At 39.5% G+C, this 72,089-nt stretch overlaps 3 protein-coding genes and 2 long non-coding RNA genes across 6 annotated transcripts; 2 read left to right on the plus strand and 3 right to left on the minus strand.

Annotated features, from left to right (window-relative positions):
• Positions 1–4,426: 4,426 nt before the first annotated feature.
• LOC122652582 (protein PTST, chloroplastic) lies at positions 4,427–46,262 on the minus strand. 2 transcript variants are annotated; one of them, XM_043846372.1, is made up of 9 exons: positions 46,184–46,262; positions 44,671–44,714; positions 43,860–44,169; positions 33,239–33,328; positions 32,337–32,405; positions 21,062–21,167; positions 5,638–5,726; positions 4,762–4,874; positions 4,427–4,684 (listed from the first exon to the last, which is right to left on the minus strand). In XM_043846372.1, exons 2-9 carry the CDS (start codon positions 44,697–44,699, stop codon positions 4,582–4,584), a joined length of 909 nt encoding a protein of 302 aa, XP_043702307.1. In that variant the 5' UTR covers positions 44,700–44,714; positions 46,184–46,262; the 3' UTR covers positions 4,427–4,581. The 2 variants fall into 2 exon arrangements, with proteins under 2 accessions (XP_043702307.1, XP_043702306.1); XM_043846371.1 differs by having other exon boundaries at positions 46,180–46,254.
• LOC122652583 lies at positions 23,664–24,279 on the minus strand. The gene is made up of 2 exons (XR_006331616.1): positions 24,087–24,279; positions 23,664–24,051 (listed from the first exon to the last, which is right to left on the minus strand). It is a non-coding gene; the product is annotated as an uncharacterized LOC122652583 (long non-coding RNA).
• A 3,031-nt stretch (positions 46,263–49,293) lies between the features above and the next one.
• Positions 49,294–51,195, plus strand: LOC122652305 (protein C2-DOMAIN ABA-RELATED 4-like). The gene is made up of 3 exons (XM_043846012.1): positions 49,294–49,424; positions 49,767–49,862; positions 50,902–51,195. Exons 1-3 carry the CDS (start codon positions 49,314–49,316, stop codon positions 51,193–51,195), a joined length of 501 nt encoding a protein of 166 aa, XP_043701947.1. The 5' UTR covers positions 49,294–49,313.
• Positions 51,196–62,536: 11,341 nt separating this feature from the next.
• Positions 62,537–65,820, plus strand: LOC122652189 (probable auxin efflux carrier component 1c). The gene is made up of 7 exons (XM_043845869.1): positions 62,537–62,592; positions 62,636–64,154; positions 64,246–64,492; positions 64,635–64,720; positions 65,116–65,273; positions 65,559–65,635; positions 65,733–65,820. The coding sequence occupies exons 2-7, from the start codon at positions 62,984–62,986 to the stop codon at positions 65,797–65,799; spliced, it is 1,806 nt and encodes a 601-aa protein (XP_043701804.1). The 5' UTR covers positions 62,537–62,592; positions 62,636–62,983; the 3' UTR covers positions 65,800–65,820.
• Positions 64,532–65,251, minus strand: LOC122652190. Its single transcript, XR_006331564.1, has 2 exons — positions 65,107–65,251; positions 64,532–64,716 (listed from the first exon to the last, which is right to left on the minus strand). It is a non-coding gene; the product is annotated as an uncharacterized LOC122652190 (long non-coding RNA).
• Positions 65,821–72,089: the final 6,269 nt, after the last annotated feature.

Below are 72,089 nucleotides of genomic sequence, written 5' to 3' on the forward strand. Positions count from 1 at the left end.
TCCCCTTTATTTTCTTGGCATCCAAACACAGCCTTAAGGCATATAGAGCTCTATATGCCTTGAAACTTGAAAATGTGTTTTGGAGGCTGGGACCTAATAGTGAGCAAAATTTGGATCCCACATGACTTGCTAAGTTTCATTTATGGAGGCTTAGCTTGAAGCAGGGTGATAGACGATCTGAATATGAACTAGAATTCGATTCACAGCAAAATGATTTGAAAAGTGATGAATCAAACAAAATTTGCATGTTTGTGTATTGTTAACAGTATGATGAATTAAGGTAAAGTGGAAAATTTCCCCACCAGGACGCCAGGTACAAATTTAAACCTGGGTGGGATGTGAGAAAGTGTGTGTAAGAATCTATTTATCAGCGTCTTGTACTTCTAATTAAGTTCATATTTTCAAACCTCTTCTTGCTTGCTCATGAAGGGCAAACATAATTTTAGTAATCAAAATCAGATCAGTGCATTGCCTGATTCAAATAGGAATCGCCCGATTCACCTGATTCCTGCAGCTTCGGCTTGGTGATAGATGACTTCAAAATGAGCTTCGATCAGGTTATTTGGGCAGTGTTATATTTCTTCATCATTTGTCTTCCAATCCTTGAGAGGGAGAGGGGGAAGGGGGGGGGGTACAACGCAATGTCAACTTGTCTGTTGCTCGATAGTGTTTCTGATTTATTAGCATTTTTTGTGTGTATCAAATTAGTTCCAAGGATTCCAATGGAGGTTTGGAATGCAAACTCTCTTGATGTGCCATGATTGAGTGACTACATGTTGAATCTAATGCTAGTTAACCCTAGTTCATTAACGGATGTCATTTTTTTGTCCCCTTAAAAGGGCATCCGCAGGCTGAAGTGAAGAGATAAGGATCCTCTCCCGCGTGGGAGGGGCACATGAGCGTATCCAACGGCTGGGCTGCCATGATGCGTACGGTAGCACATATTCCGATGTGCATCATGGCAGCCCAACTGTTGGATGTGCACTGGTGTCTCTCCCGTGCGGGAGAGGATCTGAATCCTAAGTGAAGTACAACGAGGGCAGTTGCATCAGGGATTGAAAAATCGAAATTGGATTGATCGATACTATTCTGATTTTAGTGGATGCGACATGGCATATTCATGCATGGATTCTAGGGTTAGGGCAAAAATATGGCCGATTCTAACCAATTTCTAACCGATTCAGCCTGATTCCAATTTGAATCCTGATTGCAAGTTTTTAAACCTTGGGTTGTGCCGTGAAGGGACTATTGGAGTTAAAGCCTAAGGGTGTCAATTTAGGATCAAAACCGACCTCTTGAAATCAAACCAAATCTAATAGAAAAAATTCAGTTCAGTTTTAGTTATGGGAATTAAAATTTGATTTGTTTCCGTTTGGTTGCAGTTTTAGGTTAAAAATAATTAGTTTGAATGAACCGAATGAAGTGTAACCCTTATAAACCCAATCCAAACTGAACCTAAACTATACTAAATCCTAAATGGCTAAAACACGAAATCTGATATTTCAGTTTTCACTCTCGTTTCTTCTGCCTCCATTTTCAAATATCGATTTTCCTCACTTCTACTCTGCAGTTCTGCATTTCTGACTTGTTTCCTCTTTTGTACCTAATTTCTTCAAGATCAAGATATTACAAAGTCTCACACGAACCAAATAAAACCAAATAACTTAAATGAATTATCAATTCCAAATACAAACCGATTCAAACCGAATACAGAATATTGAATAGGAACCAAATAAAACATGAACTAATTCGATTCAGTTTTTGACTATATGATAATTGAGATTTCGATTTACTCATATTGTATCTTGAACCAAACCAAACCAAACCAAAACAAAACCAAACTGAAAACCGAACAACTTATTCATTTTGAGGCAATCATGTTCTCCCACGAATAGAGAGGGGGTGGATGATTGTCTTAAGGACGATTGTACTTGGGATACGGAATACGGATGGGTTGGTGGGCAGTCTCCATCTCTGTCTCAGTCTAATAAGATTTATAAGAATTCATAAATCCTGGTTGGTGGGTCGTTGCACATTGTCATCCACTAGAACTGAGTTGGCCGGCAGCCAATGATTTGACCCGCCAGCAAATGGAAAATGGACTTTTGCTTTGCAAATCAGCCTCATCCAGATTTTCTCTTTCCCATCTTTTTCAGATGTCAGTACCTGCTTGTTCACTAGTGTCTATTCTAAATTTCTAATCCTTATCCTCACCTGGTTTCGTGGTATTTGATGTGTTTTAACCTTTTAACCAGAGGATAGCAATGGACAGGACATGGGCTGCCCAAGGGTCAGCACCACCAAGGATGCAAAACTTGGAACTCGGATCTGGATTGGGTCCAGCCGATTCCGATCTGGATCAGCCGGAATCGATCGAGAATCGGATGGAGTCTTCCAGATTCTGCCCTAACTCTAGAAATGATTTATGGATCCGATCCCAATTCTTGAAACCATGGTCAGCACAGGCTGGGGCCGCTGGGCATATATGGCATGATATATGCCTTACAATATCATCCTTTGGCTCTTATGGATTTATGATAGAACCACACATCCAAGTAGGCCTATCAAGCCGGATTTTCATCCTCTCAAGTGCGGCCCAGTGCATCACACTTGAGAATCCAACCGTAAAAACATGAACAGTGGCATCTTACGGTTGAATTCTCAAGTGTGGTGTACTGGGCAATGCACTGCACTTCAGAGGCATGTAACAATTTTCCTTATATAGGATGGAAGGAATGTAGTGCGTTTCATTCCTGGAGTGTCCAGGAGAATGCAGCACCATAACACTGAGGTTGTGTATTAAGATTGCTGGTAAGCCTCCCCTCAACCTCAAATTAGCAGTTGAAGCATGCAGCAATATGATGCTCAATGGTAACCTGACCTGCAGCTTCAAGTTCATGGGTGATTTACTTTGAAGAAAGATGGAAGAAAAAATTGGACAAAGGTGTATTTCCCTGCATGAGTGCATGTGACCAGCTTTTATTTTTTGGGTAATAAGACTATCTATTAAAAAGAAGATCGTGTTGCAGCCGAGGCATCCGAAAGACAAAAATCATGGAGCCAAGAAGTGGAGGTTGACCAAATTGTCTCAAACATTAAAGACAAGGCCTTCCTTGTTAGGAGATCAACGATGCTGTTTAATTTCGTAAGAACATAAGTAAAAATACATCTTCCAAGTGCAACTTCAAGGACTTAATATCGTCGATGATAGGAAAGGCATAGCTGGAGGGAGAGGCTGACTGATCAGTAAGGAAGTTTATGAGTTCCTGACTGTCCGATTCAATATGCAATTTATCAATGCATTCTGAAGTGCAGTGAAGGATGGCCGATCGGACAGTGAGCACTTCTCCAATCGGAGAGGATTGAAAATAACAGTGAGACTGCTAGTTTACAACTGCCCCTCATATCACGAACAACGAAACCAATAGTGAGAAATGATGAGGACAATTGCTAGCACAGCTGGTTGTTGGATAGGGCAATAGAGCCTTGACCCCAGGTGGTCTTGGTTATGGGACCCCTGCTCCTTACACCTGCCCCCCCCCCCCCCACCCCCCTCAAAAAAAAAAATAAAATCCCTGGTAACATCAAAAAAGAAAAGAAGGGAGCAATGATCGGCTCCTGTGGCAGATTATGATGTTAGGGAATAAGCTTCAGGATTGAATAATTCACTATTTGAAACCTTTCCAAATAGCAACAATGGAGATCTTATGTGTACTTCGTCACCATTTTCTTTTGTTTTATTTCTCTTTTTTATTATTAATACTTTTCTTTTCTTGCCTTCCAACATATTCTAAAGGTTTACTCTTCTACGACAGCATTTTGGGTCCTCCTGTCGTCGCTGGACCCCATTCTTCTGTTTATCAACATCAATAATGCATTTTGTCATATTCCCAGTCCTTCTAGCTACACAAGTTTTGATTCCTTTAGATGCTCTCTGGAGGAGAGGGAATGTGCTGTCCAACATCTTTATTTATTTACTACCTTTTCTTTAAATATATCTATAAAGTCGGTTAAAATTCCTCACCAAGGTTCTGATTGAATTTTCTATGGTTGGTATGAAATGTGTCCAATGACTGATAATTGGAAGTACAAGGATATCAATCATTTCAGATAGTAAGACCAAAGCCAAAAATTATTTAGCCAAAGTTTACATTTGGAAGGACTGATGCTTCATCTTCAAATTAAGAGTAGAAAGAAATGAATGGAAATGGATAAAGGCCAATAGATGGTTGATATCACCTGAACAAATATGATTAGGTTTAACATCTACATGGTGGTAAACTGAATGGTTTGAATTAAGTGTCCTATGGCTCCTATCCAGGTAGATAACATCAACCACAACCTATTAAGATGAGCTTTCGAAATCAAAAACTGGAAACACACACACACCCTCTCTAAATTGATCACTGTTTCAACATTCACTGAATACAGTAACTAGGCAACTGAAATTTTATACCAATACTAAATAATTAGATACATAAATAGATGATTAACGTCGCTAAAATATCCTGGCAATAGTAGTTCTTACTGACTGAAGATCATAACATTATCAGATGCATGATTTGCTCAGTGAAGTTGGATTTATTCAACGACCAACAAGTTATTGTTCAACACTCCCTCACCTATGGTAGGGAATTCTGGTGATAAGTGCCATTGTCCATCCACCAAGAACTTGATCTCATATCTTGAACACAAAAAGATAAAAGGTGAGTAAAGAGAGAGAATCCCATAAAGAAGATGACTAACTGATGAGAGTCATACCTTCCAGGTCTCAGCTTCAATGTCGTAGAGAATTTAGTAAAAGAACCAGTATATTCCGGTGATAACTGCTCTCCTTGACTCCATCCATCAAAGCTTCCCATTACTTGCACACTCTGACACCCAAGTGAATAAAAATTTCAGACCATACAACTGTTTTGATCATCCCTTGAATCTAAATGTGATGCCTCCCTCAAACAGCACAAACTTTGTTGGAAAAGCCAATCAAACATTCCCAAACTAAACAGACACGAGTCAGTGATTGCCTTTCTGAAAAATATTAGTATGGTTTGATAATATATATATGCATGTATCAGGGTTGGAGAAGGTTGCTCAGTGGGTCATTGGCTGTCGGGTGTTTACTTATTCAGCCTAGTTGTGTTGATGATGCTTTAAGTGGGCAAGGACCTTAGATCATTCTGGATTTCAATCATTCTAAATTTAGCCATACAGCATCTAATTTTATTGGTCTCCCCATATTAAGCACAAGACACATGAACAAAAGATGCAAACGCAATTAAACTACCCATGAACAAATTCAAACATGTCAACGCTCATAGTTTTCTACTTTGCTTTTACCAACTAATATGATGTTGTAACAGAAGTCTAAACTAAAGTGGTACAACTAGTCCTGACCCACGTTGCCAGGCAACATAGGTAGATTCTTGTATTCAATCATGTAATGGGTTAGACCATTAAGTTCTTAGGGTGGGACTGGGGTTGAAAGTGACATGAGCAAACCCAACACAGTAGCGCCCTTGGGCTTTAAGTCAACCATAAATCTATTAGTAACTTAGCAGAAGAGGATAAACCTTGCCAACAGTAGCTGATCCATAAAAATGAAGCATAGTTCATGGTACTGAAGATAGTGCATCTTACCTCTGCCATTCCATACCAGGACAATTGTACCTCCTTTGATTGTGCAGCATCCACATCCTTTATCTGTTCTTTCAGCTTTCTACGAACAGCTTCAGTAGAGAAAAAAGAAAATATTGTCATAAGATGTGGTTCAAATATATAAAAAATTAGTTTTTTGTTTCAAACAACTTAACTACATGGAGGAGTGATTTATAATCAAAAGGTTTTAAGATAAGTTGGACTGAAGCAGAATAACAGGGTGTACTTTGTTTTTTAGAAGCAGAAATGAAAAGGTCGGTGAAGATTGATGATTATGATATACCTTACAGAGACTATCTATGTCTTGGTTCAGGCATAAAAAAGGAGGAATTGAAGAGGATGTTGCTCTTAGAATGGCAAGGAGGCAGGGAGTTTCTGGGGTGACTAATTTCAGGATTAGGTAAACATGGAGCTGAAAATTGCGAGCCTTGGTGCAATGGTTAAGTTGCGCTATTGCAACCTGTTGGTTGCGGGTTCAAAACTTGGAAACAGCCTCTCTTGCAAAGCAGGGGGTAAGGCTGCGTACATTTGCCCCTCCCAGACCCTGCAGTAGCTGAAGCCTCGTGCACTGGGACACTTTTTTTTTTTAAAAGAAATAACAAATACATGAGTATATCATTGGTTGCAGACAAAGTTTAAAGTATTGGTATCGCGTATTGTATTAGTGGGGTGATTTTAAGAGACGTATTGTATCGTATCGGAGATACGTAATGCACACTACAGATACTCATGGAAATGGTCAAGATACACATAGAAATACACTTTTGGAGCAAAAACAATATAAATAAGCAATATTGCAGTTTGTTTCCTTGATTCAACCAAAGTGCAGTTTGTTTCATTGATTTGATTCATTTTTCAACAACGAATCAAAGCCCCAAACATGAAATTTGAAAGATGTCACAAAATTGAAGTTTTGGGTGAAAACTTGTCCATCCAGATGCTGTTGGTGCTTTCTGGTTTCTGAAATCACGATTCTGAAGTCACATGTGCCTTTTAATGTGTGTATCACAATGTATTGCATCATGTTGGACGATACAATGTAATACATACCAATAATTTTTTTTTTCAATCTCTAAATCAATCATATCGAGAGTATTGGTATGTATCAATCGTATCGGTACTGATCGATACCATTTTTTTCAAAAAAAAAGAAGAAAGATACGTATCTCATCGTATCATATCGATATCCTGCGATACCGATATGTATCAGCCGAGACGAAACGATACGGTGCAATACTTTAAACCATGGTTGCAGAAAGGTATTCCTAATAAGCTAGTCTACCCTTGGCTGTGAAAGTAATTGATCCTCAGTAGGGGGAAAGTTATCTCCAACTTATTGATGATTATATTCCTCCTTAAGTTAAGCAGACCATTCTGAAGAGTCCACTTAACTCTATGTCCTACCATGACAGGTTGGGGGTTAAAGCCTAGTCCTTCTGGGTCATTTTCTGTGAAGTCTGTTAAGTATTCGATAAAGCCTCTCAGTTGAAAACTTCGCATCAGAATCCATTGTCACCCTTGGAATTCTTTTTGTGGCATATGAATATCTCTCCTAAAGCTAAAATTTCAACAGGCGAGCCACCCACAATACTTTTCTTCTGCTACCTATTCTTAATTATGGAACAGTTCTCCAGGAAATATATGCCACTTCTGCAACAGGATCCCTGAAACCACCTCCCACTTTATTCTTTACTCTGAGCATGTTCAGAGGATTGATATAGTTTGCTGTTTGGTGTTCACATGAGAATCCTAGTATCAGGAGCTTTATAAAATGGGTCTGAGCATGTGTTCTGCAATCCCCCTTCCCAATCCCCCTTCCCAGACTCTGATAATAAAGATATTGTTTTCACTTTAGAGAGGGCGGGCCTTGGGGCAACGGTAAGGTTGCTCCATTGTGACCAAGAGGTCACGGGTTTGAGTCTGGAAACAGCCTTTCTGCGAAAGCAGGGGTAAGGCTGTGTACATTATGACCTTCCCCAGACCCCGCATGCCGGGAGCCTCGTGCACTGGGTACACCCTTTTCTTTTTTTTCTTTTTTTTTTTTCACTTTAGCTATCACTGCTTGGGCTATATCTGGAAGTCCGAAATGCTGTTGTCTTCAACAGATTCTTTCTCAACCTGGATGCCACTTTGAATTGTTGCAGGTTAGCTCTGAAGATATACAGCAGCAGAGACAAAGTTCAGCCAGCTAGGCTTCTAGAAGGTGACCATCAAACCTGATTCCCACAATTATCTAGATCTTTGAAAAGTGAACTATTATGCTGCTCCTGTTGCATGACGGAGCTGCTGTTAGTGGAATGTTATTCAGTGATCATAAAGGCCTCTTCAAAGGAGTGGCAGCAGCTGCTGGTGTTTCTCTGCTATATGGAATTGAAACCTGTTGAAGTTGGTCTTCATTCTCCCAAAGATCTGGAGCTAGATAACCGTACTATTGAAAGTAACTCTTTAGAGGTGTTTCTGTTTTGAGGAGTTCCAGTCATTACCCAGGAAACTTTAGCTTATTGTTAAACAAATAATTTCCCAGTGTGGCGCCTGGCTTTCAGAATGTCAAGTTTTCTTTTGTTAGTTGAGCATGTAATTCTGTAGCTTATTACTTTGTTGACTCTTGGATTATTGACTGAGGACCATTCTAAGGTCTTTGCTTTTTGTATCTTATGTTATTCTTTACTGGATTTCAATTTTACTTGCCAAAAATTAATAAGTTGAATGTTGCCAGAATGAGAACAGTGAAAATCCAGCCTTATCCCAACTCAATGGGGTCGGCTATATGGATCCAAACAAAACAAAGTAGGGAAAACTGAAGCCTAAACAAAAAAGAGGAATGAAGAGATGGGAAAAGAGGGATGGGAAATGAGATGAGAAATGAAAAATGGAAAATAAAAAGAAAAATGAAAGATGAAAGTAAAAGGAAAGAGGCACAGCCTAGCAAGTTAGGAGAATCTCAGCGCAATGGGGTCTGCTACATGGATCCGTACCCTCCAATAGGCTCTAACCGAGGTCATACTTGGTACAAGACCTAGACTATGCATATCCTTCCTTACAACTTCTCCTATGGTCATTTTAGGCATGCCCCTAGCTCTTTTAGCTCCTTCAATCGGGATCATATCACTCCTGCTTATTAGGGCGTCCCTAGGCCTCCGTTAGACATAACCATACCACCTCAAACGACTCTCTTGAAGCTTTTCATTAATCAGGGCAACTCCCAAGTCAGCTCTAATACGACCATTCCTTACTTTATCCTTCCTAGTTTTTCCGAACATCCATCTTAACATCCTCATCCCTGCTTCACATAACTTCTCAATATGATACTTCTTAACTACCCAACATTCTGCCCCATACATCATAGCCGGTTGTACAACAGTCCTGTAGAACGTTCCTTTAATCTTTAAAGGAATACATCGGTTACATAGCACTCTGGACACACCTCTCCACTTCATCCATCCCACTTTCATCCTCTGTGAAACATCATCTTCTATGTTACATTCTTTATTTATGATTGACCCCAGATATCTAAAATAGTCACTTTGCGGTATCTCTCTTTCTTCAATTCGCACAATGTCAGTATCCATCATAGTATGACTAAAATTACACATCATATACTCCGTCTTTGTTCTACGAATCTTACACCCTCTTGTTTCCAAGGTTGATCTCCAAAGCTCTAGTTTAGTGTTAATCCCTGCTTTCTGCCTCATCCACCAAAATGATATCATCGGTGAAGAGCATACACCACAGGACCTCATCTTGAATGCTCTTGGTTAGGTCGTCCATGATAAGCGCAAATAGATAAGGGCTTAAGGCTGATCCCTGATGTAACCCAATCATAATTTGGGAATTCCTTGCTCTGACCTCCCACATATCTCACACTAGTCACCTCGCCCTCATACATGTTAGCATTATTAGGAGTTCTTTTTTCTTTAGTTCAAGCTGGATTTTCCTTCTTCTCTTATTTGTATAATCCAGCTTGAGGGGGAGTGTTGGAATATGTAATCCAGAATACCATGGGGGTATTCTGTTCTTTTTGGGGTAATTTTATTCTTCTTATATTATTAAGTTTATGTCGGCTATGTGGGTTTTAGTCCCACATCGCCTAGTTTAGTCACTTTGTAATTTCCCCTCTATTATAAATAGAGGGGCTTACCTATCAATTAAATAATTCAAGTATTACAACTTCCATCTTTTGTTCTCTCTTTTCTCCTCTCTAAAGTTACTGGTTACAGGTCCTAGATTTTCTACATGGTATCAGAGCTGTTGTAACCAATGATTGATTCTCTCCAAGATTGCCGGTTTGAGAGTCGTTTCAAAGTTCTCCAATTTTTGGAGAAACCCTAGTTCATAAAAGAAAGAGAACTAGGGTTTAGTTTCGGTTTCGTTTCAGTTTCGTATTGGTTTCTTCTTCTAATTGTGTCAACACCGCAGGCTATCATTCTTGGTCTGCATCTACTGCTACTGCTGCTCTGTGCTACCTGCGATAGCCTTATTGATTTGCTGCTATGTTTTTCAACCATTGTCTTCGGCTGGTTCAAAAACCCTGCCTCAACGGCTTTGAAACTTGGAGTTGCTGATGCTTTTGTTTTTTGGAATTTTTCATGGAATCGTTTTGCTCGATTTCGGCTGCTGCCCTAAGCGATGACTTCATCAATGGCTTCTATTAGGCAACGATTTGTTCTTGAAGTTCAGTGAGGGTTGAAGAAGATTTCCGCGAGCTAACGTTTCCTATTGGATGCGTGATTTCCGTGAGATAAAGTTTCCAGAAATTCTTCTTCCTGTGTTCTTGGTTGCGAGATTGATACTTGCTTGGTTCTGCTCCTGCAGCTTGGTGCTAGAGATGGCTTGATCTGGAGGTGTTTACAAATAGAATTTCTGCCTCTGGTATGTCGTTTTTTTTAATTCTTGAATACCAGCATACCTTTGTTTTTCTATTGTTGAAAGCAACATCGCCAAGAAGGCTTGGCTATCCCCTTGGTTTCGCCTCTGGTTCACGCTGGAGTTGGAAATCAGATTTGGTTCTGAGCCCTACGGCCAGATTGGAGTTGCAGGATTTTTGTTTCTTCTGCAAATATTGCTGGTTTGGTCGAGTATTAGTTGGTTTTGGAGGGCTGTGAGTTACAAACTTAAATCTGAGACTTTGCGAAGTTTGAATGTGAATCATGGGTGCTGACTCGATCTGAAGAGGCACAACTCCACCGCCTTGGTTCTGGTTTCGTGGAAGGAAGAAGTGGAACTCCTCTTTTCTTTACTTCACCTTTTCTTTCTTATTCCCGACATTACCCCTTTAATTTAAGTATTATTTCATTCATTACCTACCTCCTCTTTACGTACCAATTTTAACCTTTTACCCACTGCTTCTTCAAATTGCCTATATCCCCATTGAAAATTCTGGTTATTTACCAAATTGCCACTCTCCATAGCCATTATTTTACTTATTGCATCCCATTGCTTTTTGTTTACCAAAAATCCCTTGCAAAATTCTGATTATTTATGGAACTGCCATTACTTTTTCATACATTCCCCTATTTGACTACCCAATTGACCATTGAAAATTCTGGTTTATTACTAGTTTGCCCTTTGGCTTGGATTGTATTTAAAAGTGGATTTCCACCAAATTACAGCCATGCCATCCTTTTTTTTCCAACACCGTTCCCTTTTAATAATTCTAATTCCCTTCATATCCCATACCTTTGGTATTTACCCATAACACCTTTGGAAACTTCTGGTAAATTACAATTTTGCCATTCCTTCCTTTTTAATTACACATAACACTTTTAGAAAATTCTAGAATATTATGTTTTTGCCCTATCTCTTACATTATCTCTGTTATGTCCACGTGTACTACACGTGAGGGGGGGGGGATTATGTACAGTACACCTGCAGACATTGTAGAAGCAGAACTTGCAGGAACACTTGGTGCAAAACATAGAAGATCAGATTTTCTCCATTGCCAATGGGTATCTACTTTGTTATTGGGTTGAGTTTTCTGTAAGGGGGAGATTGAAGTATTGAAGTATTGAAGTATTGAAGATATTTGGTTGTTGCCTATTTGAGGACTTTCAGTTGGGTTGATACAGTTTTTTTCCGTTGCCTGATTCAGTTTGTTTTTCGCTGCTTGCTGCTCTAGTTATTTCACTTCAAGATTCTATGTTACTATGACAATCTGAGATTCATCACTGGATAGCTATTGAAGATTGTTGAAAACTGCCTTTTTTGGAAGACATTCCAGTCCATGTTTGCTGATCATGTCTGTCCAAGTTTTGAAGATCTATTTTTTCAAGTTCTTGAAGGTTTATTTAGGAGCTGCATTCATATGTTAAGCTGGATTCTGCTGCAACTTAGTTTTTCCCATTTTGTTCAAGTTGGGCATTAGTACCTTGTATGCGTCAACTTGAGGGGGAGTGTTAGCATTATTAGGAGTTCTTTTTTCTTTAGTTCAAGCTGGATTTTCCTTCTTCTCTTATTTGTATAATCCAACTTGAGGGGGAGTGTTAGAATAAGTAATCCAGAATACCATGGGGGTATTCTGGTCTTTTTGGGGTAATTTTATTCTTCTTATATTATTAAGTTTATGTTGGCTATGTGGGTTTTAGTCCCACATCGCCTAGTTTAGTCACTTTGTAATTTCCCTATAATAGAGGGGCTTGCCTATCAATTAAATAATTCAAGTATTACAATTTCCATCTTCTGTTCTCTCTTTTCTCCTCTCTAAAGTTACTGGTTACAGGTCCTAGGTTTTCTACAATACATATATTCAATTACATCCACATATTTACTCGACAACCCTCTCTTCAGTAGGACATGATGGATTAAATCTATAGGGACTCGGTTATAGGCTTTATCCAGGTCAATAAAGACCATATGTAGATCCTTCTTGCTATCTCTATATCTTTCCATGAACCTCCTCAATAAGTAGATAGCGTCTGTCGTGGATCTACCTGACATAAATAAAGCCAAATTGGTTCCCCGAGATATGAGTCTCTCTTCTCAAATGGGCTTCAATAACCTTCTCCCAAAGTTTCATAGTGACTCATTAGCTTTATGCTTCTATAGTTGTTGCAGCTTTGGATATCATCTTTATTTTTGTAAATCGGGACTATGATGCTTCTCCTCCATTCATTTGGCATCTTCCTTGTGTTCATAATCCTGTTAAACAGATTGGATGAAATGGATGAAAATCTTCAGTTAATAATAGGGAAATTTTCAAGTACCACCCCTGAGGTATCACGTAAGTATAAACACAACCCCTAGTTTTGGAAAATTCTGCGTACCCCCCCTGAGGTTCACAAAAGTTAACACATGCCCCCATTCCGTTAGTTTATGACTAACAGTGTTAAAAGCAAGGCGTAAATTGACAAAAAAAACCTGCAACTTATCTTCCCTAAATCGATTGGGGAAGATGAGTTGCAGATATCCTTGTAGGGAACACCATGGAAGCCGAGATCAAAACAAAAGAAGCATCCTGCCATCACACTGTAAATGACGCCAAAATTGGGTTCTTGAGGTTGTGCCTGGATTCCAACAATTTTGCAAGGAAAAAAAATCTGCAGCCTTAGATTGGATTCCCCCCCCTCTTGATTCCCTTTCAAATCTTGTGTTTTTACCCCATACGAACATGTCAAGGCGGTTTGCGAGATTCACCGAGCACACCCTTCTTCTCCTGCTATGGCTGCTTGTCTTGATTTTGCATTTTAATCTTTTTAATCCAACAACCGAAGTGCGAATTCGAGTTGCGGGGTTGTCCCTTTGCATAAAGGGTTTCACACATCAATCCAGATGTGAACGCGAACAAATTGTTGCTCGTCGCAGACAAAGCACTCAATCGGTTTACCAGCTCTAGCCGCAAGCATGGATCTGATCCTCTGTCTGTTCGGTAAGACGACAGTAATCCATGAATCTGGATCCAGGTTTTCATAAGGAAGAAAATATCCAAACGACCATCAATGTTAGGTGACCAAGGTTTCAGGGACAACCAGCGACCTTGGATAGTCTAAGGCCCATCATTTGGGGCATGGTGGAAGTCAAATCTGTGTGTGAGCTTGATAAAGAAGGCTACCATGGAAGAAGGGAGTGCTTACCGTTACTATTCCTTAGGAAGAAGTGAAGAAACCAGATGTCAAAACCATTGAAATCTCTAGCAAAAAAAGTCCTCTTTGTGATTCATGGGGAATTGTTGTGCAACACCGCAATGAATTCTTCAAAGGCTTAAGAGATCTCAGCTTTCATGGTGTTCCCTACAAGGATACCTGCAACTCCTCTTCCCTAATCGATTTGGGGAAGATGAGTTGCTGGTTTTTTTTCTTCTAGCAAGGGTATTTTTGTTAGTTCATCCCTTGTTTTTAACGTTGTTAGTCCTACACTAACAGAATTGTTAACAGATTAGAATTAGGCTGAATGCTTGGATGATTAATTCATCCCAAGCACATTTTTATTTATAATCTTAATGAAACAATAAAAATAATTACACGAGCAATGTGGGACTAAACCACATACAAGAAACAAATAATAACAAAGGGAAAAAGGTCCAGAATACCCCCACGGTATTCTGGCCCATATATCTAACACTCCCCCTCAAGTTGGAGCATATATATCATGCATGCCCAACTTGACTAAGATAGGATGAAACAGCTTGCTACTTAGTCCCTTAGTGAACACATCAGCCAGTTGATCAGTAGACTTCACAAAGGGAACACAAATGAGGCCGGCTTCAAGCTTCTCCTTGATGAAATGTCGGTCAACCCCCACGTGTTTAGTACGATCATGCTAGACAGGGTTATGAGCAATGCTAATGCAGCATCATGGGAAGATGGACAGCAACACCGATATCCTGCAATAATCCTCTAAGCCACAGAAGTTCACAAATGCCTTGTGGCATCGCACGAAACTCGGCTTCAACACTGGACCTTGCCACAACATTCTACTTTTTACTACGCCATGTAACAAGGTTCCCACCCACAAAGGAACAATAGCCAGAAATAGATTTCCTGTCAGTAGAACCAGCCCAATCGGCATCAGTATAAGCTTCAATCTTAAGGTGACCATTGGGAGATAGAAGGATTCCCTTTTCCGGAGCAGACTTCAAATACCTCAAAATACGACGGACTGCATCCATATGAGAGGAATAGGGATCATGCATGAACTGGCTCACCAAACTTACAGCAACTGCTATGTCGGGTCGTGTGTGAGAAAGGTAGATTAGATTGCCCACTAACCGCTGATAACCACCCTTGTCAACAGGCTCACCCGCTTTCTCCTTAAGTTTTGTAGTAGCTTCCATAGGAGTATCTGAAGGATGACAACCTCAGTTAAGAGATCAAGGGCATATTTTCTTTGAGAAAGAAAGATGCCCTTTGAAGATCAAACAACTTCTATCCCTCGAAAATATTTTAGAGGGTCAAGATCTTTGACCTCAAACTCACGGCCAAGGAGAAGCTTCAAATCCCTGATAGCAGCACCATCATTACCAGTGACCACAATATCATCCACATAGACTATGAGAAGAGTAACCTTGTCACCAACTCGTCTGATAAACAAAGTGTGATCAGTATTGCACTGCTTATAACCTACTGAAATCATGTCCTTCTGAAATCTGCCAAACCAGGCCCTAGGTGACTGCTTCAACCCATAAAGAGCATGCTTCAATTTACAGACCCTGCCCCTAGTCCTGTCATTAGAGAAGCCTGGTGGAATGTCCATATATACCTCCTCTTCAAGCTCCCCATGGAGGAAGGCATTCTTTACATCTAACTGCTGAAGATCCCACCCAAGATTTGTAGCACAAGATAATAACACCCTGATAGTGTTGAGCTTTGCCACTGGTGTAAAGGTCTCCTGATAGTCAACTCCATAAGTCTGAGTGAAACCCTTTGCAACTAGACGTGCCTTATACTGATCCACCGAACCATCAGCCTTCTGTTTGACTGCGAAGACCCATTTACATCCCATTGGTTTTTTCCCTGGAGGAAGAGCCACAAGATCCCACGTATTATTTTTGTGTAGTGCTTTCATTTCTTCCAACATTGCTGCCTTCCACTTTCCATCTGTAGATGCTTCCTACCAATTTTTGGGAATCGAAATAAAGGAAAGAGAAGGCACAAAAGCACGAAAAGGAGAAAGAGAGCTATAAGAAACAAAACGAGATATGAGATGTAAAGTGCTAGTCCTAGTACCTTTGAGATGAGCAATAGGTAGGTCGGAAGAAGAGGGATTACTAGGAGATGAAGGATCCGGGTCTGGAGCCGGCAATTGGATGGGTACTGGTGCTACAGTGGGTTGCAGCTGCCCTCTGTTGGATTTGCCCCTTGTATAGGTGAGTATGTTGGAGTTGTCAATTCTCTTCTGAAATTCACCAATAGTTCTCTAGATTGGACTCAACTCCCTCTGGATAGGAACATTAACAACACTATTTTCTATGGTCTCCCCCTGTAAAGGACTCCTATAAGGTGAGGGAGGAACAGCTAGAGGATGTTGGGCATTAACCAAAGTAGGATGGGCAGCAGCCGTGGGTGGTAAAGAAGGCTGGACAGCAGCCATGGGTGGTAAAGAAGGCTGGGCAGTAGCTAGAGGAACCTCAAATAGAGGAATCTCAAAAGACACATCTTCACTATAACTCTCCCCCTGAAGAGGTGGCGAAGAATAATAAGAAAGGGACTCATGGAAAATAACATCCATACTCACCATGGTACGGCGGGCAGGGGCATCGTAACACTCATAACCTTTCTGGGTTGGAGAATAACCCAAGAAAATACAACGGAGGCCCCAAAGTTCAAGTTTGCTTGGAGATTTGGTATCTCTAGCATAACACACACAACCAAACACCTTGGGAGGCACAATAAATGAGGAATTTCCCATTAAAATATCAGAGGGGCTACGGGAGTTAAGAACCCGAGAGGGTAGCCTATTGATGAGATAGGCAGCAGTGAGAACCGCATCCCCCCAATATTGAGATAGGACATTCCTCGCAAACATCAAAGCCCGGGTCATCTCTAACAAGTGGCGATTTTTCCTTTCTGCCACACCATTCTGGGCAAGGGTATCAACACAACTAGTTTGATGAATGATGCCATGATCAGCCAAATAATTTTGAAATTGTGATTCTGTATACTCTGTTCCATTATCACTTCTCAATACTTTGAGAGTAGCCTGGAACTGAGTTTGGACCATTTTATGAAAGTGCTGAAAACATGAAAAAGCCCGATTTTTTGTGTGCAAAAGATATACCCAGGTGTTCCTAGAATGATAATCAATAAAAGAGACAAACCAACGATGACCAGAAATAGATGTTTACGACTAGGGCCTCAAATATCAGAATGCACCAATTGAAAACAAGAACTCCTTTTATTTGAAATTGGATAAGTTGAACGTGTCTGTTTGGCCAGAACACAAGTCTCACAAAAAAAGTCATCCTTAGTATGAAGGGTAACCAAACTAGAAAATAAATGAGCTAAAATTCCTAAAGGGGGGGTGACCTAACCTAGAGTGCCACTGGTAGAGTTCAGAAGAGACCATGGAGTTCTGGTGTAGCGGAGAAGGCAATGGTGGTAGAGAGAAGCGACCGTCATCAAGCAGGTACAGCCCACAGTGCACTTTACCCAATCCAATCGTCTTCCCAGATTCCAAATCCTGAAACACACAATGAGAAGGAAAGAAAGTTACACTGCAGTAAAGATCACGGGTAATACTACTAATGGAAAGAAGGTTAGTAGTAAAGTTAGGAATGTGTAAAACAGAAGACAAGGGAAGAGAGGAAGTGTAGTTGATGATTCCTTTTCCATATATGGAAGAAAGGGAACCATCAGCCACTTTGACCTTGTCTTTCCCAGAAGTGGGAGAATATCTGTGAAACAAACCAGAGAAACCGGTCATATGATCTGTAGCTCCATAATCTATGATCACGGGTAATACTACTAATGAAAGAAGGTTAGTAGTAAAGTTAGGAATGTGCAAAACAGAAGACAAGGGAAGAGAGGAAGTGTAGTTGATGATTCCTTTTCCAGATATGGAAGAAAGGGAACCATTAGCCACTTTGACCTTGTCTTTCCCAGAAGTGGGAGAATATCTGTGAAACAAACAAGAGGAATCGGTCATATAATCTGTAGCTCTAGAATCAATGATCCAAGGATGGGAAGCTACAGAAGCACAATGACCTCCAAATGGAATACCTGACCGGGCAAAGTGTGAACCTGAAGGAGCAGAAGAACTGGCAGGAGCTGATGTAGTAAAGGCAGCAGCAGCGGAAGACCTTAGCATACGTAGGAGTGCCTGTAGATCATCTTGGGATAGACCAGTGTCAGTAGCAGGGGTTGCAGTAACAGTCTCAGTCTAACGGGCCTTGGTCTTTGTCTTTGTCTTTGTCTTGGTAGCCCTTTTAGCTTCAAAGTCAGCCGGTTTCCCATGAAGTTTCCAACACTTCTCCCTGGTGTGATAGGGTTTTTGACAGTGCTCACAAACAATAGTCCCTGTAGGCTGTAGTCGAATCACCAAGAGAAGCAATGCCACTAGGTACAGGAGTGGCAGGGGCAGTAGCCTTGAGAGCTGATCTGTCAGTAATAGGAGGGTGCAACATGGCAGCCCTACGGTTCTCCTCAGAGGACACCAAGGCATAAGATTTTTCAAATGTGGGAAAAGGCTTATGGCCCAACACTTGAACACGAATCTGATCATACTCCACATTTAAGCCAGCCAAAAAATCATAGACCCTGATCTTGTCCACATGCTTCTTATAGGAAGCAATATCAGCAGCTGTACTTGGGTGAAAGTTAGAAAAGTGATCCAGTTGCTGCCAAAGGCTGCGCAAAGTAGCATAATATTTGGAGACTGTCAATTCTCCCTGAGTAGTGTGAAGGACCTTCTTCCTGAGTTCATAGACCTGGGCATCGTTGCCAAGCTGCCCATAGGTCTCCTTGCAAGCAGCCCAAATCTCTGAGGCTGTGTCAAGGAGAAGAAAATTATGGTGCAGATCGGTAGTTATAGAGCCAATGAGGTAGGACATGAGAACTCCATTGTTGGCCAGCCACCTGTCTTGAGCAGCTCCAATCTCAGTTGGCATAATACTGGTGCCAGTAATATGACTAGTAAGGCCACGGCCAATAATGGCAAAGGAAGCAGACCTAAACCAAAGCAAATAATTAGTGCCATCCAACTTGATTTGATTAGGAGTAAAGGTATGATAATCTGATTTGCTGTGTCCATCACCAACAGAAGTAGTAGTCGAATCCACTGAGTCACCCATTAGAACAGTAGAGAAGCCCAAATCACAGAGAGGGGCTGTTGTGAAGAGAACCCCAAGAAATCCTGCAAGTTAAGGGCTGAAAATTGGATGAGAGCCCTTTGGTAATGATAAAATAATGGTCTCTAAAAATCAGCAACAGCAGCAAAGGGAATCCCTTGGATCGATTTGTACAGGGTTTTTTCCAAAACCCTGAAATTGCTAAAATCGATGTAGGGAAAAGAAGGATGCCAAAAAACTGAAGTGTTGCAGCTCCAACCAAGGTCGAGTGTGCCTTTATAAGTAGAGAACCAGTCTTCAAAAAAACAAAAGCAATAGAAGTCACCAGCCCCTAGATCGATAGTTGTCAGGGTTTTGAAAAAAACCCTGTTTTTGGTGAAAAATCGATCTTAGGGGGTCTTGAACAGATCTGAAGATAGGAACAGATGTAAAGGAGATGGCCTGCTGCAGTTCTTGGTCTTCAAATAGGAGGAGAGGTCCCTTGTGGCAGAGATGGAAGCAGTCCCCAAAAAACTGAAGATTCCAAATATCGCAGACAGGTGGTGGTGTCCCTATTGAGCAGAAAATTGCACCATGTAAAGAGGTAATTGAGGGCAGCAGCTAGATCTGTAGATTGGGGGTGTAAATGAATAGCCGAAATCCGTTTCCGTATCCGTTTAGCACTATCCGAATCCGTCCGAAAGCTAAACGGATGCGGATACGGATAGGCTATAGCTATCCGAAAAGCTATATTTACATGTAAACGGATAAAATATCTGATCCATATCCGTGTCCGTATCCGTTTAGCACTATCCGAATCCGTCCGATAGCTAATCGGATGCGGATGTGGATATAGTACTATCCGAGCCGAATCCGATCCGTTTACAGCCCTATTTGTAGATCACCTCATTAGTGCTGCCCTATTGGGAGAATGAAGAACAAGAGAAGAGGAGAGGGAAAACTCGAGAATGAAAGAGAGAAAGAAGGAACTGAAATCGAGAATGGAAGAGAAGGGGTGTCCCTAATTCAAAATCTGCTCTGATACCATGTTAACAGATTAGAAGTAGGCTGAATGCTTGGATGATTAATTCATCCCAAGCGCATCTTTATTTATAATCTTAATGAAACAATAAAAATAATTACACGAGCAATGTGGGACTAAACTACATACAAGAAACAAATAATAACAAAGGGAAAAAGGTCCAGAATACCCCCACGATATTCTGGCCCATATATCTAACAGGGGGCATGTGTTAACTTTTGTGAACCTCGGGGGGGTACATAGAATTTTCCAAAACTGGGGGGTATGTTTATACTTACGTGATACCCCAGGGGTGGTACATGAAAATTTTCAAAAAAAAAAAAAAAAACACGAAAAAGTAAGCTTAGGAAGTATAGAATCAGAAATGAATGTATTCACAGAAACTCAATAATACCACCAATGGATGACAATATGAGAGAGTTGTTTGGAACTTGTACAACTATGAGCATTGGATGCACCAGTAAGGAGTGATTGAGGGAGGCTGAAGATTTTCTGGGTTGAAGTGGTGAGTAGAGAGACAAGTACTCATAAGTTGATAGCAACAGATAGGGTCATCCTCAATGGACCGACCTTACAAAGACTCGGAGAAAATAAGAATAGTTTTTTTTTTTTGGGGGGGGGGGGGTGGGGGAGAGGAAAAGAAAAGAGAACTGACTACAACAATGGATAGATCGTCCACCAACTAATCGATTCAGATGTATTAAGCAATGCAACACCTCAAGGTGGCCATAGTTCAAAAAACAATTGATATCTCCAAATTTCATATATATGAACTCCTTTTGCACTGTTTTCTACCTTACGTCAAACTAGCATCCTTAGCATGAACTTTCACAATAGGGGTCAAATGCATAGTGCTAGATTGCTAGTATTGTTCAAACTATAAAGGATCAGGTTCAGATGTTGTATGGGTCTGGCACAATCCAGATCCAAACCATTATGAATACACAGAATTGATTGGATGATTCATGGTTGGTCAACCTCATCATGCCAGTACTTTGGAGGGTCCAGAGTGCAATATATTTAGGAGAGTCACAGCCGACACCTAAAATCATGGCATTTGAGGTAGAGACAAAGTCGATACACCTATGATCCATCAAATAGCAGCTCCCAAACACATGATTATATAGAATAAAGTAATTTAGTCCAATGTGTTCTTGGACAAACAATACCTTCTAATCTTGAAAGAAGGTGGGACTGGATGTATTTCCCACTAATCTTCCTTGAGCCTTCCATATTTCCAGTCTTGGCTACTTCTTCTGCCAATTTGACCAAAGCCTGGCATTGAAAAGTTATTAATTAGAAATTAAAAGTTGAAGATGCTCATTTTCTTAGAATATACATAAAATATTAACAGATTACTAAAAACATATTAAACCATGCTATTCCTTAGGGTTATCTGGATTCCATAGGTTATTTGAGGGAGTTGAACTAGTTTCACTGGACTTGTATAAAAAGAATTTTCTATCAGGACTAGTATCTCAAATAGAGCTCCTAAACAGAATTTCCTTTTATCAACCACTGATGCAGTAACACTCAACTGGTTGGACCAGCACTTGGGTTTGGAAACCCAAACCCAGATGGAACCAGCCCAACCCGGGTTTTTGGTCTAATAAGGACAGGTAGTAGTTTAGTTGTTTATTTGAGTTTAACTTGTAATATTTTTTAATTTCTTTTACTTTATCATGTTGAGTAGGTTACGTAGGAATGTAGAGAATGGAGTTTCTTTCAAACCCTACCATAGGTGCAAGTTTGTCTCAATTTTAAAGTCCAATTAGGAGTCTTTGTTTTTTCTCTTTATATACTTGCATGTACCCAAACGAAAAAGATAGATTTGAAATATAAAGTTGATGGGGTTTCTCAGCATGAGTGTGGTTACGTGATTCTCTTCACCCCTGCAACTCTGAGATTCCATCTCAGATATCTCCCTGTTCTCTCACTGGCCCTCCAGCAACTACTTTCGGGGCTTGCTTGACCAACATACCCCCAATCAACTCATTAATTAATGGAATGGAGTTGACTTTCTGGTCAAGCATAAATGTGCATCAACAGGATCCCAAAATAAAGGCCAAGCACTGGGATATAGGACTAGAAAGAATTCAGACCCTTTATTTTCTTGGGAGATTTATGTTTACTCGAGGCTCTAACTATAAAGGCATAACTTTACTTCTAATGTAGCTAATTACCATTTGATCATGTGACTTGTGAAGGTGGTGCAATTAAAAAGAAAGAAATTCTGAACTAGGATATTAAGATATCACAGTAAAAGGACTGCTCTATGTAGGCTGGAGTTTGAGTACCAACACAAAAGCCAGGGAAATCTGTCTCAGAAAATGACAAGGAACTTTCAGAAAACCATAAACCTTATACTCTAGTATCTGATTGAGAAGCCACTAGATGCCAAATCATGATGACATTACTATATCAACCTTTCCCAAATTCTGGTATGTTTCTGCAGCTTTGGAGCCTGCAGAACTAGATCTTTTCAGCTAAATGGAGGGACAACATGGCAAATTGGTACTGATCATCTTATACATGACCCCTTCAAATTGGACACATGTATGGAGCCATCATATCCCTGCCAATTATTGCTTCTTCCTACTTTAAATTGCAGGCTTTGAATTCTCTTTGATTTTTAAACCTCTTTTCAAGTAAACAAAAGATTGCAATCTAGCTGTCACATGCCAGACTGTTACTAGGGTAAACATGCTACATGATAAGAGGGTCATGTGAAAAACAAATAGAAACAGATATGAAATTAGTAACTGAAACCAGAATAGAAAGTAACCACTGATTAGATCCAGAAACTGAAGTTAGAACCTCCAGCAGCAACATGTAAATCAAAACAAGGTATGGGGCTGCTGTAGAACTCTAGAGAAGGCATTGTACTGCCAACAAGTTGTGAACGATGGAAGGATGGCAACATCAATGTGAGAATGTGATTTGAAAACTTAAAAAAAAAACTCAACAGAAATTTGTGGACAGAAATAGCATGTAGAAGATCAAACAGAATAGTAACTAACTAATATGTGCATGAATGCTTGTTTTTGGTGCCACCATCTCCCACCTCTAGATGGAGCGGAATCTTCGAAGATGGACCTCCAATTCTCGTTCTTTAGACATGATTTGGAAAGCCATCTACTTTGATGTCAGTTCCAAGATTCATTAATTATCTCATCGTTCAGTTCACGACACCCCAAGGAACAGGCATATTGTTGTCTCCTGGGTTTACCTGATTCCCTGATTCAGTCTTCTGACCCTTCCTCTTAGGGTTTGTGCTGTATTTTGCTCCCCCTTCCCCCTTCTCTCTTGTATATCCTCCCCCCCTTCTCGGGGTTTTGGTAATGAATTCTTTATTCACCCAAAAACAGAAAAATATGTGCATGAATGCGAGAGCAGAAACTGATCTTCTGAAGAACAAGATAGAAGAGAGAAGAAGGATATGAACTAGGCTTCCCACCTAGAACTTGACTTGCATCTCAGCAGTCCAACTTGGCATCCCACCAAGGGCTTCACTGCATCTCACAGCAATCAGCAAGCATAGGCTTACAAAATTGTTCAAATCGTTGTTGGTGGGTAAGATCCCCTACTCTTTATTTATAACTTCATGGAAATAAGAAAAATGGGAAACTCCTATGTATGGTAGGGAGAACTTCTTACAACTCTTCTTGAAAATAGGAACTATTAGAACTTTAACAAATAGAAACTAGGGCTGAATTGTGTAGCATGTCTATCCAACCCTTCTAGAAAGATTACTAAATTAAAGAATACATCTTACTAAAATAGAAACTAACACTAATCCCGTATAGGACTCAAATCCCTCATATTTGGGCTTATAGAATTGGCCCATGACAACAACAAACCCAAAAATACTAAGCTTAAGGCCCAAACAATCCATGGGACACTCAAAATTAAACATATCGGTCCATTTTTGGCCCAGTTTGATGGCTTGCTTTTCTGCAGGCCTTCTTGTTCTTTTGAACTGCATCAAAACAGGTGATCCATTTCTGATTGCTACTACCTCCACAGCTGCCACATATTGAAAATATTCTCTTGCAGGGTGCAAAATCCCACAGAGGTATAGAAGCCATCTGGCCTGTGTATATACAATCATACACAGAACAGTCATCTAGTACCCTCAATTTTTAGTAGGGAGGTGTCCCTGATTGAAGATATATTTTTTTTTTTTGGGTAAACCTGATTGAAGATAATAGTACCCATTATGTATTGTCTAGAAAAATAGTTTAATAGAATCGGCTGGGTTATTGGCCTAAAAATAAAGAGGCACCTACTCACAAAAGTAACGTATCTGGAATGTGAATTAGTGCATTAATTTGCTGCTTATATTGGAAGGAGTGAAGAGGAACATTACAGGAAATTTGGAAAAAGGTCTATTATAATGCAGCCTCTTGGAAGCTACAGATCAGGAGAGTCGAGAACACACTCTTACTAGATGTGCAACTGAGTAACACGAACACAAAAGAGAAAGAAAACGCAAAGGGGGGAAAGCTAAAGTTCTTCTAGACTGTAGTGAAACTCTTTGTGGCTTCAAGAGATAAGCTGCGACTCTTCAAGGATGCAATGAAACTCTTATAGGTTTCAAGGTTTATACACTCAGGGTGTATTCTCAAAGCAAATTCAACTCTTCTATTCACTCCACTTTCAATGAGCAAAGCTCTTACAATTTATAAGAAACCAAAGCTCAAATTGAAACCGTAATCTAAGATATTCTACGGCTAAGATTAAACAATAAAAACCTAAATCCTACAATTAAAAATTCGTAGAGAAAATAAACCTAAATAAGGTAACCTTTACTAGGGTAGGTTCCTTGTCACAATGTATATATATATATATATATATATAGATAGATAGATAGATAGATTGGCTGAGTTTGTTGTTGCATCATATATATCTACTTTATTTGCTGAAAATAAATCTCCTAAAAACTAAATTGGTAGGAGGCAAGATCTCCTTCCTAATCTATTATTGGGAAGATTCAAGACATCTTCTAAAATTGTAACTGGCCAAATCGTCCAACTCTTCTCTGCTTGCTACTCAAGACTTGCTGAAATTAGCTGAAATCACCCATTAGGAAATAAAATAAAGAATTACCAATCTTTCAAAACCCAAATATGGGAAGTGAATTAAGCTCATTATTGACCAAATTTCCAAATCAGCTAAGGGGGAATAATCTGGATTTTTTTTTGCTTTGCTGCTGGAACGAGCATGTGAGGCTTGTGTTCTAGCCAAACAGACTCGTTCAACATATTCTATTTCTAATAAAAGAAGTCTTTCTCTTTTTAATCTGATTCATACTGATGTGTGAGGTCCTAGTCGGAAACCTTCTATTTCTGGCCATCGTTGGTTTGTTTTCTTTATTGATTGCCACTCTAGGATTATCTGGGTGTATTTGATGCATAATAAAAGTGATGTTTTCTCATGTTTTCAGTATTTTCATAAATTGGTTCAGAACCAATACAATGCCACTCTCAAAATTTTGAGGAGTGACAATGGCAAAGAGTATATGGGAGGTCAGTTCCAAAATTAGCTTGCTGCCCATGGGATTCTCCACCAGACCAGTTGTATGGATGCCCCTGCCCAGAATGGAGTGGCTGAAAGAAAAAATCACCACCTCTTAGAGGTGGCTCGGACACTTATGTTTGCCCGTAATGTTCCTCCCCAATATTAGGGGGATGCTGTTCTTACTGCAGCACACCTTATTAATAGGCTGCCCACCAGAGTCCTCGACTCCCATACCTTTGCTGCCCTTTTAAATGGCTCCTCAACCTTTATAGTTCCACCTAAAGATTTTGGCTGTGTTTGAGTTGAACCGCTTCCTTTAAAAGGCCGACCTTGTAGGAAAGGGAGGAAACAATATGTATATCATACAGGAGCTCTAACACGGCGGACTATTCAAAGGGGGACACAGGTGGATAAATAATTTCAACACCTGCATGCTCCTAGGGGGACTCGATACCGTGAACCCTGCCTACTCTGATACTATGTTGATCCGCTTCCTCTAAAAGGCCGACTTTGTAGGAAAGGGAAGAAACAATATGTATATCATACAGGAGCTCTAACACGGCAGACTATCCAAAGGGGGACACGGGTGGATAAATAATTTCAATAATTTGTTATGCTACAGATACTCGGTCCCTTAGTAAACTTGAACCCCGTGGCCTTCGGTGCATTTTCTTGGGCTATTCTTCCTCCTAGAAGGGTTATAAATGTTACAATCCACCCACCAGTCGTACCATGGTGAGTTTGGATGTCATTTTCCATGAAACCCTTTCCTATTATCCCACTACACCTCTTCAGGGGGAGAATTCCAGTGAAGAGGTGTTGACTCTTGGGGTCCCTCTCCCTCTTGAGGCTCCCATGTATAACCAACCTGAACTCACTCCTGTCCCTCACATACCATCCAATTAAGAAGATTCCACACAGGGGGAGACCTTGGATACTGTTACTGACACAGTTCCTGCTCAGGGGGAGCTTACTCTAGTCCAGAAAACCATTAGAGAATTTTAGAAGAGAATTAGGGCTTGCATGATTAAACTTCTGTTTCTGGGACATGATTCTATTCCAGAAATGACTTTTTGTATTTTTGTTACTGGGCCATATTTCTGGGCAAAAAAACACGTTTGGTAACACATAATAATTTCTATTTCTTTGCTAGAAAAGAAACATAAACGCGTTCATTATGCACAATCATTTCTGCTTCTTGAACTTCTATAAATTTTCAAAAATGCCATTAAATACCAAAAAAATTAGTGGAGCTGGACATGATGGCGGTGGAGGTGGCGGAGGTGGAGGTAGAGGTAGTGGTGAAGGTGGTAGCGGTAGCGGTGGCGGTGGCGGAGGTGGCGGTGGTGGTCGTGGTGGTAGAGGTGGTGGTGGCAGTGGTGGTAGAGGCAGCGGTGGTAGTGGTAGCGGTAGCAGAGGTGGCGGTAACTGTGGAGGTGGTGGTGGTGGTGGTGGTAGTAGTGGCGGTGGTGGTAGAGGTGGCAGTAGGCCAGTGGTGGTGGAGGTGGTGGTAAAGGCGGTGGTGGTAGTGGTGGCAGTAGCAGAGGTGACGGTAAAAGTGACGGTGACGGTGGTGGAGGCGGTGGCGGAGGTGGAGGTGGTGGAGGCGGTGGCAGAGGTGGAGGTGGTAGCTTTGGTGGTGGAGATGGAGGTGGAGGTGGAGGTGGAGGTGGTGGCGGCATCGATGGTGGTGGTGGTTGAAGCTGCATTGGAGGTGGTGTTTTATTTTGAAAATGAAATTACTACTTTGCCCATCAAATTAGGCATGTGCTCATTAAAGAGCAACTCCCCTCTTATTTCTTCCTTTTATTTCTGGGACAGAGAAGCTTCAAATTGGAGCTTCTTTTTTTCTATTTCTCAGCAACTTTTTTGTCCCGGTTCATTCCCAGGAATAAAAAAATGAACCGGTGTTAACAAACGGATTTCTCTTATATTTTTGTTCCCAGGAACAAAAAAAAACAGAGAGATAGAGAAACAGAAATAGGCTCTTAATGACTGAAATCTCAAAACATATCAAAGAGGATGTTCCAAATACAAGCAGCTTCCATCCACTGTAGCACCAATACCCATTCAGTTGCCGACTCAGGATCCGGATCATCCTCCCACTCCAGGTAAAACCCCTTCTCCTGAGTTACCTATTGCTTGTCGTAAAGGTACTAGGACTTGTACTCAACATCCTATATCTCATGTTGTCTCCTATAATTCCCTTTCTCCATCCTTTTGTGCTTTTGTTTCTTCCGTTTCTTCTGTTTGTATTCCCTAGAATTGTCAGAAAGCTCTTGAAGATGGAAAGTGGAAGGCAACAATGATGGAAGAATGAGAGCCTTACAAAATAATGACACATGGGATCTTGTGGTTCTTCCTCCAGATAAAAAGACTAGTTGGATGTAAATGGGTGTTTGTGGGGTGAAACAGAAGATTGATGGCATTGTGGATCGATATAAGGCACGGTTGGTGGCAAAAGGGTTCACTCAGACATTTGGGATTACTACCAGGAGACCTTTGCACCTGTTGCTAAACTAAACACTGTCGGAGTGTTACTATCTTGTGAAGTAAATCTGGGATGAGAAGAATTACATCAGTTGGATGTGAAGAATGCCTTCCTCCATGGAGACCTTGAAGAGGAGGTATATGCACATTCCACCTGGGTTCTCATGTGACAAAACCAGCGGCAAGGTATGTAAGTTGAAGCGTGCTTTATATGGGCTAGCAATCATCTCATGCCAGGTTTGGAAGATATCATAAGGCTATGGTTTCTGTGGGATATAAGCAGAGTAATGCTAACCATACTCTGTTTATCAAAAGGAATGGTGATAAAGTAACCATTCTCATAATCTATGTGGATGATATTGTGGTGATAGGTTATGATGATGATGATATCAACAAGTTGAAGACTTTCCTTGGCCGTAAATTTGAAATAAAGGATCTGGGAAAGCTGAAGTACTTTCTAGGGATAGAGGTTGCACGTCTCAAAGGAAGTATATCATAGATGTATTATCTGAGACCGGGATGTTAGGGTGTTACCCTGCTGATACACCTATGGAGGCTACTACAAGACTTAAGAAAAAAGAGGGTGAACCAGTTGACAAAGGTCGTTACCAGCACCTGGCAGGGAAACTTATTCATCTCTCTCACACACGGCCAAACATAGTCATTGCCATGAGTTTGGTAAGTCAGTTCATGCATGATACTTATTCCTCTCATATGGAAGTTGTTCTTCGTATTCTTCGTTATTTAAAGTCAGCCCCGGGAAAAAGAATTCTCTTATCTCCTCATGACCATCTACGAGTTGAAGAGTATACTGATGCTGATTGGGCTAGATCTTCTGATAGAAAGTCCATATCTGGTTCTTGTTCCTTTGTAAGTGGAAATTTTGTCACTTGACGTAGCAAGAAACATAATATGGAAGTAAGGTCCAGTGCTGAACCAGATTTCATGCTATGGCACAAAGCATTTGGGAGCTGTTATGACTTAGAGGTTTATTACAAGATCTTGGTGTTCCTGTCCGTCTCCCTATGATGTTGTATTGTGACAACAAGGCTGCCATTAGCATTGCACATAATCTGGTTCAACATGATCTTACCAAGCATGTGGAGGTTGATAGGCATTTCATTAAAGAGAAGCCAGAAGAAGGACTGATCTGTGGTCCTTTTGTGAAGTCTGGTGATCAACTAGCTGATGTGTTCACTAAAGGGTTGAGTGGGAATGTCTTTCATCATATTTTAGTCAAGTTGGGCATGTTTGATATTTATGCTCCAACTTGAGGGGGAGTGTTAGAATAATAACCGAAGGAGTATTTTGAGCAAGGGTAGAATTGTACTTAGGGTTGTAACACTGTTCACGTGAACAGTGTCATGAACAATGATGGTGAACAGTGTTGGGTAAATTCTGTAATTTTTCTCTTCCCTATTCTATTATAAATAAAGGGGCTTGGATGTTCATTAATACATCCAAGCATTGAGCTCTATTCTTTCCTGTTAACACTATCTGACCTCAAGTATATCTCATTGTCTAGATATTTAATCAACTCAACTCAACTCAACTCAACTCAGCCTCATCCCAACTAAATGGGGTCGACTACATTGATCCTTTCCCTCCAATCAGCTCTACTCAAAGCCATACTAGTTACCAGGCCTAAGCCGTGCATCTCTTTCCTCACCACTTCTCCTAGAGTCATTTTAGGCATACCCCTAACTCTTTTAGCTCCTTCAATTTGAATCAAATCATTCCTCTGTACTGAAGTATCTAAAGGCCTCCATTGCACATGTCCTGCCACCTCAACGACTTTCTCGTAGCGACTCCTAAATGAGCTTAATTTGTTCATTCCTTATTTTATCTTTTCTGTTTTACCACTCATCCATCTCAACATCCTCATCTCAGCTACACTAAGTTTATCTATGTGTTGTTTCTTTACTGCCCAACATTCAGCTCCATACATCATTGCAGTTGTATGACTGTCCTATTAAAGTTTCATAAAATTACAAGAATGCAATTCCACTGGAATAGAATTTAGGGGCATGTTTGTAATTTTTTGCCTATTTGAGCTCACTTTTTCAAGACGTTGGATTGGTGAGGTGCCTTTCTATTCTACGTGTGCAAAAGCCCCATCCTTAAAGGAATCTCTCATTCTTAGCTACTTTGGTATTTCACATCATCCCCCCCATTAGGAGGCAGCCTAAACCTGTGTATTGGTGTCGCCCCTTTGACATGGTGAAACTTAACATTGATGGTGCCTGCAAAGGGAACCCGGGGGTGGGTGGTGGCGGGGGTATCATCAGAGACAAAGAGGGTGTAATCATTGCTGCTTTTTCAAAGTTGGGGAGTGTACAAACTCCATTGCTGAACCTAGGGCATTGGGTGATGGGCTGAAGCTATGCGCCAGGCTGAAAGTGGCAGGTGTCGTGGTCAATTCGGATTCGATGGCTACAATTCAAAGCATTGCCAAGTGAAGGTGTGGGTCTTGGAAGGGTTGGTACTGGTTTCAGGAAACAGTTGATCTAGTAACAGTGCTAAGACCACTGATTTCTTTTACGTTCAGAGAAGGTAATAGAGCAGTGGACTGGTTGGCAAACCTGGCATGTGCCTCGGCGATGGACGCGGAATTTCAGGGGGAGGATAATTTACCTTTTGGCCTTCGGAGAATCACACATGAGGATGCTATTGGTTTGCCGGTTTTAAGGAAATAACTTGTACATGCTGGGTGGGGTAGTGCGTTTTTTTTATTTGAGTGGTGGAGTGTCTAACTTGTCTATCTTGGGTTGGGGTAAGGCGCGCATGTCCCTCCCTTGTATTTATTATTCTTTTGGATGATCTTAATAAAATTTTAGGGGCTGGCCCGGGTCCCAGAGAATATTTAGGTTTTAAAAAAAAAAAGAGGTACTTTCCCTATTTGTTTGGGGGTCAATTTTACAAAAAGGTAGGTCCTCTAGGGCATAAACCTACCCATTTTAGTCATATAACAAGTGGTGACAAATTCTTTTTGTCAAGTATGCCTCATTACAAATAGAGAGACCCAAAAATTAATTATGACCACAACCGGGCTCAGGTTTCCTAGGGTTGGGTTAGCTTGGGCAGGTTTCTCAATTTTAATAGATCAGCTTGAAGACAACGTCATTAAAAGAGGCCCATTTACATTGTTTTGAATACCATCATCCAAACCATAAACCCTAAAACAAAAATAGCTTCATCATTTCCATACAAAATAATAAATCCAAACTAATAAACTTTACCATCATTAGCATGTGTAGGGTCTATAGTAATAATTTAGTGTCATTGTAAAACACATTTTTGTTATGTATCTCCATATAAGAATACATATGAAGGGCTGGGGCTCTCTTCGGATTTTTTTTGGGCTTAAGCAGGTTTGGACAAACCTGCTCAAGTGCCCACCGCTATTCCTTATTATCACCTGCTTGAGTATTAGTAAGTTGATGCCTTTCACGTTTAGGCCTTGCCCGGTTGGAAGTGAATTAGAACAAAAATAAAATGGAAGCTTTTCTAATCCTTACCAACAATGACTGTAACTAACCCAGAAATTCTCAAAAATGGAAATGCAATTTTACTTTACTTTTCAACCAAGTTCCTTGGACTTGAATATGATAATAATAATCAACGTAAAAAGTTTAGTTACTATATTTACTAAGATTTTAAGTTAGTTACACAATCATGATAGCAAAAGCTTCCATTTTGTTTTTAAAATTGACCTCCTTTCCCAGTACTTGAAAGTCGAAACTAGACAGAGCTATAGGGATTTCTTAGCAGAGGGATATGAAATTTAATACCTGGTGAATGAAGATCAGAGATCTGATACACAGCATTGTTTACTGGAATTTATGAATGGAAAGTAAAAATAGATTTCAAGGAGCAGTCAGAGCCAAAGTTTTAAATCCTAGGATTGGATTAGGTGGATCAGCCAAGAAAATCTAGCAGATGCCCCCGATAGTTGATCAATTGGCCGATACCAGCCAGGATTGGATCAGGAGGATGAGCCTACTTGGACTGGGATCAGTGCTGTCTGACCGCTTTCCAATACTGAAATTAAAACCTTTGTTGGAGCCAGCTTTCAAGTAATTCAAATGGCAAAGGAAAATATCACTTGGGAGGCTTCAACTTGTAAATGTAATGAATTCAAGGGAATAAATACTTCCTCTAGTCTAAGTGCATAATTATTTTGTATAGTCACTTGTCCTTCAATGATACAAAGGGCCTATCTTTTTTTTTATTAAAAAAACAATTCCTCATGCTTATCAAGACAACATAAATAAATTTGATAGGGAAGTTTTGCCTATTACCAGGAGTAAAGTTTATAAAATCTTGGAAGAAGCTAGATTTATCTTGTCAAGAACCGTATGGGGAGAGGAATGCTGAAATGATATGGATAACACTAATACATGAAGATAATAATGGAATTAAGAAGATGGTTACCTGAACTTCGAGTTCCACATCAGCAAGTTCACTTTTGAAGTTAATCAGTGCATCTTCCTTTACTTGCAACTGTAATGTAGAAAGATCAGCATAGCCGATCAATAAGAGAAACGCCTAGCAGAAACTCTGAGGCCTGATATTCTTTCAAATGTTTCCAAATTAGTTTGCATAGTTGAATTTCAATAGTCAAAGAACTCTTTCATGTGATATGCATTCAGTTATAAATCTGGAATTACTTTGGGAATATTTCAGGGAGTTTCTTGCGCTCAGATTATGTGCATGCATGCTTGGACTGGATTAGAATCCACTTTTTTGGTTAAAAAAAGTGGGCCCAATATGATTATTCATTTGGAAACTCAGTGCCATAGTCTCCAGATGCCGGGGGGGGGGGGGGGCACTTCTGCAGCTTCTGGGGCAAATGATTACATATGAAGGTTTTTTATCGGCCCCTTATTAACCCCCATTTTCACCCAGAATCTGGATTCTAAAATCTGAGAAGCTTGAGAAGCTCCCCAAAAGAGACACTAAGAGATAAAGAGATTGTTACAATTATCGACCAAGATATGTACCACAATCAGATTGTTATATAGGCAGCCTTCTAACAAATATTGATCACATGCTTGCCACACTGATAATTTGGTTATTTTCCATTTATAATCAAAATAAATAAATTTAGATGTCTGCAATAGAATGGATGATAACATGGAGTTAGGTCTCTATCATGTCTGCAATAGAATGGAAAGTCACAATCAACTATGAAATTTTAGATGTTTACAATAGAATGGGCAACACATGGAGCAGGTCCTTAAAGAAAATTAGGAAAGCAAATTATTAAGAAGCATCACACTATGAGATAAAGAATATTCACAAAAGACATTACCTAGTAACAAATCTGTACAAACCTGTCGTTTGAGAAATCGGTTGTGTTGATTAGCTTCACCTAGTTTTCTGGTAAGCTTTGTTCTTTCAGAATCAGCCAGCAATGACTTCAACTGTCACAAAATTACGAAAGATAGTATTGTCAGATAATGCATTTCTTATCCTCAGAAAAGTTACTTATCTAGGGCACAGAAATTAGATAAAGCAACACATTTATATGGAATGTGGAAGATTTCTAATCAGATAGCAGTCATTAGGAATTGAAATATGCAATAGTAGATATCATTACATAAGTGTTTGATGAGATATGGTAGGCTGAAACAAAGCAACACTAACAAACCTAAGCAACGCTAGCAAACCTACAGAAAACAGAATCACAATGAACCTAAAACACAGCAGGCACTTAGAGTGAACAGAACTTGCGAACAATGAATTCAATGAAGATGATTCTAGAGGACCTATAGGGTTGATTAAGTGGTAAAAACATCGAATGAGTAGAAACTTGGATGAACAGAAAATAGAGAGTCAAAAAACAGCAAATTAGCAAGTCAGAAAAACTAACATAACTCATGATCCCAGCCATCCGATGAACACCATCTTTAGGTCGAATGAAGTAGGAAAAGGGGAGTAACATAGTCTAATCTCAGTCCATGTTGATGGTAAGATTCTCAGAATATGTTTAGGGAAAGTTAGACCATGTTGTTGTCCAACAGAAACTCACACACACAAAACAGTGCTGGAAAAACTATCAGAATATAAGAGAACTTAACAGCAGTATTAGGAAATAAGTAAACACAAAGAAGAAGATTAGAAATCACCTAGAAGATGCCCATGGTAAAAACTCTATCTGCTGGAATATTGCTGGAACAGGGAATGACAGAGAAAACACAGAAAAGAAGAAGATATACCAATGGGTTTCACCAGCTATGGCCTGCGGTTGGGCTTCACCACCCTCTCTTCAAGGCTTCACCAACTTGGTTGCCACTTGCTTCACCACAAGGGCTGTTACTGATTCACCACAGTGCACACACTCACATAGAGCTAGTTTTCCAAAGCATCAAATCTCTGTGCTAGCTGCACCTTCCTCTTTATTTATAATAACCAATGGCCACAATACAAAATTATTAACCCTTCTATTGTGTGGGGTTACTTGACTGCCAAGATATTGTTAAGAGTTGTTATTATGTTAGTCCTACCACAGGGGGAATGTTGGGTATTTCTGGGTTTAAAAGTGTGCTATGTACTGTCTAGTAGTCAGGGGTATACTTGTCATTAGCTGAAGTTATTATGATATATAAAATACATCATAGACTGTGAGTGGTTTTCTCCCCAAGCTTGTGGCTGTCTCTCTTCTTCTCTTCTCCTCTTGCATTGCTAACACTGGTTTCTTGCGTCTGATATTGTTTCATGGTATCAGAGCAGGTTTAATCAGTGTTCCCCATTTTCTCTTTCTTTGCTCTAAGAGACTCTATTTAGGGTTTTCTCTTGTGGTGTGTAGCCACCTATTGCTGCAATTTTCTATCAGGATGACCTAGTTTATATCAATGAAAAACTAGGTTTCCTTTTGTATTTGCTATCTACATGAGGGAAATTTCCTGCCAAAGAGATTGCACGGAGTTATATACAAGGATCAAACCACATCAAGTTAACTGGTTTTCTATTCAGGCAGTACCCTGTATTATGGGTTTTGTTGGCTGAATCAAGATCTCTTGAACCTCAGTTTTATCTTTGTCTTTACGGCATTATTAGCCCCACTGGTAAGCTTCTTTGGTTCCAATTTGAAGCCGATCCAAGCTTTTCTGTTGCTGAAGTATACTGCAGGAAATCAGCATAGGCGATATGTTCGCTACCGTTTCACCTGATATCTTGAACTGTTAGGGAAGGGCAGAGTCAATGTATACATCAACACTCCTCCACACGTGCAAACCAAGATCCCATGGTCCTTGCACGTGGAGCTCAAGCGGCATTTCTTCGCACGACTCCAAGGGAGAAGAAGTGTAGGCCTTTACCCGATTTTCGCATTTCCTAGGAGTTGAACACTCGACCTCTCTACTCCGATACCATTTCTCTACCATTTCACCTAAAAGCTCGAACTATTAGGGAAGGGCAGTGTCAATGTATACATCAACACAATACTCTGTTTTTGGAGATTTTTTAACAGAATCGATTTCTGTCTTTAATTTGAATCTGACCATCAGATTCTCTTGAGAATTTAGGGCACTGTTGGCCCTCTTTGTAAGTTTCTTCAACTTTGATTTGGTGCCAATCTGACACCCGGATCTGAAATTATCATCTATCACCCAAATTCTGGGTTTTCAAGTTTCAGAATTGTCTCCTTTTGTTGTTGAATTTTGAATTTACATCAGATAAGTGTCGATTTGTGGGATTTGTATCCCCTATTACTCTCTTATATTTTTCCAATCGGAGGATTGTTGTTTGCTGACCAAAGGAGATTTGACCAGGCCTTATTGATTTCTCTAGTGGCTGTCTTATCCGTCTCCTTGAATCTGATTCTTATTGGTGAAGTTGCTGCTGTGCATGATGGCTAATCCCAAACCTAGTGTGGACAACGTTAACATCCAGATTACTTCTATCCAACTCAATGGAGTTTCCGATTACTTGTGATGGGCTCAGGAAGTTCAGGATTATATCAATGCTAACTGCAAGTTGAAGTATGTCAAATCCGAACCAGCTTCTTCTAATTCCAAACACTGAAAAGTGAACGCGTGAGAATGGTTGTGGAACAGTATAGAACCAGCTATTGCTGTTCCATACCACTTCTAAAGGAGTTTGGGATGACCTGAAGGAAAGCTTCTCCAGGAAAAGATCATGACTCACAATTATGATCTTTATGCCAGGGGGATAAATCCTTGAATGAGTACTTCAGTGCATTTAAGGGAATGTGGGAGGAGCTCAATGTTCATCAACCTCTCACTATTGATCTGGAACAGTTGAAGATTTAGTGGGCTGAGTTTCAGGTTGCAAAGTTCTTAGCAGGATTACATCTGATTTTGAGCCAGTTAAGGGCCAGTTACTTTTAGGTTCTTTCTCCTCCTATGCTGGCCGTGTACTGCATCAGTACTATTTCTATGCAAATATCAGCCCAAAAATTAGGATACTATGAAATTAAGGTTTCCTTATAGCAATGTATTGATGACTAGAGCATGCGTTCTCTGATGGAGGTGTGATGGGATGATTTTCTGTAAGTATGATGTAGACAGGTTCCTGGGCCAGAAATATAGCCGCATGAACCTAAGTGGTCAGGTCCATGTCTCTACTTAAGTGGACCAGACTCGTGGGCCTTTGGGCCAACCAGACTTGGACTGGGCCAGCCCATGTGGCTGGGTATTATTGGTTCACTCAAAAGTCAAAACCATATAGTGCGAGCTGCTATTAGCTTATTTTTTTATTTATTTTAGTACCTTCTATTTTTGTTAATAGCTAAAATCTTAGTTAGCATTTAGTACAACTGTACAAGTCTCAATATTGCTTTGTAGGAGACTTTCTAATTTGTTTTGTTTCCTTTTTGGTTTCAGCAACTCACATTATATATGTAATGGACCATTAGATTCCTCGCCACAATTGAATGAAGATGAAGTTTATAGCTTTCGCTCATTGTGAAACAGTGAGGTGAGAGACCTTGAGGTGAGAGTGAGAGACCCAAACCACTATCCTATCTCTTCTTCCTATTCCCCAACTCGATACTCTATTTTTATTTTCTGTTCTGAGGATTACCTTCATACTAAGACACAATCACAATCAAAGGTTTTTGTAAAGAATCGCATTTTTTCTCAAACTTCCTGTGTTCGGACACCAAAACATAATGGAATACCAAAACGGAAAAATCATCATCTTCTCGATGTTACCTGGGCTTCGATGTTTACCAATCAAGTCACTAAATTCTATTTGAGGGATGCAGTTCTTACCGTTGCCTTTCTTATAAACCGGGTTCCTTCTAATGTCCTTCACTTCAGAACTCCAGTCAGCCAGCTTCCGGACCCTTCCCTTGTCTCTCACCTTCCTTCCAGGGCGTTCGGTTGTGTTTGTTTCGTGCACAACTCTTCCTCCTCTCGTTCCAAGTTGGATCCTCAGGCAATACGATGCATCTTCTTAGAGTATTCCACCATCCAAAAGGGGTACAAGTGTTACCATCCCCCCACTCGGAAGCTTTTTGTTACCATGGATGTCACATTTCATGAGACTGAATTCTATTACCAGTTATCTTTTCAAGGGGAGCATCTAGTGGAGGAAGAGATTCCTTCTACTTCTACTACCCCCCTTGTGATTGATATTGTTCGCCTTCAGGGGGAGAAGCCAACTACAAGTAACAAAGATGTCATCACTTACACTCGAAGGAAAGAGAAGCCTGCCCCTATTTTACCATCTCCATCTACACCACCTGAGCTAGATCCAACACAAGGTAATAGTCTCTCCCCAAGTAATAATCCCTCACCTCCTTCTGATGCTGACCTTCCCATTGCTATTAGGAAAGGTGTCAGATCATGTACCTTGCACCCTATTTCAAGTTTTGTGTCTTATAAGTCATTATCTCCTTCCTATCGTGCCTTTGTTTTTTCGTTATTCTCTGCATCTATCCCACATGGCTGGAAAGAAGCTTCTCAGACCCGATAGAAAGATGTTATGGTAGAAGAAATGCATGCCTTGAGGAAGAATGATACTTGGGAGCTGGTTCCTTATCCTAAAGGGAAAAAACCAGTAGGATGCAAATGGGTTTTTACCATCAAACAAAAGGCAGAGGGTACTATTGAAAGGTACAAGGCCAGATTGGTTACCAAGGGATTCACCGAGACCTACAATATTGACTACCAACATACCTTTGCTCCTATTGCTAAAACCAGTAGGATGCAAATGGGTTTTTACCATCAAACAAAAGACAGATGGTACTATTGAAAGGTACAAGGTCGGATTGAATGCCAAGGGATTCACACAGACCTACGGTATTGACTATCAAGATAATACCAAGCGTTATTATCTTGTGCTACAAACCTTGGATGGAACCTTTAGCAACTTAATGTCAAAAATGCTTTTTTAAATGGGGATTTGGAAGAAGAAGTCTACATTGACATCCCACCTGGTTTTAGTTCAGACTCCACAGTTGGTAAAGTATGTAGACTCCGATAATCTCTTTATGGCCTCAAGCAGTCTCCTCGGGCTTGGTTTGGCAGCTTCCAAAAGGCTATACTGAAGTTTGGGTACAAAAAGAGCCAAGCTGACCACACCTTGTTTGTCAAACACAAGGAAAAGAAAATTATTGCCCTTATAATTGTTTATGTAAATGATATAATTATAATGGGCAACGATGATGCAAAGATCTCCTCATTGAAGACCTAGTTAGCAGCAAAATTTGAAACTAAGGATCATGGACAACCCAAATACTTCTTAGGGATTGAAGTTTCCTCCTCTACAAAAGGCATTTTCATTTCCCAAAGGAAGTATGTTCTAGACCTTCTTAAAGAAACAGGTATGCTAGTGTTAGCAAAACATGAATTGAGAGAATAGCTTGAATGATCTAATTGATCAGACAAGCCCTTTATTTATAATAAAGGGATAATTACAAAGGGGACAAAAATACCCCTACACTAGCCGACTCTATAAGAGACAAGGCTATACCTAATGAAATAATAATTAAACTCCCCCAAAAGGACCAGAATACCCCACATATTCCAACACTAAGAGACAAGCTTACAGAGGGGACAGAAATACCCCTACACTAGCCGACTCTATAAGAGACAAGGCTAGACCTAATGAAATAATAATTAAACTATCCCAAAAGGACTAGAATACCCCCACGGTATTCTGGTGTACATATTCCAACACTCCCCGTCAAGCTGGAGTATACATATATCAAAGGAAAACTCCAGCTTGAACTAATAAGAAAAAATAAATGCACTCCAACATTCTAACGCTCCCCCTCAAGTTGGCGCATATTAGGCACTAATGCCCAACTTGAACAAAATGGGAAGAAACAGAGTTGCAATAGAGTCTAGCTTGACAGATGAATGAAGCTCTCAAATAAACCTTCAAGAACTTGAAATAATTGATCTTAAAAATCTGGATAGACACGACCAGCAAACCGGGACTGGAATTTCTTCCAAAAAAGGCAGCTTTCAACGATCTTCAATAGCCATCCAGTGATGAATCTCAGATTGTCATAGTGACATAAAATCTTGAAGTGAAATAACTAGGGCGGCAAGCATCAGAAACAAACTGAATCAGGCAACGCAACCAAAAAAAAAACTGTATCAACCCAACTGAAAGTCCTCAAATAGGCAACAACCAAATATCTTCAATACTCTTTAATACTTCAATCTCCCCCTTATGGCAAGTTCAACCAAATAACTAAAGGTACCCAATGGCAATGATGGTGGAGAAAAAACTGATCTTCTATGTTTTGTCACAAAAGTTCTTGCAAGTTCTGCTCCTGCAATGTCTGCAAGTGTATTGTACATAATCTCCCCCTCACGTGTAGTAGTACACATGGACAGAACGGAGATTATGTAAGAGATAATGGCAAAAATATAATGTTCTGAAATTTTCCAAAGGTGCTATGGGTAATGAAAAAGGGAGGAATGGCAAATTAGAGTATACCATAAACTTCCAAAGTGGTTATCAGTAATTGCCAAAGGTATGGTATGGGATATGGGTAATTGAAGAAGCAGTGGGATAAAGAGTCATGGAGGAAAAAAAACAATGCATCATATCAATTTTCAACCTTCTTCAATCGATCAAACAAACTTCTTAGATGGAAACTCTTGCAAAGGAGAAACACCAAACTCCAATTTGCAGATCTGATCTAAATAAGAAAACAGATCTTATTTGGAAGCAAGGAAAGTCTCCAATCTTCAAGGCTTGATCAATCTTCAAACAAGGAAGAACCAGTGTGCAAAACTCCAATCTATAAGCTCCCAGATGCTGAATAGAACTGATGAAGATATCTGGGCAGAATTGATGTAATAAGCTTCTAGAAAAAACTTGGATCAGGTCTGAATTAGTGGATATGAACCTGTAGAAAAGCTCCTAGAGTAAGCTGGATATGAACCGGTAGAAAAGCTTCACACAACTGAATAGATTCGTAGTTGCAACCAATAGCCATGGAACAACTGTTGTAGTCCCAAATAGAAGCTGATCTCCAAGGTAGTAGATTCGATTCTTCAACAAGGTGAAAGAACTTCGATCTCCAATATTAGGCAAACACAGTCTCAAGGCTAGGGCAGTAGTAGTCCTCATGAAGGCAGCATTAACATGTTAACCAGTCATGCTTACAGAAGCCAATCAACAGAACCAGCAAGGGACGGATTAAGGCTCAATAGAACCAGCAAGTAGTAGACAATAACTCAGCAGATCCAATAGGAATTGATGCAGCCAGCCACATAGGAACCAAAAAAAATACAGGTTGATAGTTGGATTGATGAAACCTGAATTTTTCAAAAATACTCCAAGAATGAAGCTGATATTTGGGTCGAATACTCCTCTGATGTTGATGAAACTCCCCTAAAAAAATCAGTAAGAGAGGACATCCCTAACCCTAAGATCGATTATAGTCAGGGTTTTGTGAAAGTTGAGATCAATTGTAGGGAAGGAGGCTTTCATAAAAGTGATGATGACTTGTCAAAGATTGATGATGTCTTGTAATAGATGTTGTCCTAAGCTGTTTGAATGGATCTCCAATACGAGTAACCAACCTCTTTGTGTGATTGAGACTTGATCTTCAAGAGGGAGAAACACCAAAAATTACAGAAAAAATAGGGGGCAGCTGCTATCACACGAAATAGAACTTCTTCAAGCTATGTATTGATGAAGTAGATTGCCCCTCTTGATAGTAGATACACCTCAAAAAAAACTCCAACAGCAGCAAGCAACCCTAACCCTAAAATCGATGTGTCAGGGTTTAGTAAAACCCTGAAAATAAGGATCGATTGGGGTTAGGGGTCTTCAAACACTTGGAAAGAGGCTAATATTGAGGTTGAGTGGTCCTTGTAGTAGTGGAGAATCACCCCTAAAAAATCAGCAGCAACTGAAAAGAGGAACCCTAAAATCGATTGGAGTCAGGGTTTTGAAAAACCATGAAAAGGTGAGATCGATTGGGTGAATCAAGGCTGGAAAAGAAAGGAGAGGGGAGTAGATGGAAGAAGGTAGATAGGTGCTGGGAATGGTTGCATAGGAAGCTCCAACAATGGAGGATCAGTCTTCATGAGTGAGAGGAATCTGATCTTCAAAAATTTCTGGAAATCTCCAATATCGCAGGTATGATTCCAGTAGTATTGATTAGAATTTAGGTTATGAAAAAAGGTAGATTGGGAGGAGGGCAGCAACTAAATCATTGGATTACCTCATTAGTGCTGCCCTCTTAGAAGGATGAGAACCAAAAAACCAGAAGAAGGAGAAGCCGAGAGAGAAAGGAGGGAGAAGAGAAACGATGGTGAGGGGGGTGTTATGTAACCCTAGATCAGATTAGGAGGCTCTGATGCCATGTTAGCAAAACACGATTTGAGTGAATGGCTTGAATGATCTAATTGATTAGACAAGCCCTTTATTTATCATAAAGGGATAATTACAAAGGGGACAGAAATACCCCTACACTAGCCGACTCTAATAGTGACAAGGCTATACCTAATGAAATAATAATTAAACTACCCCAAAAGGATCAGAATACCCCCACGGTATTCTGGTGTACATGTTCCAACAGTTAAAATGTAAGCTTGCTAATTCTCCCATTTAGGTAAATCATCATCTTAGCTGCACAGGGGTGACCCAATTGACAAGGAAAGATATCAGCATCTTGTAGGAAGACTTATATACCTATCTCACACTAGACTAGACATTGCCTATGCTGTGGGAATTGTTATCCGATTTCTTCATGATCCAAAGGCTCCTCACCTTGAGGCTATATACCGGATCCTTTGGTACTTAAAGTCTAGTCTAGGGAAAGGTCTTATATTCTCTAATAACAACAGCTTGAAGTTAGAATCCTTCACTGATGCTGACTGGGCAGGGTCCATAGATGATCGGCGTTCCACCTTTGGATACTATACCTTCCTAGGAGGAAATTTGTCACATGGCGTAGCAAGAAATAGTCAGTTGTATCCAAGTCAAGTGCAAAAGCTGAATACCAGGAAATTGCACAAGGATTTTGTGAACTACTCTGGTTAAAAATTCTTCTCAAAGATTTGGGTGTTACTTCTGAAGACCCTATGAGGCTCTACTGTGACAACAAGGCTGCAATCAGCATTGCCCATAATCCAGTTCACCATGATCGGACTAAACATATTGAGCTGGATCGCCATTTGATTAAGGAGAAACTTGAAGAAGGCCTCTACATACCTTTTCTCACTACTGAAAACCAATTGACTGATGTATTCACCAAAGGTTTGACTTCAAGTTGGGCATGAGGGCTATCTATGCACCAACTTGAGGGGGAGTGTTGAGGATAACTATGTCCAGATTCATTGTATGTAGGCTAAGGGCTGTGACTGTGTAATGACTCAGCCCTACCATCATACCTTATTTGTAACTGTTATTCTCAATATAAATAAGAGCGCCCTCTGTCATATCTGACAAGCCAAATCATTCTCTCTTTCTTTTCTTTCAACTGTTTCTTAGTTGCTTTTGATCATTAAAATATGGTCCTAATTGATTTCTTCATCAATTCTGGTTGAGGCTTCAAGAAGACCACCTGCGGTTCTACTGGTCTGGATTTCTACTTCAGCAACTTCATGTTCAAAGATCTCCAGATCCAACCATCACCTGCTGCCTATATTTTGAGGGTTCAATCAACACCTCATCCTTCCTCTTCGCTAGTAATTTGATGCTGATCCAACGGTTAGGTTTGTCTATCTCAGTTAGTTACTAATTCTGATCCTTAGTTTCGATTTCTGAGACACCATGGTTTCTCAGCATCTAAGCATTGGAATTGGTTATAATTTTGAGGAGTTGATCCACTGTACCTACCCTACCCTCTGCTGTGATAACAAGTCCATCAGAACAGCTTAAATGCTAATTCGGAGATTCATTGAGTTTTCTGGTTTTTAGCCTATAACGACCCAACTGATAGCCCTTAATTGTGCTGTTTTGTCTCCTATTGTGATTAGACCTCTTCTTAAGGTACTGTAGGGTATAACTGAGGGTTCTAAGGGTTAAAAAACCCTACTGTTCACCGACTGTTGGGTGATTCTTTTATATATTGTTACTGGAATTGGGTGTTAAGTGTTCTAATTTATTTGCATAAGAGATCCTACTTGGGGTTAGGTCACTTATGACTTAGCTCTACATTGAAGTAGGAGTATGCTTTTCCCATGCGTAGCAGCCAATATAGATGCAGTACCACATCAATCAATATAGCTGCAGCTACCATACAGTTTCATAAGTTCACTCAGTTTAAACTTAAGTACATGACAAGCATTCCAAGGTCTGCTTTCATTTTCTGAAGAAATAGGGAAATTTGACAAGCCTGATTGCTGAACACTAAAATACAGATTTTCATTTCAATTTACTGTAGCTGTTTATAATAACTATACCTCATTACTCTAACCAGAGAGCCCTTTCAAAGAATTGTGAAAGAAATTTAAAATTTCATTCTATCATCATGAAAAAGGAAAACTTTAGAACACTAGACAGAAATTTGACCTTATCACTGTCCAATGGCTTAGAAAGAAGATCCTCAGATGAGTCATTGTCAGGAACTTCATCACTGGCACTTGGGTCTTCCATTGATAATGAAGATTCCTTCTCCAAACTAACAGGCGTGGAAAATGTTCTCCAAGATGACTGTTGCATTGGAGATTTCCTTATAAAAGCATGACGAAGAAAATTTAAATGTTGGGAGCCCATCCTTAAATTACAAAGAGCCACACTACATGAAATTCTCTGGTTATTTTCCTGTTCCAACTTTCTTGAACACCAAGAAAACCATACATTGTGCTTGTCAGGACAACCCCTGTCAATATCATAAAACAATTGAGATAAATAGAGGAGAAGTAACAAGAAGTACCCAACCAAAAACTTTAATGCAAATAATATTGAAAGCCTCAAATTACACCATCCTTTTAATTATGCTTGAGAAAAATACACCCTTATGAAACAAAGATTGTATACTTTTCTATTTAAAGACAATGGTGTTCTGATGTACATTGCAGTGAGAACCAATATATTTCTTTCATTTGGAATTGACATTTAATGACAAAGAACTACTAGCTTTTGATTCATATCACCTGAGGGCATGTGTATAATCTTGGACAATGAGTTAGGGCAAGAATACCACGCATAGGCTAGGCTACAGGAATTTGAGCCTACCTTAGAGCCAAGCATCAAATTAGAGTTGACACCAGAAAACTAATCACTAGTACTTAAATTATCAAATATATAGTTTATAAGGTTAGAATCCATAGTGGTAACAAGGGTTCTAAGATGTATGAAGATATATTTAAAGGATATTTACCTCAGAAAACTTGTCATCTGACACTCCATAGTGAAGTCTCCTTTCTACAAAAAGAGAAGTATAAAAAAGTGACTGCAAAGAGAGGCATTACATATTTGAAGAAGCAACACAGAATTTCCATCAATATAGTTATGAAGAGAAAATACAAATGCAACCTTCAAAATACACTTAAAAGTGGGATCAGGATCATAAAAGAAAAAATGAGGGATTTCCCAGTAGCAGGATAGAAGAATAATAAAGCGAAAGCAATGAACAGCTAGGTGAAGATTATTTTATACATTGTTGGATGCAATGGCTTCCTGCTAAGAATAGAAAAGGAACACTCAACCTAATGACCATGGACGCCAGAATAATTATCTCTCATCAGACATGTAATAAGAAGTGTGCATCAGTGGAGTGAGATTTCACATCCAGTTGCTGTTCTAGACATTTCCCTATAAGCTAATTAAACCATGCAGTAAAATAAACCCCAGATAAATGAAGAGAAACCTAAAAATCAAAGCTCATCTGTAACTTCTGATCCATTTCACCTTATATCTTTATTTATAGAATTGACAACTTCAGGAAAAGAGTACAACTTAACATAAAAGGAAGGGAGTGGTTTCGTGGGATGAGGTTGTAGCATGATTTGATGGTGGGTTGCAGAAGAAAATACAATAAAAGTGGAAATACGAGATTTTCACACATATCCAATAAGAAATCATCCATTTGTTATTCAGAATTAGAAGCAAAGATGGGATCAGCTACTTCTTGCTGTTTTGTTGCAGGTAACAGAGAAAATAAAATTTTCCAGGAGCAAATATTACTAAACTTGTTGCTTGTACTTCTTCAATAACTTCCCATATTCTAATCAAAATTGATCAATTGAACAATATTGTATGATGTATCAGTATGTTGGCGTTCTTTCTGTGGGTTTTTGAACTTTTAGGATATTCAACTTATAATTATATAGCATGATAATCAGATTGAACAAAATTGACAAAAGGCTTCTCTTTGGCTGAAAACTCCAGACCATCTGGGCTCAAGCTTAGTCCCGTCCCTTTCTTTTTCTCATTCTTTTCCCTTAGTTCATTATCATTTAGCAATGATTTTCAGACTCACGCTTAGTCCCACCTTTTTTACCCCTTAGTTGATTAGTATTGGGAAATGACTTACTATTCTTTCCACATGAAAGAAGCATGGTTCAAGTCCCAATGCCAAACTTACAGGATACTTGTCAATAATCTTCCGAAACAGACTATTTCCAGGGAAAATATGCGGAGAATAACAACGATTACATAAAATCAAAGAAGATGTCATTTTGAAGAGAACTGAGAAATAGATTATTCGATTGATCTCCTTTCATTCATCTCTGTTGCAATATCTTTTTTCTTAAACTGTAAATCATTTGTTTCCCCCAAATTACAATAGCAGGAATCGACATTTGTTCAAACACATTGCAATCAATTTCAGCTATGAATCAAACAACGTTAAATCGAATATTAGAGAGAGAGAGAGAGGCTCTTCTACTTACAGGAGGAGGAGGGGGAGCGTACGATCCAAAAGAGCCGTCACCACACCTGTTGAAGCAGCTTCACTCGATGTGACTGTGTGCTTATGAGAGACTAGGAGAGGAAGAGCGAACGAAGCGACTCCGTGTGTGTGCGCGCGCGCGCAAGAGAGATCGGTTGCACACCTGTGCTGGGAGATAAACAGACTAACGACTTACAGGCGGATTATTCCAGTATCCGGCTAACGTTTGTCCACGTGTCATAAGGTCATAAGGGGAGTGAGGGACGTTCGGATAGTGACTAGGTCTGACTCTGACCGCAACTTGAGGAAGCGAGAAAAAAAAACACGTGACAGATTGTATGGAATATGGAATTATGGATACGATATGAGTCGAGATCAAGATTTCAGACCCAAATGAGTGTCTATCATCTTGATTACCATAGAATTATCATCCGGTGGTGGTGTCAATTTATAACCGAAACCGCAACCAACCGTTTTGAAGATACTTAATGTAAGGTGTCAATTGGTTGGGTTAAGTCAGTTTCGAATGGTTTCTATTCGGTCCGGTTTATTGTGTCAGGACTGATTTTTTTTATTTTATTTTGGTAAAAGACAGATTAAATACCATACTCAATATATCGGTCTCAAATCTATATTTGGTATTAGTCAATCAGATTGTATTTCGTGTGAAGAATCAATGATCAACTATTTAAGCGATCTTTAGTATACATTTTGGTCTAGGATAGATTAATTGGTCCCATGGTTTAAAAATAAGAAATTGGTGAAAATTGGCCTAAACCTTACAGAATTGGTCTATTCTAGTCAATCCAAATCGGCCGATCCAATCCGATTTTTCAAACCTTGATTGGTCGTTGATTAATCCTTCAAGGGCCGTTTGTTTGTCGGAAAAGATGAAGTGGGAATGTTGTGGGATTGGATCCCACAATGTAATGGGTTCAGGAACAAGGTGAGTTTTTTTATCTTTCTCATAAACATTGTGAGATTTTCAAGTATCACATCAACAGACAAAACATTTGATGTTATTCGAATCCCACCCTTGACGGCCCTCTTGGTATGTCATCCTAATGGCCTATGTGTCCTTACGTCCTCCCCCCCCCCCCCCCAAAAAAAATGTTAGAAGTGAAATTAATGGGCCTTCAAACCTCAACAATCCTCACACTTAGACAACCAAATACTAAAGCCTCAGCTTCGCTTCTGGCAAAGAGTCTTCAAATCAAGTCTTGCTTCCAAGCTTTTAGATTAGAATCAATAAGATCTGCAACAAAGAACACTGAACGATTAGTAGGCCAAGGGAAGCTAATAGACAAAATGTTAAAGTTGGGATCCATTTAGAGTCCCAAATAGGAATGCAATGGTCTTCACCAATGAACCACCTCAACCCTTAATTAAGCAACTGGCGGCCATATAGAGAACACTTCTCCAAGCCTAAGAAAGCTTGTTGCTTAGTTGAGCATTAAGGAAGTCTAAATTCGGGTAATAAGTAATATTGATCAGTGTGACCCAAGATGAATCAACATTAGTAAAGAGCTTCCAAGCAAGTTTAGCAAAGTAAGATTGGTTCTGAAAGTACAAATCTCTAAACCCCATATCGCCAAAAATCTTGCTAGTACATAGATTAGATCAACTAATCCAATGGATTTTTCTCTCATGCGAAACGTTTCTCTTGGTCTAATTGTTGTCTTGAGTATGGATAAGGTAGATTTGTGTAAAGATTAGCAAGGATTTAAAACTCAAAATTGGATCCTAATTATGATGTTAGCTCACAATACTGGCGTTGGTAATACACTGATAAGGGGTGTATGGATTCTCGAGAAGAGAGGAGCCATGGTGATCCCCTTTGTATCATCGGAATCCCACATGTGAATAGAAAATTGGATCTACATTGGATCTCATCTGCCCAAGGGTCATTTCGCTCTTCACAAAAATCAACTATTATTAGAAATCTCATGTTGCATTGTCAATATCGATACCGATACATATTGGTCGTATTAACTCATACTGGGCTGATTCCAGATAAAAAAAAAAATTCATTCTTTGACCATATAAGCTAATTTAAGGGTGTCGAAGTCTGTCCTGAAATGGTTGGACTGACCAGTATAGCCTAGACCAAACCGAACAAAATCCTTATGTGTTGGGGGTTTTATGAAACTAGAAGATATAAAATCAATCGGTCCGATCGAACCCAATAAAACCAAGATTGAACCAATATATAGTAACACGATAACAAAACGAAAAATCCAAAAAACCAGAAATTTCCCATTGATGTCCTTATGTATACATGTGAAACTGAAATCAGACCAGATTAAACCCGATAGTAGCATGATTACGACTTGATAATAAAAATAGATAAGAAATCGGACCAACACTGAACGAAACTTCCTTAATGGTTTGGTTTTGGGCTGGCCTAATAAACCGATTCAGCCTGATGTTCTGTACTGAACCAACTGATTGACACCCTCAAGCTATTTCAGGCAATTCCTTGTTTTGTTTTTTTTTTTTAAATAACAATGGCAGTTAATACTGATATGTATCAGCAATACCTGTAAACCAAAATCCCTGGTCCGGATCGGTTCCAGCTGCTTAAGAGAAGAAAGAAGCTAAAAGTTTTCCGGCATTTGATTTAGTCGGAACACGTTTTGACTAAAAAAGGGTAAAGCGGAGGATAAACTTCTCCAACGAAAGTTTCGCTCCTTAAACACCTCTTTTACCCAGGTTTTCAAAACAAAAACTAAAAGCTAAAATAAGAGGAATAGAAAGAATCACAGCCATAGAATTCTACAATTCAAACAGAACCCTTCAATTTTTTTTCAACAATAAAAATGGCAAAGAAAATTAATCGATCATCAGATTTAAAACAAAGGGGACTACTGGTTTCAGAACCTGAAAAAGGATCCCAGTAGTCCCACCAAGAAAATGAAAAGCAGAACCCTTCGGTGGTGCATGAAATGATCATCAATAATAATATCCAATCAATTTGACTATTATTACTATTTGTTGACGGAGACCTGGTTTGCTGCAGGGAAAGATATATAAATATAAATCAATCAAAGGAAAGAAGAACAAGTAATATGCGTGAGAAACTCAATTTATGCGGTAGCGGTGGTTCTTCTTCTCCAGAAAGAGCGTCTTTGATGGAAAACCTGTTGGGCCTTCTCAGAATTCATATCCAGCGCGGCGTCAACCTGGCTGTACGTGATGTCCGTAGCAGCGATCCTTACGTAGTTATCAAGATGGGCCAACAGGTTTTGGTCTAAATTTTCTTTTTTCTCCTTCCTCCTTCTTTCTGGTTGATTGTGATTGCTTTTTGGAACTTGGAATTACTGATGATCTAGATTTGTTAAGAATCTTCATATTCTGTTAATTCATCAGATAATTCATGTAATTAACATCTGTTGTTGAAGGTTTCTGAGGAAATCTTTTCTAACAAAGAAATTCATGTAAGCACTGATGTGGCCTACAATATTTCTGATAATGGGCTTTGGTAGTTAACTTAAGCTGCTATTCAGTTTCTTGGATTTTTGGTTTATATATATACCTTGGTATTTACATTTCTTGTTATGTTTAAAACTAAACAATTGTTGCAGAAAGTAAAGACACGTGTGATGAAAAAGAACGTCAACCCCGAGTGGAATGAAGAATTAACTGTCTCTGTTCAAGAACCCATTCTTCCAGTCAAGCTTGTAAGTATTTTATTTTTTTATTTTTTTTTCTTTATGCCTCAAATATAGGTTGTAACATTCAATGACTATAGATTTTGGATCCACATCCTCTACAGCGTGCTGCCCGTCTTGTGCCGTGCTGTGTAAATGCGTAATAATCGTTTCTTCTTCACTTGGGCAAGGCGTTTGAGTGGGGGTAAGGCGATCATTGCATGCGGTCTTGTGTTGGCACAGCACGACATAGGACGAGCAGTGTGCCGTAGAAGATCCAAATTGAAAGATTTTGATCGTCATTTCTTGTGCATTTTTTTGCTTTTAATTTTTTGAACAACGACAAAGCCTCAAAAGCTATCCTAGGGCAAAGGCCCTAATAAAAGAAAAACAAACAACCATCAAAAGGAGACACAATAAAAGCATTCTTTTTCCAATATTATGTACATGCTACTAGCTACAGGGTGCAATTGGGCGGGGTTGGGTTGAGTTTTCTAAAGACACCAGCCCAGCCTTGGTCTCCTTAATTAGCTCAATACTACTCAGCCCAACTTGGCCCTAGCTAATTGACCCAAATTGGGCCAAGCTAGGCGGGTTGGCCTTGATTGACCATGGTAACCCTTATTTTTATCATTTCAGGGCTAAAGAAGATCAGGGTAGACTTGTTTTTTGACCATATGTATGATATTATGATATGTAGTTGTGTATATATATATATAAAAGTTCGAGCCCACCCAGGCTTATCAGGCTCAGAGCAGCTTTTGAAGGTTTTTTTGTGTTTTTTTTTTCTCGCTAAAAGATGATTTGTATTAAAAGAAGAAGAATGAAAAAAATTACAGAAAAAAAACAGGCCATATGTCCACCTGAAACTCAAACAGCAAAAGCAAAAACAGACCCTCCCACCTTCGACATTGCCATCAATAAGAGGGAGTGAAATACAAACAACAAAAACAAGATCAACAAATTCGGAACTTGATCAAACTTAATCTCTTAAATTAATTTGCATAATATGTAGCAACTTCTATGCATGGCTTTGCCCTTTTAATTAATATGTTATGGTGGGTTGCAGACGGTGTACGACCATGATCGATTCAGCAAAGATGACAAAATGGGAGATGCAGAGTTTGACATAAAACCATTTGTTGAGGTACTAAGGATGAACTTGGATCCATACCCAAGTGGTACCAAAATCTCAAGAATCCAACCAAGCAGACAAAACTGCCTTGCTGAAGAGAGCTGTATCTCCTGGGAAAATGGGAAAGTCATTCAAGATATGTGTCTCAGATTAAGAAATGTGGAACGTGGTGAGGTGGAACTCCAACTCCATTGGATTGACCTACCTGGGGGTTTATATAGTGAATGAATTGGCTGCAGCTGCTGCTTCTAGCTGTAGCTGCATGTTGTGTTTATCAGTTAATAATTAACCGGTTTGGATCGATCTGAAATCTTTCAGTTGCTCATGTACATTAAAATGAGTTTCATTCATCGGTTTTATTTAATTTTGAGGGGCTTTGTTACCCTAATTAATTACCATAAGATATCGTTTCATATTATATCATCAATATCTATCCACCTTAATTTCCATTTTATTGTCCCTCCGCCCTCCAAGTTCTACGCCATGGTTTTAGGAATCGGAATTGAAATTGGTCTTTTTTTTAAAACATAAGTCTCCAAAAAGAAGGATGGGAGCAAATCAAGGAAAAATATCACCTCAATTTGTTTGCCCGTCAATTTCCTCAATTCCATCTAATAGAGTGAGGTGGACCCCACTTCGGGCAGTGTGTTTGGGCAGGGGATAGGGTGATCATTTCCATCCCCTATTAGATGGAATTGAAGAAATTGAGGGACAGGTAAACTGAGGGGATAAAGATCCGCAAATCAATGGCCTTTCTTTTCTAAAGAAATCTTTATGGAGGCTCAATTTGGATCCTCTTCTGCGAGCGGCAATCGGTGGCAGGGCATGAATATCACCCGGGCAAAGTGCTTGGGCAGTGGGTGGGGCGGTCATTTCACCTCTACCTATGTGAGGCCCATTGCCGACCGCATAATTGCCCAGCAACAGAGGACCAAAATCTGTTTCCCCTATTTGCAAATTTGTTTCTTTTAAGAGTATGGATTATTTGCAACATGTCATTTTTTATTTTTATTTTTTGTAATAAATTTGCAACATCTCATTAAACATATAAATTTCTCTAAATTTTTTAAATTGATTGGGATTCAGGTAAAATATTTGCCGAGTATTATAAATTAATATCAAATATGTTTGGTTACCTGGAAAAATAACAAACAAAGACTTTGGGCCGGGCATGCCTAAGGGAACCTGTATTTTTTTTTTTTTTTTGGTTGAATCTAAGGGAACCTGTTTGCTATGCCTTCCTACTTGTTTTCTACGTTTGCCAAATTATATTTGCTGGTAGTTGATAGAGGATCGGATGTCTCACCAGTCACAACCTCATCTTCCCCAATCTGGCCAATATCAATTGCTTACTCTCACTTACAACACAAAGGCACTAATTTTCTCTTTTTGAAGAATCCCCAATTATTATGTATTTTCTAAAAAAAAAAAAAAATTTCTCTTTTGAAGAAAAATTTTATAAGAAAATAAGCAAGCCTTGTAATGCAGATTACATCATATGCCCCTTTCACATAATGAGTTGGAGGCCCACACACACACACACACACACTCTCTTCTTTGTTCCGATCCATGTGAACCTATGTGAATGATACCATTCTCTGCACCATTATTGGTATGACATAAAGATTTTTTACACATTGACATCATGGGAAAGTAGAAACCTTCTCCCAAATTTATGGAAAAAAAGAGCAAGTCTGAGACCGAGAGCATGGTCCCTATGCCCAGACATAGGAGGAGGCAAAATGATCACTCTACCCCCATGAAAGACAAAAATCTTGCTCCTGTTGATGCTTCCACACATGCTAAAGGGGGCCACGCTTCTAGACAAAAAATTCGTTATTTACCAAATTTTGGCTATTAACACTTTCTAGTTTCTAAGGTGCCGAGAAGATTTTCCCTCTGCTTTGTTTGATTTGTTGTAAAATTTATTGTGCAAATAATATTTATGTGAAATTTTCTTTTATTCAAAATTTTATTATTATTATTTTTTTTAATAATTTTTAGAGAAAAAAGATTGCCACGATGCTATTGTTCAGATGTCAACAAATGCCTTCACATCCCACTTAACCCCTTATTAAATGATTTGATTTTTCATCCCCTCATTGGTTGAAAACTGCACTCTGACATTTTTGCAATCCCTCTCTCATTTTCCTTCCATCTATATTTTCAGTTTTCCTCTTTTTCTTATAATTATGGGAGAGAATTCTCAGCGTGGCAATGTGGGCTTGCACCAACACGGACCAATCACAGTGCATGCAATAGCATCAAAAGGGACAATATGTGGGCGTAGAAGCCACGTTGCTGGACAGTGTCTTTTTACCTATTATTATATATGAAAATATAAAATCATCCCTCTGTTTTTTTTGTTGTTTTTTGGTTTGTTGTTGTTGGGTAAAATCATCCCTCTTTCGGCATGCGTAAAGAGGAGGGGTAAAAGCAAATTTCCTTTGATCGTGACTCATGATTAGAGGTTGGAACTTGAAACTCATGGGCTTCTCTCAGGTTTCGAGTTAGCAGCAGACCTGTATGAGGTATCGGATCGGATTGGTATCGGTCGAGGTCGATCCCAAAATTTGATCGATACAACAATGTTTAAGTCGTTTGACTGGATTGTTGATTGGATTGCCCAACTCGGTTGGATCGGTCGATCCGATCCGATCCTTGACCGATCCAATTAAATATTTTTTTATTGTTACAAAGTTTTTAAGTTTTTTTTTTGTTTTTTTGTTTTTTTGTTTTAATTATCTTGACCGATACCGACTGATACTGACCAACACCAATCGATTTTGACCGAATCGATCTAGATAATATCATTCGATCTGATCTTGAGATCACAACATCCACCAACTCTGGCCGATACATGACCCGATCCATAAAAAAACGATTTTGGGGGGTTTTTTACCAATCCTGACCGATTTGGACCGTTCCAATCCCAATCCGAAAAGGTTTTGGCCATGACCGATCCCAAGTCCGATACCTAGATTTTGACCTGTAAAAGAGCATATTAGTATGAAAATCATTATACATACTTTTGTTTTTGGTAAACAAATGATTATACATACATATCATAGTGAAAATGTGCTCATATCGTATGTGAGGCCTATCAATGGGTAATTGCTGTTCTTGGGCCAAATTGGGCCTGGTTTGAAATATCCCAGGCTAGGCCTAACGACCGGCTAAACATGGGCCAGGCAATGAAAGCATTACATTGGGGCTGGACCAAGGTCAGTGCAGACCAGTTCATACAACACTTTGGACTACAAAATGTGGGCTACAGGGGCCAACTTTGGGGTCTGCCCGGACTGGGGTAAGTTTCCTACTTGCTTGGCTTGATGTGCAGACTAATCTAAGTATTAAAGTAGCAAGATTCCTGTTTAAACTGATTTCTGAGGCAAGAAATCAAGTGATCCCTACACCCTCACGGCCTCACCCTACTAAAAATAAAGGGGTGGGGGGGGGCTTAGAATCGATTCTTGCTGCCATGCATTTGAGGTGAAACAAGTTTATAAAAAGGTTTTTAGGGTGTTTTTTCATTTTTCAAAACAGAAAAACACCAAAAAACAGTTTCTAGGAAGGTTATCAAACGAGTCCTTAGTTTGCTTTTAACTTATTGGACCCAGTTTCTCTTCACTCATGGTGAAGAGAGAATCTCCTCATCATGGAGATCTGAACCCTTTTATTAGTGTGAAAAAAGGTTTTTTTCAACCTTGCATAACAAAGGGTGCGAGTTAATAACGAGACATGTTATAATCATATCACATCACCAGTGGAGAAGAGATTATTATGAAAGAAAACTTAACACCATCTTCTTTTACATTCAAGGGATGCCATATAATTTTGGTACATATGCTTAGTATGGCCCGATTTAGTTAGTTGTATTGGGACCCTTGATTAGTTTGGGCCAGGTCCACCTTGAATATGGTTGGTTCTATTTAGTTCCAGCCAAAGTTTCATTATATTAACCTGGAGCTTGATTTCTTTCATTCTGGCTCAAGGAGTGAGGGAAGTCCAGAGTCTAGACCATAGTTAGCAAAAACACATTTAAAACGACGTTTCTATTGTTTATCATTTTAAACGCTTCTTGTCGTTTGTTTCCCAACAATATGGGGGAAAACAAAATGCAAACAACCAACATTTCCACTTTAAACATGTTTAAAACACGTTCCCTGTTTTTTTTTTTTTTTTTTTTAACGTTTTTAAGATCTTGGACTTATTGAACACAATGGTTTACTTAACTAACTATATCTCTCTCCCAAACTTGGATCGACCTGATTTTTTTTGCTGACGTAAAGCTTACTCAAAGGGCTACATTTCTCATGATATTACCTTTAGATAAAGTTCAATGCACGGCCCCAAAATCGAACTACAATCTGATGCATATGCTAAAAAGGATTTCTAAAGTGATGACTCCCAACTCCAATTAAACATGGATCACTCAGAGAATTGGTTGTATTGACAACAATGAACAAAACCATAGCCAAACAACATTGCTCAACAGGACTTTGGACATGTTTTTTTGTTATAGTGTATGAATTAGAAATTGATTTTGGATGATATTGGATAATATGTCTTGGAACTTATAATGGGTTATGGAATATACATGCATTAATGAAGGATGTTACAGTTGTTTTGAACACTATATGCAGATATTTAGGTAATAATTCCTCAATTTAGACAAGTATACTGCCTTGTTTTGGTTTTTTTTTTTTTTAAATCTACACATTTACAACCCTACCATTCATTTCATTTTTTTTCTCGTTCTCTAGTTTTTTATCATACCGTTTGAAGTTTGGCGTCATTTAAAACTTGTACCATCCAATTCTGTTTTTTTGCCGCTCTTGTTGTTGCTATTTATGGTACACACCCACGTGAAGAAGAAGAAGAAGGAACATGTCGGGTTGGGCTGGGCCGGGCTCAGCCCGAGGCCTCAACCTTGGCCCAACCTGATCTTGACTTAGTGCCAGAAATTCCCAACTTTTTTTTCGCTAAAAAGACAATTGTATTAATAAAAAAAAAAGAAAAAGGAATCGATACAAAAAAAGAAATATGTGCAAAGCCAGACACAACTACAAAAAATAGTAAAGAGAAACCCCCTCCCAGTTGGATCTTTATCACCTCCAGTTTGCTGACCGGTCCAGTTCCCCAGTTCCTCTAACAAAGGGGGGCTGAAATGACCTCTCTACCCATGCCCAAACACCCTGCCCGGGTGGGGTCCACCATCCCCCTATTAGAGGAACTGGGGAACTGGGCCGGTCAGCAAACTGGAGGTGATAATTTTCCCTCCCAGTTCTGCAAAGTAAAAGTCATTATGATTGTGAAAGATGCCGCCTACACCAGCTCGACCAGGATTCCCCAAGGAACAACGATCTATATTGAGTTTCAACCAAGGCGAGGGAAGTAAAGCCCAAAAGACCTCCAATAACGACTGAGGCTTGTGAGGATGAAACTAAAGCCTCAATTTTCCTGCTTGCATCAGATCAATAATGGAAGAAATACGGTGGGAAAAAGGTTGAAGACAAAGTACTTAGTTTTTCCTGAGTCAAACCCCAAACCTGAAGGTGGGACTTTATTTTCTACTCAAAACGCCTACCGTGACGTTCCAACTATTGCACTAGGGGAAAAAATTATCCTTGATGACCCTTGCTACCGATAGCCTCATATATTATACTACTAACATTTTGTTGTTAAAAAGAAAGACCTTCTAGGCATTACTATACCCAGAGAAGTATAACTCTTCACTATTTGACAATACATGGGTTAGTCTACTTGATAAATAGTGAGAGGAATTAGATAATGAGAGGTTTTTTAAAAAAAAAAAAATTAAAGAAGGAAGAAGATTCCCTACGATAACACCAATGTGGGTTCTACCAAAAAAAAAAGGGGAACATCAGTGTGGGAAGAAACCAGAAAATTATCTCCTCCAGTTCCCTGTCCGGCCCAATTCCCCAATTCCTCTAATAGGGGGGTAGTGGACCCCACCCAAGCAGAGTGTTTGGGCAAGGGTAGGGTGGTCATTCCAACCTCCTATGTTAGGGGAACTGGGCCGGGCAGAAAACTGGAACAGATAAAGATCCGGAGAAACCTTTATGTCACACTAATGGTAGTCTTGAAAAGAGTATCAATTGACATACATAGGATCCACATATTCAGTTAGGAGAGAGAAAATAATAATAAAAAAATCGATGTAAGAGGTAAATTGCATTTTGGCATTATACGGAAATTGTTTCCATAAAAGGAAAACATTATTAAGCCAAAATTGTTTACCAAAAAAAATAAAAAAATAAAAAAAAAAAAACCAAAATTGTTTAGTACAAAGCATTACCCAAAACCTTTATAGTTTATATGAATACAACCATAGACCCAAATACAAACCGGAATGACTGAAACATTTCATATCTAATATGGACATAACAACAGAAATTTACACTTACAGCCACTTGAAATAGGAACCGAAACAGAGCAGCCTCTGTCACTCTGCACAACCATATAATCTGAAATTCCACTGGAACCCAGACAGGTCTACTCCCATCTATTCCTTTTGATGGGATATCCTTATTATATAGAATAGCTAGACTCTTCTGTTGGGTAAATCCTTAACTTAATTATTTCCTCTAACCATGTTTTATGCCTAACATGAACCACTCCAAACCTAACCGGATTTTCTTTGGGTGAGAAGCTTTGGTTAGGAGAACAAAATCTTATACTGCTGAATTGCCAAGCTCTCAAGCAGATGGTGTAGTTGATAACATATCAAAACAAATGTAGATAGTTTATGATTTTATGTTGCCACCAAAAAACTGAATATGCTTTGATGGGGCACTATGCTTGTCCGCAAGGATAAGATACAAGACACGAGAGAGGACCGCCCGGGGGGGAATTCTCCGATGCTTAAGTTAGTTGCTTCAGCAACAATGATATGAATGGATAGAGAAATAGTGCAGAAAACTAGCTAATAGTGAATTCAATCCATACCTTTGTGATTACCTGTGTATTTATACATTGGAAGTGACGACGGTAAAAGTACAGTTAAGGTAAGCATCTCCAAAAGGAAGTTGAATTTTTGTGGGAAATCAGAATGAAAAGTGGGTCTCCAGAGAGAGTTCCAATGGGTAAGGTTTCCTCCAATCGTTTGGCTACCAAGTTAGTCTCCTGGTTGGAGGATACTTCGAGTAGAAGGGTGTTGCGTTTAGAAAGCCTTAATGTGGAAAGTCCGGATATTGCAAGTAGCCTTCGCGCAACAGAAGGAGATTTCGAGAGTTCCAATTTGATAGGGAGACATGAATTCGGTTCCTCTACACATACCAATAGGTGAACGTACATGTGAGAGCTAACCATCTATCCTATTTTTACCAGTTACAAAGGGGAGGTTTTTATGGAAACAAAATTAAAATGTGATTGGCTCTGAGACGTACGTTCACCTGTTGGTACGTGTAGATGATCAATTCTCAGGAGACATGGCGTCCCTAGTGACTTAGGAGCTATTCAGGCACATATCAGCTTCGCATTGGATGTTAATATATATTTATTTTTTTGGTAATGTTGGAGGTTAATATTTATGCGTATCAGTTTATACACTCCTTAAGACCATTGACAACCTTTATTATCTACTTTTAATATTTGACATTTCTCATAATGATCATGTACATGTTGGAAAATGTTTTAAAACTCAGAATCAGGCATGAGATTGATCTCAGAATAGGCCTAACTCGACCAAACTCTCTTGGACTTAGGCCTGATTTGGTATGATTTCTATTTCAATTTTGGATTGATTTCTTGAAATAGTTAACAAATAGATTTTGGTCAAAAAATTAAAATTGTTGTGATTGTATCAATATGAAATATTTCAAGAATAAAAAAAATCCATTTGATAGTTCAAATTCTGAGAATAGATTCTCTATATTTCTTTGGGAAGGATGGTGGTGGTGGTGGTGGTGGTGATGGTGGTGGCAGGGTAGTGGTGATGTGGAAATAGTGGCGGTGGTTGTGGTGGTGGTGAAGGGGTAGCGGTAGAGGTGGCGATGGTGGTGGCAATGGCAATGGTGGTGGCTGTGGCGGTGGAGGTGGTGGTGGTGGCAGTAGCGGTGGCAGCGGTAGTGGTGGTGGTGGTATCCGAGTAGTAGCGGTGGTGTTGGTAGTAGCGGGGTAGTAGTGGCGATAGTGGTGGTGGTAACAGGATAGTAGGGTGGTGATGGCGGTGACAATGGTGGGAGTGGGGTGGTGGTGGTGCGACCATTAGGAGAAGAAGGGTGGTGTTTTATTTTTAACATGAAATACTTTGCCTATGAAATTAACCATGTGCTCATTCAAGAGCAAGAGCGCTAAATCAAATGAAATAGAACATCTGAAACAGCTCCTCAGCTATTTCAGAATTTCTATTCAACTTGATTTCTATTTCACTGAAATAAGGTGCAAAAAACCAAACGAAACAATTTCAGAAATAGAAATCACCCCCTGAAATTGAAATAGAAATCATACCAAATCAGGCCTAAAGTTTGTTAGGAATCGTAGTTAATCTAGACCATTGTCGGTCCATTTTGAATAGAATCAGTTGATGATGCCAATTCTGAATTCGATGTTTAAACCACATGTTGGGTCAATCCGACTTTGAAAGATATTAGTTAGATGCCTCTTCAGGCCCGGCCGATCCATGTCCAGCCCTTGATTTAGGGGTGTCAAAATACAACCCGTGACTAATCAAAACCGGACCGAACTGAAACCCAACCCTTATTGTGCAACTTCGGGTTGCGATTTTTGGAGACTGGTAAAAAAATCCTACTTATTGACTGGGCCGACTGAAACCATATCGAACCTAGAAATAAACTGATAAAAAAAAAGGGGGTAAAAAATGAAAAAACAAAATTCATACTGTTTTTAAAATACTTGTATGTAAAACCAAAATCGAACCAAACCAAAACCAATTTAAACTTCAACTTAATGGTTTGATTTTGATTTAACCTAATACTTGATTGAAACCGGTTCAATCCGAACAAACCGATTTTAATTGACACCCTTACCTAGATTATTGGTTACTAAACGTTAAACTTCATCTCCTCATCAAAACTCACACTCCTCTCCAATTCCAAATTTCCAACAATGGGGCATCCCCCAATACTAAATTTGCCCCACGAAACGTACCTAACCCTTGCTGATGAATCTGATCTTGGGAGTTTGGGAATGCTAGGGGTAGTCCATGCGCACAGAGATCGATGCTCACCGGCCAATGAGAATCGTTACCGTGCCGTGGTCCATCCACGCACGTGAGACTAACATTATCTAATAAGAGAATTTAAACTTAAAAGGCATCTAGAAAGGACAACCGAAACAAAAATGCATGGTTGCAGTCCACCCACCCAGTAACCAGGAGATTTGGTCCGTGCCAGAACGGTCCAAGTCCATTCCCTTTGGTTGCCGCACCAAAATTGTACTTTATACCTTTTATGGATTTAACTAATCCTTCAATTTTAATCCCTTCATTGAAAAACCCACATTTAATATGAAACAAAACAAAAACTGTTTGTGAAATTCAAGTAATCAAAACCAGTGCAACTCTGTAATTGGGAGGGATGTGCGTGAAACTTAAACAAATCAAAACCCCCCGTGCCTTCTTACATACTTACCAGGAAGGTGGACCAGTAGTGTTGCTGTGCGTGCAGCTTCAAACATGGTGAGTGCACCGTGCCATTTTGTGTCTTCATCAAAACTCAAAACTCATTCGGCCCCAACTTCCACTGTTTCAATTCCAATGTCTCTGCCACTGTGAGTTGCAGTAATTTATCATTTCTTTTCTCCCAGCTAGAAACCATTTCAATGCGTCAAAGTAACAAACACTTGGTGTTCAACTATAGTACCAAAGGAACGGTCTTGAATCGCTTCATCACCGTCAAAAACAGTGAATTGATTCTTATCAGATTGATGGTACCCACAATGAAGAAAGTTCGGGATCTGATAAAAATCTTTCTTCTGTTACTATGGAGGAACACGCGTGAAGAAATACCTGATTATTCTGTGCAAAGAGAAAATACGTGTTTGAACGAAATGATGTTTCATTGGCTAAAGTGTGGATCTCGAACACTCAAAATTAAAAATCTTGTCTCAAAGAAAGATCATTTCACTTCAACAGATATTTCTTTGGTGAGTAATTTCTCCACGTCCATCTTTAATCATCTCCATAAGAACACGAGGAGGAGCATCCATCAGTAGGGTCGTTATGGGGTCCTTTCCGGTCCATTTTGAGGTGGGAAAGCAACTTGGCTTCTTGTCTGTTGGTTCGGGCTAGGTCCGATTATGATTTCACGAATCGGTATTGGATTGGCCGGATTAGGGCCGATTCGTATCAGTATCAATAGAGATCGATACCAATTCCTGATTGATCCCAAAAAATCTAATTTTAAAAAAAAAGAAAATAAGGATAAACCTAACTGATATGGACCGATCCAGATTGCTAGACTGATAACAATTACTAAAACCATGGGTCGGATTCGGAGGCCCGAATATAAGTAATCCATCATTAATCAGCAAAATCATAGTAACTGAAATTTCATTTGATTCAGTTTCAGACTAGCCTATATAAACCGTAGCAAATCGAACTTAAATCATTCTAAACCCTACAATCATGTTGTCTTTGTTGAGTTTTGTAAAAGGGGCGTTGTTCTCTGTGCCTCAGCACAGGCTGTGCCCAGGCACATGGGGGTGGGCACATTAACCACCCTGCCCCCCTTGAGTGGCAGACCCATGTGCCTGGGCGTAGCTTGTGTTATGGCACAGAGAAGGGGATGTTAGCTACTGTGGGTTTCTTTGTCTGAGTTGTATAAAAAGGGGATTTGACATTGTGAGATTGTATGTTCCTGATGTTGTAATACTCTTTTTTTCAACTGTACTTGTTTCAGCAGGTTATATCAGTTTATGCCAAATTTGAATTGAGTTCAAATTAAATGAACAGATTCCGTTTAATTTTGGCTTTGAGAAAATGAAATGGAGAAAAGTTTTCTGCGGGGGAATGAACTATTCACCTTCAAACATAGAGGGGAGGCAAAATAACCGTCCTACCCTTATGAGAGATATAAATCCCACCCCATGATGCCAATGCCAATGTACATGCTCTCATTGGCCCCGAGAATGGCAACCCTAATGAAAATTATCGGATTTTGGTTCAATTTCAATTTTTTCACATATTATATCTTAAATCGAACCAAATTCGAAATCTGATTGACGACCATACACCAACTAAAGTGAGGGACTGCAGAAGAGTACTATAATGATGCATCAAAACTAAGGTACGTCCGGGTCTGGCCCAGTTTTGTTATACCAAACTGAACCCGGAAAACACGTGGGTGGGCCGGCCGGATCAAAGATGGAGCCCATCTATTCGTAAGTGGCAAGGGAAAACTGAAAAAGGAACAAATAAAAAAGTGATTTTTGCAGAAAGCTTAAAAGCTCCCCCACCCTGAGGTTCAAAGGATACACTACGTACTCCGCCCAAACTAAAGGAGAATGAAAAAAGAGAGAGACACTCTCTACTTTCTCTCCACTCTCCATTGTCCATTACAGCAACTCTGAAAGCCTAAACTTAGCTCGCTCGCTCTCCAGACAGAGAGAGAGAGAGAGAGAGAGAGAGAGAGAGAGAGAGTATATTTAAAAAGTGAGGAAAAAGAAAGAGAAGTGGGGAGAGGAGAGAGACAAGTCTGCTTTGGAGACTGGGAGGTTTACGCGCAACTCTCAAAGCTTTTGTGTAGTAAGTGAATGAGTATAGTATAGGAGTCTGTTGACACTCACAATCCACTAAGCCCACACAAACCCAAAAACAAAAATACCACAACACATGCTCCTCGAACTCTATGCACTAAAATCCGACTCTTCACTCCACTCCTCTTCCTTCTCCTCCTCACCTCCTCTTAGCTTCCTCTTCCTCTTTACCTCTTCTTCTTCTTCCATATATCTTCCACCTTTCTTCTCTTTCTACTTCTATAGTTCGTTAAATCCGTTAAAGAGTTAGTTAAGAGTTTTAAGTTTAGTGAAGATGATTACGTTATTGGATTTCTACCATGTTATGACAGCAGTGGTTCCACTCTACGTAGCCATGATCTTAGCTTATGCTTCTGTAAAATGGTGGAAGATCTTCACACCTGATCAATGCTCCGGCATCAACCGTTTCGTAGCTCTTTTCGCAGTCCCACTTCTTTCCTTTCATTTCATCTCCACCAACGACCCTTACACAATGAACCTACGCTTCATCGCTGCAGACACTCTCCAGAAGCTCATTATGTTGGCTGTCCTCTTTGTATGGACTACTGTAAGCAAGAGAGGCTGCCTTGAATGGACAATCACACTTTTCTCTCTCTCAACTCTCCCTAATACTCTGGTTATGGGTATTCCTCTTTTGAAGGGTATGTATGGGGATTTCTCTGGTAGCTTAATGGTTCAAATCGTGGTGCTTCAGTGCATCATTTGGTACACTCTCATGCTTTTCCTGTTCGAGTACAGAGGTGCTAAGATGCTTATTACTGAGCAATTCCCTGATACGGCTGGTTCAATCGTGTCCATTGCTGTTGATTCTGATGTGATGTCGTTAGATGGACGAGAGCCTTTGGAGACCCAAGCAGAGATTAAGGAAGACGGAAAGTTACATGTTACTGTGAGGAAATCGAATGCGTCGAGGTCTGATATCTTTTCCCGGCGTTCTCAGGGGCTTTCGACGACTCCTCGGCCGTCTAATTTGACAAATGCGGAGATATATTCTCTGCAATCGTCTCGAAACCCAACGCCAAGAGGGTCGAGCTTTAACCATACCGATTTCTATTCCATGGTCGCCGGTGGCCGGAATTCCAACTTTGGAGCTGCAGATGCTTATGGGCTTGCGACATCAAGAGGGCCGACGCCGAGGCCTTCGAATTACGAGGAAGACAATAGTGGTAAGTCGAGGTTCCATTACCATGGAACGGGTGGGACACATTACCCTGCACCAAACCCGGGTATGTTTTCTCCGCCTGGATCGAAACCTGTAACAGCTGCAACTGCTAAGAGGCCTAATGGGCAAGCGCAGCAGAAATCCGAAGAAGGGAGTAGAGATCTTCATATGTTTGTTTGGAGTTCAAGTGCTTCTCCGGTTTCAGATGTGTTTGGTGGTCAAGAATACGGAGTTGCAGATCAGACTCTCAAAGAAGTTAGAATGGCTGTTTCTCCTGGAAAAGGTATATAGTTTGATTCATTAATTAATGAGTTTGTGCTGTTTTTCTTTAATTGTAGTTTTGATTTTAATGTTTAATTGTCTGGATTGAGTAGTGGAGAATCACAGGGAGAACCAAGAAGGGTATTTGGAAAGAGACGAATTCAGCTTTGGGAACAGAGGAGCTGGTGACAGTGAGATGAACGGCGAAGGGAGAAAACTGGGGGATAACAAGGCCAAAGTTATGCCTCCGGCTAGCGTGATGACGAGGCTTATTCTGATCATGGTGTGGAGAAAACTCATTCGGAATCCAAACACTTATTCCAGCTTAATCGGCATGATCTGGGCTCTGGTTTCAAACAAGTCTGTTTTCTGGAAGAACATAATCAAGATTTATTTTTCTTAATTAATTTCCATTCCATTCAATCTTCCATGATTTATGACTCAGACTGCGTGAGCTTATTAATCTAATCTAATGGCAGAGTTGTGCTACTACTGCTTGCAGGTGGAACGTCCGTATGCCTGACATTATAGCAAAGTCCATTTCTATACTGTCGGATGCAGGTCTTGGCATGGCCATGTTCAGCCTTGGTCAGTTCCTTCTTCCTTTCATATCACGCTTAGCTCCCAAAGAATCTCTTATTTCCCTACCACTCCTCAGTCTTCTGTGCCTGTCTACTGTGCCTTGTCTCTTTAATTAAGAAAAGAATTATTTTACTGTTGTTCAACTTATTCTTTAAGCTTTTCTCTTTCTTATTTAAGTAATAATAAGATCCGAAGAGAACAAAGAGAAACCCACAAGGGAGAAATGATGATGAGTGTCCTGTGTTGATGATGAAAAGAGGGTGTGTTGTACTGTTGCTGTTTCTCTTGCACAGTGTGGGGTGGGCTGTGTGGCCTGTTGGGAGTGTGCATGACTGTGTGGTGTGGTTGGTGGCATTGCACTTTGACACCTTTAATTGACACAGATTGACTACTTTGGACAGGGCTGTTCATGGCTTTGCAACCGAGGATCATTGCATGTGGGAATTCCATTGCAGCTTTTGCCATGGCTGTGAGATTCCTTACAGGGCCAGCTGTCATGGCTGCCGCTTCCATTGCTGTTGGGCTGCGAGGCGTCCTATTACACGTTGCCATTGTACAGGTCATCGCCCTTTTCCTTCTTCCACCTCCCCATCCCTCTCACCTTTCTGACACATCGAATCTTACTTAAATATCCCTCCTCATTATATATCTTTTCATTTTATTTAAAAAAACAAAAACCCACAAAATCTAGTATGAGTCTACCATGAGAGACCCACTTGAATCCTGTGTTTTTTCTTTTTTTCTATTGGGAATTTTATCAAAAACCATATGTGCAACTTTGCAAGATTAGATTATGTTCCTAATTTATTCTGTATTTGGTTTGCTGCAAATTGATTGTTAACAGGCGGCTCTCCCACAAGGAATTGTCCCCTTTGTCTTTGCCAAGGAATACAACATACATCCTGAAATTCTCAGCACTGCGTGAGTGCATCTCATACTGTGTGATTCATATTTTCTTGATTCATTGATTCTTCTTGTTCCCTTGATGATGATGAAACGATGTGGGTTTTGTTTGCAGTGTCATTTTTGGGATGCTAATAGCATTGCCAATAACGCTTGTGTACTACATTCTATTGGGGCTGTGATGAGTAATTTGATCAGAGCAGAAGAAGAAACACTATCTTTGAGAATCATGATCATGACCCAACCGGCCAGAGAGAACTCCATGGGGGGAACCATGGATGTGAAGGAATGATTTCAGTGAGCAAGCAACAATGGCAGATGACAAGAGGGTTGGAGGATGAATCTATGCATCTTCTTCTTCTTTTACTTATTTTGACTGGGTTGGTGGGTGAATGGGAGTTTCTAGTAAAATTGTAAAACCATGGAATTTGTATTCTGTATTGTCAATCAATCCTATTTTGGGCTCATTGTTTTATCACAAGTCATAACCTCTCTCACTTCTTGTCCAAGAATATTTGATAGTACAGATTTACAAAGAGAGGAGAGACAGATAGAGAAAGAAAGGGAAATTAGGGGATTTACTTGATTGATGATAATCACGACTAAATTTTTTATTAAGTTTTACATTTACCTTTATCTGCTCCATTACCTGGACAGCTCCATTTCCCCAAGTTCTTCTATTAGATGAGGGCGAATATGACCACCCTATTCCTATCCGAATACACCGCTCTGGTGGGATCCACCCCCTCAGGGAAATGCAGCGGACAAGAAATGAAGCAGATAAGGGAGGGGGAAGGGGGGGAGCTTCCATTAATGATACTTTGTCGTCTTATGTTAAAGTGAAATGGTAACCTTAGCTGATGAACAGACTCAGGGAGGTCCTTGGCCTGTTTTCAGGCCCAGAAGAGATCATTTAGAAAGTAGAAGTGGTAGTGGTAATGGTGGCCGTGGAGTGGTGGTGGTGGTGAGATGAGGGCTTAAGGGTCCCTCCATTAGGAAGGAGGATTGATTTGATGTGGACTCCTTTCGCATATATGGCGACAACACTCCCTCTTTAGTCGCTCTCTCTTTACAGTTTTGGAATGGCTCCTCTCTCTCTCTCTCTCATCTTGTAAACCGTAAAGGGTATGATTGGTTAGTGCTACAAAAGAACATAAATGCTTTAGTAAGTACTGTGTTGATAATTTTAATTTAATTAAGGGAAAATGAAAGCAGCCCGGCTGCGTGGTGCCCGTGCCCATACATAGAAAGAGCAAAATAACCTCCACACTCACTTATCAAAAAAAAAAAAACCTCCACACTCCATATGAAATGAAAATTCCAAGCTCTATTGAATGCCCCACCTGTACTCCCATTGGCCCATTTTAATGCAAGCATGGTTTTAGTGCACGGTGTTAGAATGGGTATTGGTCAATTTCAGAAACTGATACAGTATCAGATCAGTATTGACATGGATTGGCTGTATCAGACAAATTTGCCCTTAATTCTCCTTGTAAAATTGATTTTTTGAACATTTTACCCCTTGCTCGTACTGTATCACTGATAAAGTATCGGCACAATATCAAGATCGACAAGATAAAAAACTGGTATTGGATGATCCAATACTGATACTAAGAACCATGGGTGCAAGCTTCACGCAGCCTGCCAGGGATCCCCATCCCCTTCTAATTAATTAATGTGAGAATGTCAAACATTCCATAGGCTAAGCTGCACCACTACATCAAATTTAAAGTCAGAAATAGAATAATGGTCTTAAAGTTTTATTGTCAAGAAGTGATTAATATATGGATTTTTAGGGGGGGGGGGGGGGTTGCTGCCCCGTTGGGTGGCCCCTCCATTAAAATTAGGATTTTCTTAGAAGAAAGTATGGAGTTGGAACCTCACATCTATGGGGTAGAACAATGTCGTTATTTCCCTGATGAAAATTTTAGTTTTTAATATGATCTATCGTGATTAAATTAAAGGGGTCAGTTTTGTTTTTAAATAATTTGTGAGAAACCCTTTCTTACATGCCAGCTATAACTACATGGCAGTTTGTTTTGCGTTCAATTTCAATATAAGTTTTCTATACCATATCATCTAGTTATCTCTTAAATACTAGACTGGTCAAATACTGCTTTTGAGGCTATTTGAACAAGGATTCTTTATAGAGAGAGAGAGAGAGAGAGAGAGAGAGAGAGGGGTGGGTGATGAGTCTCATACATGACAGATTATAAGGTTAGATAGACCTCCAAATTTGATATACAGCTTATCTAAGGTTATGGTTGCATAGTAATGGGTTTTGGATCATTATCTTACATAGTTTTTCCTTTTGTTGTATGAAAATGTCTATTGGTATCCAAATTCAATGTGCATCTTGTCTATATCATCATCATATCTAAGGATACATTGTCAAATATAGAAAATATGATAATGAAATTTTGTTGAAATGGTCAACTTTCTTAAGAAGATGACTACATCTGAGAAATCAAGAGAAAGAAAGAGGGGAATTTAAGATAAACACTATTGTAGAATGAACACAACGACCCAATGGTCAATATGACCTTGGTTGTTGTTCAAGTCCACATTGTAGTCCCTTGTGGCTATAAAGCACTTGGAACAGTAAATTTTTTTTGTTTTTTTAAATTATAAAAAGGGGAGAAATTTTAGCTGAATAATTGTAGAATGAACATTTTGATCCTTGTAGAATTATGGGGAGTAATTTCTACTCTTATTATAAATTTTAAAAATCTAAGCATTTATTAAGTAGTAAGTCAGTTGTGGACACAAAAGCCGAGTCCTATTCTACTAGGATCAAAATCCTATGACATTCGAGCCCACATATATTGCCAAGTGTCAGCATCTCCACCCCGAATTGCATCACGACAAAACAAATGTAGCTTTAAAAAATTAAAGTAATTGGTTATATCCAACAATGCTTGGTACAACCATTGCTTTTGTCCATATTTTGTCAAGCTTCTAATTAGATGCATCTATCTCAAGGTAGACCTTTAGAAAGCTTATAATTGAATCGGTCACCAACTGGATAATGAAACAACGAGTGTTCTTGGACCCAAAAATGGTAAGAATGAAGATATATTCGCTTCTCATGACAGGGATCACCATTTCCACTTTAAAGCTTGAAAAGTATGATCCACCAATTGCTAACTATTTATAATGTAAGCCTATGTGCCACGATTTCTAATTAGCCTATAACCCACCTTATATACACTTGAGAGTCCTTCTACCTACCATTTTGAACTTTTGGTATAAAACTTTACATGATATTAGAGTAGGTTTTCATCGTATCCACATGTCCGCAATACGTACTGCCACACGCGTGGATGATTATTGAGAGTTTAGTCCCACATCGGCTACTAATTAGTCTGTTATAGCCCCCCCTTATACACCTAAGAATCCTTTCACCCCCCACTTTGAATTTTTGGGATCTAAACTTTATGTGCTACTACAGCCGGTTTTCACCATATCGATCCACGGGCCCGTAGTATGTACTGTCACACGTGTGGGATTATTAGGAGTGTAGTCCTACATCGACTGTTAATCAGCCTATAACTCCTTTTTTACACTTGGGAGTCCTTACACCAACTTTTGAGATGGAAACTTTACACTACTAAGGGGGAAGAGAAAAAAAAGGGTAATAAAGATTAGAATTATTAGGTTCTGAATGATCAGAGATGGGCTTACTCTAATATAGAACCTTTTGATTGACTGATTGAAAGTATCTTTCAACAAAACAGATACATCCAACAGAGTAACCCCAATAAACCATTCTCAATTGTCTACCATCAACAAAAAGGAGTTCATATACTTGCACTAATCCAAACATGAAATGACGAGAAGCAAAATCTTGAAAAAGAAATCCAATATTGTACCTTTCTCATAATCAGAATTACTGATATAAATTTCATAATTTGATCCTTAACACCATTATAGTTGAGCAGAAGCATATGTGTGGAACCTTATCTTGTGTTCCCTAGCTAATATAATTTCTTTAGTAAAATACTAGTCATATCTATCTTTGGTTTGTTATGCAGAGAAAGTATCTTGCTAGCTTTTTCCTTACGAGTACATCAAGACCAACCTTGTTGTCTATTAATGATCCTAACTCAGAATGTGAATATCAGTATGAATGGGGCAAACAGCTCCGGACAATATGAAGCGCCATGAATCTGGTCCCACTGATGCCATGATATTGTCAGTTTTGGAAGGTGGGTCTTATGGGTTTTAAAAAACATTGACCATGTATGAGAGGAAAAATTATCTTTTCTAGTTCCCTGCCCGGCCCAGTTCCCCAGTGTTTCTAACAGAGGGGGGGGGGGGAGAGAGGACCCCACCCGGGCAGAGTGTTCGGGTAGGAGTAGGGTGGTCATTGCACCCCCCTTGTTAGGGGCATTGAGGAACTAGGAAACTGGGCCGGGCAAAGAACTAGAGAGGATAATGATCCTGTAAGGGAGGTCATAGTATATATATACATTTCATGGCACATCTCCATATGCAATGTGGGATTTTTCATGATTCTACACAACATGCATGTGTTTCCTTTCTGAATTTTTTTTTTTTCTTCCTCTTAATATGCGTTTTGTCAAGCCTTCCACAAGCTCAAATCCAAATCCAAATCCAGATCGAGCCAGTAGGGTAATCTCAAAATGCATCGATCACATAAGCATCTTCTATCAATGTTTCCTTGTTTCACTTTAGACAGAATAATTCAATACATGCATGTTGTGGGATAGATATCCCATGACTCATACTCTTCATGAAACTGGCCACCCAATCCCTTGTCGTTAAGTAATAATTGGATCTTGACAATGCCCTCATAACATGAATGTTCATTCACACACTAAAAAAGTTTTCTACTCTTCTATCAAATCTTGTATCCATATCCATATGTATTCACCACAGAAGATAACCCTAGGGCTGCCGCAGCAGAAATCGAATCTTTAATGAATCTAAGTGTAAAGCCAGGAAGAACCACTGGAAATTGTGAATATTCGCTGCAGGGCATCATGGAAAGATTCCATGGATGTTTATAACCTAATGGTCAATACTGGTGATGATGTTCTTCCAGAACTTAAATTGTCTGTTTCAGGGTGATAATGGATACTCTGAAAAAACATTTCATTTATTATTAGATTATAAAGCAGGTAATTAGTGACATGGACTTACCCGTTAATCTGATATGGAAAAGATTATGATCGGTGTAAGTTAATGCAATCACAAATTAAGAATTGAAGAAAGAAGTGGGCGTCCACGTTTGGATATATATATATATATATATATATATAGTGGGAGCATCACTGACGTAGTGTGCCCAGAATGTAAGTTAAGCTGCATTAAATTTGATGTTACAGCATCAATTCCATGGGATTTCAATACGAGAGATCATTGCTAAGTGGAGGATTTGGATTTCAAGATCTGTTTGGAACTTCATATCTTCTACCGTACCGCGCCTCTTGAGTTGACATCTATTTGATTTTGCATCTCTGTCCTTATGTGTAAATCACTCATCAGGGTGATTTGTGTTACAAGACATTTTTTACGCTGAGTGATATAGCCATATACACGAGAGAGAGAGAGAGAGAGAGAGAGAGAGAGAGAGAGAGAGATGCTCTACAATGACCACGAACTTTATTTACCTTAGGATGTACATGTAAGGGTGTCAATCGGCTCTATTTGAAAATATTGATGTGATCCTACATCGGTTGTGGGTGCTTCAACTGTCAAGTATACGACGCACAAGATGCCACACAACTTTAAATCAATTGTTTTAATATGGAGACTTAATAGACAAAGAAATTAAATCTATTTTGGTTTTGGGCAAGAGATTGCTTTTAGTCATGTAGTATCTCCACGGGGCTAATGAGAGCCCAATAAAAGCATCAACATAGAAGTTATTATTGATTTGGTGGGGGGGGGGGGGGGGTTGAAATAGTACTTTTGTGGGTTTTTGTGTCTGGTGCAACAGCCACGCGAGTAGGTACCATTCTTTTTTCCTTTGGTTTTATTTAGTTTTTATTCGGCTTTTATACTTAATTTCATTCAATTCGTATATGGTCTGAAAAGGAAAATGATTTCTTACCACAAAAAAAAAAAAAAAAGGAAAATGATTAGCTGAAACAAATAAACTTGAAAAAGAAATTACAATCTCATGAACATACATTTTTTTTTTTTCGGGGTAATAATGAAAGATACATCCCCATAACGTCAAATATGATACCGTTCAATCCTTTTACACAACTTAACAAAGAAACCCATAGTAGGTAGCTTTTTACAACTCAACAAAAACACATGATTATAGGGTTTAGTATGATTTAGATTAAGTTCAAGTTTGGTTTATACATGTTATACTTCATTCGGTCCGTTTGGTTCAAACCGATAGTCTTTAATCTAATACTGAAATCGAACTGAATAAAATTTTAATTTCCAAAATCAAAATCAAATTAGATTTTTTTTTTCCGATTTGATTCAATTT

Source organism: Telopea speciosissima, chromosome 2 (assembly GCF_018873765.1).
Source record: "Telopea speciosissima isolate NSW1024214 ecotype Mountain lineage chromosome 2, Tspe_v1, whole genome shotgun sequence".
Lineage (NCBI taxonomy): Eukaryota > Viridiplantae > Streptophyta > Magnoliopsida > Proteales > Proteaceae > Telopea > Telopea speciosissima.

Bases quoted from the DNA above. Each gene is read 5' to 3' on its own strand.
- LOC122652582 (XM_043846372.1), bottom strand. From the start codon at position 44,699: ATGGAGTGTCAGATGACAAGTTTTCTGAG. The intron at 44,170-44,670 runs GTAAATATCCTT...TGATATTGACAG, and splicing joins CAGATGACAAGTTTTCTGAG to GGGTTGTCCTGACAAGCACA. The intron at 4,875-5,637 runs GTAAGATGCACT...CTTGGGTGTCAG, and splicing joins CCTGGTATGGAATGGCAGAG to AGTGTGCAAGTAATGGGAAG.
- LOC122652305 (XM_043846012.1), top strand. From the start codon at position 49,314: ATGGAAAACCTGTTGGGCCTTCTCAGAATTCATATCCAGCGCGGCGTC. The intron at 49,425-49,766 runs GTTTTGGTCTAA...CAATTGTTGCAG, and splicing joins TTATCAAGATGGGCCAACAG to AAAGTAAAGACACGTGTGAT. The intron at 49,863-50,901 runs GTAAGTATTTTA...GGTGGGTTGCAG, and splicing joins CCATTCTTCCAGTCAAGCTT to ACGGTGTACGACCATGATCG.
- LOC122652189 (XM_043845869.1), top strand. From the start codon at position 62,984: ATGATTACGTTATTGGATTTCTACCATGTTATGACAGCAGTGGTTCCA. The intron at 64,155-64,245 runs GTATATAGTTTG...TGGATTGAGTAG, and splicing joins GGCTGTTTCTCCTGGAAAAG to TGGAGAATCACAGGGAGAAC. The intron at 65,274-65,558 runs GTCATCGCCCTT...GATTGTTAACAG, and splicing joins TACACGTTGCCATTGTACAG to GCGGCTCTCCCACAAGGAAT.